Source organism: Dendrobates tinctorius, unplaced genomic scaffold (genome assembly GCF_039654945.1).
Source record: "Dendrobates tinctorius isolate UK_male_01 unplaced genomic scaffold, ASM3965494v1 ptg000211l, whole genome shotgun sequence".
Classification (NCBI taxonomy): domain Eukaryota; kingdom Metazoa; phylum Chordata; class Amphibia; order Anura; family Dendrobatidae; genus Dendrobates; species Dendrobates tinctorius.
The window spans coordinates 15,767,021-15,838,601 of NW_027361878.1; the positions used below are offsets into that span (position 1 = coordinate 15,767,021).

The 71,581-nt window shown below is 47.5% G+C and overlaps 3 protein-coding genes across 4 annotated transcripts in view; 1 reads left to right on the forward strand and 2 right to left on the reverse strand.

Annotated features, from left to right (window-relative positions):
• The first annotated feature begins 33,243 nt into the window (after positions 1 to 33,243).
• On the forward strand, positions 33,244 to 43,516 carry TM7SF2 (transmembrane 7 superfamily member 2). 2 transcript variants are annotated; one of them, XM_073554491.1, is made up of 11 exons: positions 33,244 to 33,339; positions 34,581 to 34,667; positions 34,725 to 34,939; positions 35,237 to 35,291; positions 37,028 to 37,222; positions 39,056 to 39,159; positions 40,667 to 40,786; positions 40,881 to 41,049; positions 41,863 to 41,943; positions 42,776 to 42,898; positions 43,122 to 43,516. In XM_073554491.1, the coding sequence occupies exons 2-11, from the start codon at positions 34,610 to 34,612 to the stop codon at positions 43,280 to 43,282; spliced, it is 1,281 nt and encodes a 426-aa protein (XP_073410592.1). In that variant the 5' UTR covers positions 33,244 to 33,339; positions 34,581 to 34,609; the 3' UTR covers positions 43,283 to 43,516. The 2 variants fall into 2 exon arrangements, with proteins under 2 accessions (XP_073410592.1, XP_073410593.1); XM_073554492.1 differs by having other exon boundaries at positions 34,743 to 34,939.
• A 7,290-nt stretch (positions 43,517 to 50,806) lies between these two features.
• ZNHIT2 (zinc finger HIT-type containing 2) lies at positions 50,807 to 52,650 on the reverse strand. Its single transcript, XM_073554493.1, has one exon. It carries the CDS (start codon positions 52,591 to 52,593, stop codon positions 51,193 to 51,195), a length of 1,401 nt encoding a protein of 466 aa, XP_073410594.1. The 5' UTR covers positions 52,594 to 52,650; the 3' UTR covers positions 50,807 to 51,192.
• Positions 52,651 to 69,552: 16,902 nt separating this feature from the next.
• FAU (FAU ubiquitin like and ribosomal protein S30 fusion) overlaps positions 69,553 to 71,581 on the reverse strand; it is a 6,320-nt gene continuing 4,291 nt past the window's right edge. The window contains exons 4-5 of the mRNA XM_073554496.1: positions 70,284 to 70,339; positions 69,553 to 69,712 (exon numbers count right to left, since the gene is read on the reverse strand). Coding sequence (XP_073410597.1) covers positions 69,587 to 69,712; positions 70,284 to 70,339 — 182 coding nt within the window. The 3' untranslated portion in view covers positions 69,553 to 69,586. The remainder of the gene's footprint in view (positions 69,713 to 70,283; positions 70,340 to 71,581) is intronic.

Below are 71,581 nucleotides of genomic sequence, written 5' to 3' on the forward strand. Positions count from 1 at the left end.
GTAGCAGTGCTGGAGAGGTTGCAGGAAGAAGGCAAAGACACAACAGGGTGCAGTTTCTTTACCTTTACTTTGCTTGGCAAATGCAGTCCAGGGTCCAGATTACAGATGGCACAGGAGCTGGCTAGCCTGGAAGCAAATTAGGAATCTCTCTAGGCAGATGGGTTGTGTAGTCTCCTTCCTAGCGCTTAGTTTTAGGTACTTGCAGTACTGTGTTACACTGAAGCTCCACTTCCTTATTCTCTTTAGAACTCCCTTGTATGGCAGACAGCTGTAGCCTTTCTCTTCTGGCTCACACGTCGCTGTTGTGCCTCCGAGTCTTATGTGGGAATAGAGCATTTACAGCTTCCTATTCCTCCAATTTCTGTTGCAGGAACATCAGTATCTATACAACCTTGGAGATCGGGCTCCAGATCATGCGCTACAGCTGGGAATGAGCCTGAATTCTCTGCTCAATCTCCCAGCTTTTCTCCTCACGTCCACACACGTTGCCCTCCTCACACGAACTCCCAATTCCCCCTTCCTGGCCCTCAGAGAGTAGCTCCTCCCCAGTTTTGGTTCAGAGCTCCCTCTGCTGACCTGGAATGGAACTGTGTTGTGTATTGTGGTTAACTGTCAGAGAGACCCTTTATTGCTTCCAAGCATGACATCACACTCCCTAGGAGGAAGGCAATGCCACTGTGGCGACCATACTCCTGGGGGCGCCACAGTGTGCATTCATGGTGAGTTCCGAGAGTACCCGACCACGGAGGTTAGTTTTTCCACACTGTGTGGGGATATTAAACATGTGGTGGAAGTTGTGAAGATCCTTCCATATGGGACTGTGATGGGAAGCGACTTGCCCCTGTTCTGGTCCTTGTGGGAGACCAGGGTTTACCCTCCCAATGTAAAGGTTATTCCGGGTGCGTCACCCGTAGATCCCGAATCAGAGATACCTGCCGTAGGGGTTGCCAACCTAGGGACAGAATGTCACCCCAATAAGTTTCCCCTAGAGGTATTGGCAGGAGGGGTTGAGGAGACCCCACTGATCCCTGAGTTGGATGTGTCCCCTGGTAAGTTCGGGACATTTCAGCTCCAGGATCCCACCCTGGCCTAGGCACGAGAAAGTGATTGAAATTAATGGAGTAGCTGAGCAAACCTGGTGCTGAGACAGTTTTTCCCTGAAAGCTATCCACCAGGAGCTGTTATACCGAGTGGATAAAGTCCGGTGTGAGGTAGTGGAACAGCTGGTGGTACCTCAAACCTACCATTGGGCGGTGCTCGACATGGCTCACACCCATATGCTAGGAGGGCACTTGGGGGCCAAAAAGACGCAGGAGCGCATTCTGCAGTGTTTTGTTTTTTTTACCTGGGGTCTACGCGGAGGTCCAGAGGTACTGTGACATGTGTCCGGAATGCCAACTATCCTCACCCTCCGTAAACTACCGGAGTCCATTGGTACCTCTGACCATCATAGAGGTACCATTTGAGCGGATAGCAATGGATCTGGTAGGCCCCACAGTGAAATCCACCCAGGGTCACCAACATATTCTGGTCACAGTGGATTACGCCATGCAGTACCCAGAGGCGATACCACTTTGCCACACCTCAGCCAAAATAATCACTTGCGAGCTGTTTGCAATGTTTTGTTGCCTTGGGCTACCAAAGGAGATCCTTACAGATCAGGGGACTCCTTTTATATCCTAGGTGACCAGGGAGCTATGTAGGGTACTCCAGATCAAACAACTATGCATGTCGGTGTACCACCCACAAACTGATGGGTTGCTGGAGAGGTTTAATAAGACCTTTAATACCATGCTTAAAAAAGGTGGTTGCCAACGACGAGAGGAATTGGGACATGCTACTGTCCTATCTAATGTTTGCTATCCGTGCTTTACAGTAGGAATGGTGATCCTTTCATCAAATTTGTGGCCAAAAAATTCAATTTTGGTCTCATCACTCCAAATTACCTTGTTCCAGAAGTTTTGAGGCTTGTCTCTGTGCTGTTTTGCATATTGTAGGCAAGATAGTTTGTGGCATTTGCACAGTAATGGCTTTCATCTGGTGACTCCAACCATGCAGCCCATTTTTCTTCAAGTGCCCCCTTATTATGCATCTTGAAACAGCCACACCACTAGTTTTCAGAGAGTCCAGTATTTCAGCTGATGTTATTTGTGGGTTTTTGTCATGATCTCCACTCTGCTTCTGTCTTTTTGTTACTTTGTGTCGGGGCTGTCAGTCTGTGCTGAAGAGAGAAAAGGACCAGTTCAGAATTTATTGTTTACCTTGCGCCCCTGGTCATCAGTGAATGAGTCACAGCGGGTGGGAATTATAATGTCACTTTTGCGTGGGGGGTTCTCAGACTTGGGCATTTTCCCTACCCTCTTTTGCTCCTGAACGTCTTTCAGTGGATGCCTTTTTTGACACTTTAAGACAGATCTATGATGAACCTGACAGGGTCAAGGTGGCAGAGACAAGGATGATGAACCTTGTACAGCAGAAGACTATTGTACTGAGTTTCGTCAGTGGTCTTCTGAGGTCCTGTGGAATGACGCAGCTCTCAGATGCCAATTCCTCAGGGGTCTTTCGGAGTCTCTAAAGGACGCTATTGCTTTACATGCTCCACCTGGTTGTTTGGTGGAGACCATGACTCAGGCTATCCGCATGGATCAGAGGATACGGGAGAGACGCGAGGTGCAAAAAAAGGCTCCATTTTGTCCAACTGGCCCGGTTTGTGTACTTGAGGTGGAACCTATTGAGGTTGGTGCTGCCAGCTGTACGATTAAGGAGAGGAGACGCCGGCGGGAACTTGGACTTTGTCTCTATTGTGGCCAAGCTGGACATTTCTTAAAGGATTGCTTGGCACAACCTGCAGCAAACAAGCTGTCGGGAAACGCCTAAGTCTGGGTGATTGTCGAGGAGGTCACTCAGACTTACAGGTACCCTTTTACTCCTCTGATAAGGTGCTGTTGAATGTTGAACTTCTTTTTCAAGATCAGTGTCTGTTCACATTTTCCTTTATTAAATTCAGATCTGCTGCTAATTTCATAGATGTGAGATTGGTTCTGAAGTTAGGATTAGGGACAGTTAAATTAGAAAGCCCTATTCAAATTGTGGCCATTGACAGAACGCCATTGCTCAAAAATCTGGTTTGGTTAGTTACGGTGGAGTTCACACTCAAGGTGGGGTGTCTTCATATGGAATTTATCTCCTGTTATGTTTTGGACAGTTTACCTGCTGGAATTGCTTTGGCTATTCCTTGGCTGCGTACGCATAATCCGATTATTGACTGGAATCGGAGAGATATTGTCAAATGGGGATTTCATTGTATTGAAAAATGTCTTAAGCCTGTACATGTTTGCTCCGTTAGTCTGGAGGGTCTTCCGGAATACCTGAAAGACTTCGGAGATGTTTTTCAGAAAAGAGTCTGAGATATTACCTCCTCATCGCCCCTATGACTGTGCAATTAATCTCATTCCTAATGCCAAATTACCCAATGCTCGCTTGTATAACTTGTCTGACCCTGAGTGGTTTATATTAATGAGAGTTTATGAAAAGGTCATATTTGCCCTTCCTCATCGCCGGTAGCTGATAGATTCTTTTTTGTTAAAAAGAAAGGTGGAGGTCTTCGTCCCTGCCTCAATTTTCTAGAATTAAACAAAATAGCTTATCCACTTCCACTTATCCCCGATCTATATAATCAACCTTCCGGGGCCAAATGGTTTTCTGTTATGATTGAGTCACCGTAGGAGGCAAAAACAGAAATGCTAGCTAAGTCCTGAAAACCAGAGAAGTTGGCAACTATCAGATTGCAGACCCCTGAACCTATCAACACAACTAGCAGTAGCCGTGGGGGGTTCCTACGATGACCTAGACCCCTCGATCACAGCCGGAGAGATACATAGGCCTAAAGAAGGAAAGGGGAAATCTAACTGCCCCAGAGCAGACCCCAAAGCAATAGGCAGCCCCCCACATATAATGACGGTGAAGCAAGATGAAAACACTTACACAGACAGAAAGACAGGCTCAGCAAAGACGGGGCCCAAAAACTACCTAGATAGGAACGGATAGGAAGGCTGCTGTCTGCAATCTGCCAAAACCCTTTCAGAGACAAAAGCCAACAAGCTGATATAAAAATGGCCCTGAAGCAACTAAGCTTCAAAAACTAAATCAGCACTCAGGTACCTTCAGAAGATAGAGCTCACGGAACACTGCACACTCCAGCAGGGAGTGGCAGAATCCAAAAAGCAAGAAAAACAAAAACAAATCTTAGATGCAAAAGGCAAAACAGAAACTTAGCTTTAGGAGAGCAGGAATCAGACTGGTGTCCAAGAGTCCACAGAGAAATCACCCGCAGGGCAGCAAGGGCGTAGGCTGCCTTAAATCCAGTCAGTGACTCCACTCAGCCAATCGTCTTCATTAGTCCCAGGTGTCTGATAATCAGGCTCACTACCTTCCTTCACTAGAATAGGGAGTTCACCAGGCCTCAGTGACGGAGGGGAAAATGAACTCACAACAGTACCCCCCCCTTGAGGAGGGGTCACCGAACCCTCAACAACGCCACCAGGGCGATCAGGGTGAGCCCGATGAAAGGCACGCACCAATCTTTTGGCATGAATATCAGAGGCAGAGACCCAGGAATTATCCTCCTGACCATAACCCTTCCACTTAACCAAATACTGGAGTCTCCGTCTAGCCAGACTTGAATCCAGAATTTTCTCTACCTCATATTCCAAGTTACCTTCAACCAATACAGGGTCCGGAGGTGCCACCTCAGGCACAACTGGCTCAACAAACCTCTTCAACAAGGACTTATGGAACACATTATGGATCTTAAATGTGACAGGAAGAGCCAAACGAAAAGAGACCGGATTAATAATCTCCAAAATCTTTTAAGGTCCAATAAATCTAGGTTTAAACTTAGGAGAAGCCACCTTCATAGCAATATTTTTTGATGATAACCACACCATATCACCAATCTTAAACTGGGGACCAATGGTCCTATGTCGATTGGAAAACCGCTGGGCCTTTTCCTGGGAGAGAGATAACTTATCCACCACTTGGTCCCAGATCTGGTGCATTCTCTCCACCACAGTGTCAACACCTGGGCAGGCAGAAGGCTCCACTTGCCCTGAAGAAAATCGAGGGTGAAAACCAAAGTTACAAAAAAAAGGTGACATCAAAGTGGCAGAACTAGCTCTATTATTTAAAGCAAATTCGGCCAAGGGCAAAAATGAAACCCGATCATCCTGATCAGCGGAAATAAAACATCTCAAATATGACTCCAAGGTCTGGTTTGTTCTCTCTGTCTGCCCATTGGTCTGAGGGTGAAAAGCAGAGGAGAAGGACAACTGAATTCCCAACTTGGAACAGAACGTCCTCCAAAATTTAGACACAAATTGAACTCCTCTGTCAGATACAATGTTCTCAGGAATCCCGTGCAAGCGAACCACCTGTTGCAAAAACAGAGGCACCAACTCAGAGGAAGATGGCAACTTAGGGAGTGGTACAAGATGAACCATCTTAGAGAACCTATCACAAATCACCCAAATAACAGTCATTCTTTGAGAGACCGGCATATCAGAGATGAAATCCATTGAAATATGGGTCCATGGCCTCCTGGGGACCGGCAAAGGCATCAACAACCCACTAGAGCGAGAACAAGATTTAGACCGGGAGCAAGTCCCACAGGACTGCACAAAATTCCTGACATCATGAGACAAGGTGGGCCACCAAAAAGAGCGACTCACCAGATCTCTAGTACCAAAAATACCTGGATGACCAGCCAATGCAGAGCAATGAACTTCAGACATCACTCTCTTCTTCCACTGGTCAGGAACATACAACTTTCCACTGGGGCAACGCTCAGGTTTGTCCTCCTGGAACTCTTGCAGAGCAAGTCTCAAATCGGGCGAGATGGCAGAAAGAACTACCCCTTCGCCTAAGATGGTGGCAGGCTTGGTCACCACAGGAGAATCAGCAAAGAAACTCCTAGAGAGGGCGTCTGCCTTGACATTCTTAGTTCCAGGAAGATAAGAGACCACAAAATCAAAACGTGTAAAAAACAAGACCCACCTAGCCTGTCTAGGGTTCAAGCGTTTAGCCGACTCTAGGTAAATCAAATTTTTGTGGTCAGTGAGGACCACAACTTGATGTTTGGCTCCCTCCAACCAATGTCTCCACTCCTCAAATGCCCATTTCATGGCCAACAATTCCCAATTCCCCACATCATAGTTACGTTCAGATGAAGAGAACTTACGGGAAAAGAAAGCACAGGGATTCATTTTAGATGTTACCGGATCCTTTTGGGACAACACCGCTCCTGCACCAATCTCAGAAGCATCCACCTCTACCTGGAACGGGAGTGAGACATCAGGTTGCCGCAGAACCGGGGCGGAGGTAAATCTACTCTTCAGCTCCTGAAAGGAAGCAACCGCCTCCGGAGACCAATTCAACACATCCGCACCCTTCCTGGTCAGGTCAGTCAATGGTTTGGCAATACTAGAAAATTTTGCTATAAATTTCCTATAAAAAAATTAGCAAAACCCAAAAACTTCTGGAGGGCCTTCAAAGAAGTGGGCTGAACCCAATCATAAATGGCCTGTACCTTGGCCGGGTCCATTTCAATAGTTGACGGCGACAAAATAAATCCCAAAGAAGAAATTCTCTGTACTCCAAAAAGGCATTTTGATCCCTTGACATACAGAGAATTCTCTCTCAAGATCCGGAACACAGTCCGAACATGTTCCACATGAGAATCCCAATCCTTGGAGAAGATCAAAATATCATCCAGATAGATAATCAAAAATTTATCGACAAAGTCTCGGAAAATATCGTTCATGAAGCACTGGAAGACAGAAGGGGCATTAGTGAGCCCAAAAGGCATCACCAGGTACTCAAAATGTCCCTCCGGAGTATTAAACGCCGTCTTCCATTCATCCCCCTGCTTAATGCGGATAAGATTATACGCCCCCCTGAGGTCAAGCTTGGTAAACCAGCAAGCACCTCTGACTCTAGAGAATAGATCCGAAATCAGGGGTAACGGATACTGATATTTAATAGTAATTTTATTGAGGGCACGATAATCAATACAAGGCCTTAAAGAACCATCCTTCTTGGCCACAAAAAAAAAAACGGCACCTAAGGGTGAAGAGGATGGTCTAATATGACCCTTCTCCAACGCCTCCTTAATATAGGACCGCATAGCCTCGTGCTCGGGTACAGATAAATTGAAGAGCCGACCCTTAGGAAATTTACACCCCGGGTTTAGTTCAATTGCACAGTCATAACTCCTATGAGGAGGCAAGGACGCAGACTCATTCTCACTAAATACATCATAGTAGTCCGCCAAATAGTCAGGAACCTCATGCGACTGAGGAGAGGTGGAAAAAAACGGAGCCTCACTAAAGGTACACCGGCAACCCCAACTCACCACAGACACAGACTTCCAATCCAAAACTGGATTATGAATCTGCAACCAGGGAAACCCCAGAACAACGGCATCATGCAGACCATGCAACACCAAAAATCTGCAATTTTCTTGGTGGTCTGGGGCGACCCGCATGACCAACTGGGTCCAAAACTGAGGTTTATTTTTAGCCAGAGGGGTAGCATCAATCCCCCTCAAAGGGATAGGCGTCTGCAGAGGTGTCAACAGAAATGCACAACGTTTAGCAAAATCCAAGTCCATTAGGTTTAGCGCTGCTCCCGAATCCACAAAAGCCTTGGCGGAAAATGTGGACAGGGAACAGATCAGAGTAATCGCCAAAAGAAACTTAGGCTGAACCCCACCAACAGAAAACGTGTGTGCAAAGCGTTTCTCACGTTTAGGACAAACAGAAATAACATGTGAGGCATCTCCACAGAAAAAACACAGCTTATTACGCCTTCTGAATTCCTGACGTTGCGCCTTAGACAAAACTCTATCACATTGCATAGGTTCAGACGTCTGTTCAACCGGTGGCAACACCTCTCGTGTAATCCTGCGTTCACGTAAACGCCGATCAACCTGAATGGCTAAAGACATAGAATCATCCAGACCAGAGGGAACAGGAAATCCCACCATAGTATCTTTTACGGCTTCTGACAAACCCTTCCGAAAGAGAGCAGCCAAGGAACTATCATTCCAGGTAGTAAGGACCGCCCACTTTCGGAACTTTTGACAGTACAACTCTGCAGATTCTCAACCCTGGTTCAATGCTAACAGGGTCTTTTCAGCCTGATCAATAGCATTAGGTTCGTCGTACAGCAACCCCAAGGCTTGAAAAAATGCGTTCACATTAGTAAGAATAGGGTCATCTGGTTTCAAAGAAAACGCCCAATCCTGGGGATCGCCGCGCAGCAAAGAGATGACAATTTTAACCTGCTGCACGGGGCTCCCTGACGAGTTAGGCTTCAAAGCAAAAAATAATTTACAATTATTTTTGAAACTCAAAAATTTAGATCGATCCCCAAAAAATACATCAGGTGTGGGGATCTTTGGTTCAACAGCATGTGAACGAGCAAGATAGGCGGAAATTCCTCGCACTTCAGCAGCGAGCTGCTCCACACGATCAGACACTTGCTTTATCTCCATTGAGAGAAAAAAAAATTCCCCCTACGGCCTCAAAGATATAGAGGAAAGAATATACACACACCTTTTTTTTTTTTTTTTTAAACACAATTCTTTCCTGCTATTGAGTACCCCAGGATCTGCGGTTGGGCGGGTGATTCTGTTATGATTGAGTCACCGTAGGAGGCAAAAACAGAAATGCTAGCTAAGTCCTGAAAACCAGAGAAGTTGGCAACTATCAGATTGCAGACCCCTGAACCTATCAACACAACTAGCAGTAGCCGTGGGGGGTTCCTACGATGACCTAGACCCCTCGATCACAGCCGGAGAGATACATAGGCCTAAAGAAGGAAAGGGGAAATCTAACTGCCCCAGAGCAGACCCCAAAGCAATAGGCAGCCCCCCACATATAATGACGGTGAAGCAAGATGAAAACACTTACACAGACAGAAAGACAGGCTCAGCAAAGACGGGGCCCAAAAACTACCTAGATAGGAACGGATAGGAAGGCTGCTGTCTGCAATCTGCCAAAACCCTTTCAGAGACAAAAGCCAACAAGCTGATATAAAAATGGCCCTGAAGCAACTAAGCTTCAAAAACTAAATCAGCACTCAGGTACCTTCAGAAGACAGAGCTCACGGAACACTGCACACTCCAGCAGGGAGTGGCAGAATCCAAAAAGCAAGAAAAACAAAAACAAATCTTAGATGCAAAAGGCAAAACAGAAACTTAGCTTTAGGAGAGCAGGAATCAGACTGGTGTCCAAGAGTCCACAGAGAAATCACCCGCAGGGCAGCAAGGGCGTAGGCTGCCTTAAATCCAGTCAGTGACTCCACTCAGCCAATCGTCTTCATTAGTCCCAGGTGTCTGATAATCAGGCTCACTACCTTCCTTCACTAGAATAGGGAGTTCACCAGGCCTCAGTGACGGAGGGGAAAATGAACTCACAACAGTTTTCCAAACTGGATCTTAGAGGGGCATATAATCTGATACTGATTTGTGAGGGTGATGAGTGGAAGACAGCATTCTTAACGTCTGACGGTCTCTTTGAAAATCTCGTCATATGCCTTTTGGTCTAACGAATGCACCCATGGTTTTTCAAAATTTTATTAACTATATTTTTTCTGATTATATTGGGAGATTTATTGTGGTTTATTTGGATGATATTCTGATTTTCTCACCTGACCTGGATTCACATTATAAACATATCTGTTTGGTTTTGTAAAGGTTGAGGGATAATTGTTTATTTGGCAAAATTTAAAAATGTACCTTTTCTGTTCATGAAATATCATTTTTGGTTTCATTGTGTCAGCCTCCAGGTTTAAGATGGATCCTGGGAAAGTTCAGGTCATCATTGATTGGGTTCAACCCAGCGACGTTAAGGCTCTGCAGCGCTTTTTAGGGTTCTCAAATTATTACAGAAAATTTATTAGAGCCTCTTAAGGACCTCACTCGTAAAGGATCATAGCTAAAGGTTTGGTCGCCGGAAGCGGTTGGGGCTTTTGAAAATTTGAAGAAATGTTTTATGTCTGCTCCTGTTCTTGTGCAACCAGACCTCCAGAGGCCGTTTATTGTGGAGGTAGATGCTGCTGAGATCGGGGTGGGGGCAGTATTGTCTCAAGGTCCTGAGACTTTAAATAATCTGCAACCATGTGCCTTCTTCTCTAAAAAATATTCTCCTGGTGAGAGAAACTATAATGTGGGTAATCGGGAGTTGCTTGCGGTCAAGTTGGCCTTTGAAGAGTGGAGGCATTTTTTGGAGGGAGCTGTTCACCCAGTCACTGTGGTGACGGATCACAAAAATATTGCTTATATTGAATCTGCCAAGCGGTTGACACCTAAACAGACACAATGGTCTTTATTTTTTTCACAATTTAATTTTGCTATTATGTTCAGACCAGGGTCTAAGAACGTGAAGGCGGATGCCCTGTCTTGTAGTCTTGATTCTGTGTCTCCTCCAGAACCTTTTTCCTCCATTCTTCCTCAAGGTGTTGTTGTGGCCATGGTTTCCTCTGAGCTGGAAGCTGAAATCCGTACTGCTCAGTCCTTGGCTTCTTCCAATACCCCTGAATGCAAGCTGTTTGTCCCTATGTATCTCAGATTACGCCACTTGCAGGAATTACATGATTCTGTGCTGAGTGGTCATCCTGGTGTGGGAGGAACGGCCCCCATCGAGTGTCCAGGCCGGAACCAAGGGAGCCGTCATCTAGGTTCCGGGGGAAACGATTCCGGGGGGACAGAGTTCGGGGACGGACCGTTGTGACAGACAGATGGGCTGGGGGAGGGACCAGTATAAAGGGGGCGGAGAATCCCTGGGAAGATGAGTCAGCAGACCGGGACAGAGGCAGCAGGAGACCGTGGGAGTGACTGAGAGCTAGAGCGACTTGCCAGTGCCAGGGAAGACGCTCACTGAGGACTCCAGAGGGATGGCGCCAAGACGATCATCCGGGACTTGCTGCCCTGCTCCAGCCCGCGGCCACCGTCCAGCCCGCGGCCGCTGCCGCCTCACCCCAGCCCACGGCTGCGGCCTACCTGCGGCCGCTGCCGCCTCACCTCAGCCCGCGTCTGCGGCCTGTCCCCCGCCACCCGCAGCCTCCCTGCCCTCACCAGAGGCCACGGCAAGTACAGTGCTGGCGGCGGCCACCACTGTCCCGCTCCGGTCCGCGGCAGGGGCCGAGCCTCTGCTTGCCGCGGATTCCCCGTTGCAGCTGTTAGCTGTGCAGGTGGCCTGCCCTTCGCCACCCCACATCGCTGCCGCTTGCCCCAGTCCGGGGGCTGCGGCCCATCCGTCCAAGGACTCCGCCGGGGCCTGTGGTGCTCCCGTGTCATCAGAGCGCCGGAGCGCTCGAAGACTTCGTCTACGCTTCAGCAACTTGGCCCAGTGACTGCTGCGCCGAAAGACCACCATCCCGAATGGCGAGGGACGTCTGGACGGCTAAGTTGACTATATTATTAAGGACCCGTAGTAGGCCATACCGCGGCCCTATAGTGACCGGCTATTGCCGGACGTAGTCGTGTTCTACCCCGTTTGTGTTTGCTTGTATAGAGCCCCTGCGAGGGCAACCCTTGTTACCCCTTTTGTTGATCAGGCCGGGACTGAGGGAAGTTACCGCTAGTCCTATAAACGTTATCATAAAAAGCACCAAACCGTTTCGCGACTCGACACTGCATCCTGCGTACCTGCAAGTACCACATTTGGCGTAGTCGGCAGGATCGTTTCGAGATCTCAAAGCTGCCCTCTCGGACGCCCCGGTATTGGCATATGCGGATTTCTTGCAACTGTTCATCTTGCATACCGACGGGAGCCTCCAGGGACTAGGAGCTGTGTTGTCACAGGTGCAGGACGGCCGGGAGAAAGTGATCGCCTATGGTAGCCGGTCGCTGCACGACTCAAAACGCAACCCGGACAATTACAGCTTCTTTAAGCTCGAGCTCACGGTAGTGTGGGCAATGACGGAGCGATTCGCAGAGTACCTGGCGGGCTCCGAAGTAGTAGTGCGGACCGATAACAACCCGTTATCCCATTTGGAGAATGCCAAACTGGGGGCCCTGGAGCAGCGGTGGGTGGCTTGGATGGCCAAATTCAACTATAAGATCATCTACAAACGGGGAGCTGAAAACGTGCACGCCGACGGGCTCTCCAGAATCCGACACACCACCCCAGGGAGAAATTGAGACAACGAATTAGAAGCAGAAGAGACGCCGTTCGCCCTCACAACCGCCGCGCTTACAGTCAACGCGCAAGAAGCGCCTCATCCGGGACTCCTAGGAGGGATGCTGGAACAACCCCGCGACAAATGGATTCAACAGCAACAGGAAGATAAAGAAGTTGGACTCCTGCACCGATGGGTGGCCACCGGTAAATTGCCCACGGGCTCACAGAGACAGACTTTGATCCAGGATATGGTGCTGATGTTGCGCCAGTGGGAAAAGCTAATCATCAAAAAGGGACTTTTATATCGAAAAGCCATGTCGTGAACCACGTCAGCTACGATATGGCAGGTGATCGTGCCCGGAGCCCATCTCAACCAACTGGCCCGGGAAGCCCATGAGAAGGGGGCCCATTTTGGTGCTCAAAAGACTTTACAATGGTTGCAGCAGATAGTGTACCATCCACGCTTGCACGCTGCTGTAGAAGTTTGCCGAACCTGCTGCCCGTGCGAGCTCGCTAAACCCCCCGCGCAATGAACCCCGGTGCAGACTATTGTAACATCAGCCCCTCTGGAGCTTCTTACGGTGGACTATCTTACCATAGGTCCTGCCTATCAGGGGTATGAACATTGTCTCGTTAGGGGGGACCATTTCACCAAGTTCGCCGTGGTCACCCCCACCCGAGACCAAACAGCGGAGTCGGCCGAATATGCGATTTGTAAAAACTTTGTCCAAGTGTACGGCTGTCCGCAACGAATACATTCAGACCAAGGAGCGTGCTTCCTAGGAAAAGTCATGGAAGAGCTACATCATCTCTATGGTATCGATAAATCTCGGACTACGCCGTACCACCCGCAGGGAAAAAGGGGCCTGCGAGCGATTCAATCGTGCACTAATCCAAATGCTGCGCACCCTGGAGAGCGACCGCAAGACCTGCTGGCCTGAAAATGTCCCTGAGCTGGTGTGGGTGTATAATAACCGGGTGCATCGAGTGACTGGCTACACCCCCTACTCATTGCTGTTCGGACGGGAAGGCAAAGGGATTACGGAAGTGGAGTTGAACCCGGAGGAACCCCAACCCTGGACCGGAGTATCCTCGTGGGTCTGAAACCACCGGCACCGGCTGCAGACCCTCCACTGAATCGTCCATACAAAGCTCCAGGATCTAGAACACCCGGGGGGAGCACTGCCCCCACCCATTGACTTTCAGACTGGGGATCGGGTACTCGTACTTGATCAACGTCCCCAAAACAAGTTAGAACCACAGTGGGAGGTGAACCCGTACCGAGTTCTGCGCCGGCTAAGCCCCGACGGGCCTGTGTACGAAATACAATCTGAAGAAAACAACGCGCCTCTCACTCGGGTTGTGCACCGTAGCATGTTATGGCCTTGTACGTCTTCTGATCTCCTCGCGGCTCGAACCGACCCCTCAGGTCCCCGACCCCCCGCCCTCGGTCTGGATGATGAAGAGGACTTCCCCGTCGCATCTGCGGGTCACCCCAGTAGTGGCACTACAGTAGACCCAGGAATCCCACCAAAACCAACTATTCGACCACCCTCCACCACCCCAGAAGACTCCACTACACCCGAGTTTCGACGCTCCGAGCGGTCAAGAGCTGGCAAACCCCCTGAACGTTACGATCAGGACTAGTTCGTATGGCGACAAGGACTGTTGTCCCAAAAAACTAACCCGAGTGTACGAAAACCCTCGCCCGAGGACTGGCGAGCATACAGGGCGGGGGAGTGTGGGAGGAACGGCCCCCGTCGAGTGTCCGGGCCGGAACCAAGGGAGCCGTCATATAGGTTCGGGGACGGACTGTTGTGACAGACAGATGGGCTGGGGGAGGGACCAGTATAAAGGGGCAGGGAATCCCCGGGACGATGAGTCAGCAGACCGGGACAGAGGCAGCAGGAGACCGTGGGAGCGACTGAGAGCTAGAGCGACTTGCCAGTGCCAGGGAAGACGCTCACTAAGGACTCCAGAGGGACGGTGCCAAGACGATCATCTGGGACTTGCTGCCCCGCTCCAGCCCGCAGCCGCTGCGGCCCCAGTCCAGCCCGTGGCCGCTGCCGCCTCACCTCAGCCTGCGGCCTACCCGTGGTCGCCCGCAGCCACTGCCGATCACCTCAGCCCGCGGCTGCGGCCTGTCCCCCGCCACCCGCAGCCGCCCTGCCCTCACCAGTGGCTGCGGCAAGTACAGTGCCAGCGGCGGCCACCACTGTCCCGCTCCGGTCCGCGGCAGGGGCCGAGCCTCTGCTTGCCGCGGATTCCTTGTCACAGCTGTTAGCTGCGCAGGTGGCCTGCCCTTTGCCACCCCACATCGCTGCCGCTTGCCCCAGTCCGGGGGCTGCGGCCCATCCGTCCATGGACTCCGCCGGGGCCTGTGGTGCTTCCGTGTCATCAGAGCGCCAGAGCGCTCGAAGACTTCGTCTATGCTTCAGCAACTGGGCCCAGCGACTGCTGCGCCGAAAGACCACCATCACGAACGGCGAGGGACATCTGGACGGCTAAGTTGACTATATAATTAAGGACCCGTAGTCGGCTATACCGCGGCCCTATAGTGACCGGCTTTTGCCGGACGTAGTCGTGTTCTACCCCGTTTGTGTTTGCTTGTATAGAGCCCCTGCGAGGGCAACCCTTGTTACCCCTTTTGTTGATCAGGCCGGGACTGAGGGAAGTTATCTTTAGTCCTATAAACGTTCTTATAAAAAGCACCAAACCGTCTCGCGACTCGTCACTGCATCCTGCGTACCTGCAGGTACCACATTGGGGTCACTGCCACCCAGAAGGCAGTTGCTAGATTCTTTTGGTAGTCCGCTATGCATAAGGATATTTGAGATTTTGTGTCAGCTTGTGAAACTTGTGCACACACCAAAGTACAGCATTGCCGGCCGGGGAATTGGCTTCTTTGCCAATTCCGGAAAGACCATGGACTCATGACTGCTATTTGGGTGGTAGTCGATCACTTCAGCAAACAAGCTCACTTTGTCCCATTATCTGGGTTACCCAATGAAGCTCTCTCCAAACTGTTTATTATTCATGTGGTACGATTGCATGGGATTCCTCTAAATATTGTATCTGATAGGGGTGTACAATTCGTCTCTAGATTTTGGAAGGCTTTCTGCAGAAAATTGGGGATTGATTTGTCCTTTTCCTCTGCTTATCACCCTGAGACTAACGGTCAGACAGAGGACAAATCAGTATTTGGAGCAAATTTTAAGATGTTTTGTCGCCGATCAGCAGGAGAATTGGTCATCATTTATTCCGCTGGCTGAGTTTGCCTTTAACAGTCGGGTTAATCAGTCCATGGGGACCTCGCCGTTTTTCTGTAATTACGGGTTTCATCCTCATTTTGGTGAGTTCTCCAGGATAAGTTCTGGGTGTCCTCGGGTGGATGTCACCATTCAAGAGGTGAGGAATGTCTGGAGGAAGTTTAAAAAGAACATTGGGGTGGGTCAGCATCAACAGAAGCGGAAGGCTGATAGGAGGCGCTGGTCAGGGGTCGCCTTTAAAGTGGGAGATAAGGTATGGCTTTCCTCAACTTTAGCAAGGTGCCCTTGCTAAAGTTGGGTCCTAGATTAATTGGTCCATATGAAATTCTGGAAGTGGTCAATCCAGTTGCCTTCCGATTAAAGCTCCCTTGGTTTTTCCGTATTCCTAATGTGTTCCACAAGTCGTTGTTGAAGGAATTTATTCCCCCTGTTCTGTCTTCATCACCCCGGCCTCCTGCAGTGTCTATTGAGGGTAGTATCACGGTTCCGCGGGCCGGGGGTACTCGGTAGCCAGGCAGGCAGTCTATTGGTGATACCACAGTGGCGATTGCCTAGCACCGTGGCCCTGACCAGACAAATAAACAGGGAGTATTTACAGGGGATAATTGTTTATGGTTGTAAAGTGATGCCAACTGAGGTGTCTGGCCAGGGATGGCCAGCGCTGCAAATTGGGTCCCCAGGGGATAGATGGTAATGCAGCAACATGGATCACTCTCCTCAGCAAGAGCATGCCCCTTGGATAATTATGGAGGTTGTAGTTGGAAGTGCAGCGGAAAGAAGCAAGGAGGCGAAGGAATTCAGTCTTTACCTTTACTGATGGTAGATTCAGGTTGAATCCAAGGGTCCTGGTCACTAGGTCGGGGGGTCCGGCCGGTCTGGACATAGCTGGAGTCCACTCCACTAAGTGGGTAGAATGAGCCTTCCTTTGTATGCTCACCTGTCTGAAGATTCAACAGCTTATAAGCTGATCTGTAATCCTTTCTTGTGTTCTCTATGGCAGCTACAGCCTACATTGCAAATTGTTTGCAAACTGTTCTCTCTTCCCAGCTCTGAACTCTCTGTAATGTGTTGCTTCTAGCGCCGTAAGGGTGACTCATGGAAATACAGTCCCTTGCTCTCCAGATTCTGCTCCCAGGATCTGCAATCCTGGTAGCCCAGGGCTCTGGTGCCCTGTCCTCTGTGTACAATTCTAGCGTGAGCTTTTCATAGCTCCAACCCTGGGAAAAACTCCATGTGCTCTCTTTCTTCCCTTCCTCCACACTACCCTATCACCATCACTTTAGTTGATATTATCCAGTGACAAAATTCATTAAGGGCACAGGTACATATGGGGGATATATCGGATAGCTCAAGGCTTTGTAAGGACACCAGAGGCGTAAAACTTGAAGAAGACAGGGTGACAAGGTTGTTGCCCCTATATTGAGGGACTTTAAGATCGAAGAATCATGCTACCTGCAACAAAGTAAAGAGATATTGTTACTTTCTACTGTTCCATTTTCTTCTTTAAAATCCAATTTAGGCTAAGTTCACATTAGCGTTTGGTTGCTCTGCGTACTACTTTCCTTAAGCTCCGCCTACTTCTGCATGCGTCCTGCGTACCTATCTTTAACATTGGGTACGCAGGGACATGCGTTGTATGCGGGTGCGTCTGCGTGCGTCATTTTGATGTGCCCGCCGACCGTACGGGAACGCAACATGTTAAAGATAGAAATTTAGGAGAAAAAAGGGAGCAAACGAATCCAAGTAGTATAAAAATATCAAAATCCTTTATTAAATGCGAGCACAGACAATATATATAAATAACCAGCAAAGTTGCAGATGACAAATAGACACCAATATTAAGAAGGCAGGTGGGGGTGAAAAAAAAAAAAAAGACTGCACCTGTATGTAACATTAGCCAGGATAGTTTGTAAAATATGCCGACACAAGGGCTGTTACAAATACCAAATAATCGCCATATAGGCCGGACAAAATATCCTCAGGGCAACCAGCCGATGTGTAATCAGGCAATAGGGCTAATGACGGCAAGCGGAATCCATAACATTCATCATAAGTTACATCATATATCAGCGACAGTCATATGGAAAAAGCTTACCAGCTGGTGCACAGTCACCCCCAGCCGTGGAACAAACCTCCGACTAACGTCTTGCGCTCAGGAGGCGCTTTCTCAGGGAGAAAAAGATAGGTACGCCGGACGCATGCGGAAGTAGGTGGAGCGTAGACAGAGCTTAAGGAAAGAAGTACGCAGCCCTACGCAGAGCACCCAAACGCTAAAGTGAACCCGGCCTTAGTAACCACGTGTGGAATAAATTAGTTTTATGTTAAAACAAAAGGTAACAGCTGAATGATAGAAGGGTTGGGTGTTACATTTCTAACTCCTCATTAGAGTTGAGCGAAACGGGTCGAAAAAATTCAAAAGTCGCCGACTTTTGGCAAAGTCGGGTTTCATGAAACGAAACCCGACCCTAGGATGAGGTCGGCCACGAGGTCGGCGACTTACACGCCAAGGTCGCGTTTCAAAAGTTTGTTTTGCGCTCTTTTTCAGCCAATCAGGATCCACGGACACTGTGGGCAACGTGATGACATAGGCACGGGTCACCACCATCTTTCAGAAGGGCATGCAAGTGATTGGCTTGCTTTGGTGGGCGTCACAGGGGGTATAAAAGGGCGTGCACGCCGACCGCCATCTTACTTCTGCCGATCTTAGTATAGGGAGAGGTTGCTGCTGATTCTGTAGGGAGAGCGTTAGGCAGGGAAAAAGACAAAAAAACTGCTTCTGCTGCTAGCGATTTGGCCTGCACAACACACCAGTCACTGTGTGTGCAGTGCAAGGGGAGGCTATATAGTGGTGTATCAGTGGTGTTGGTTGTTGGGCTGCCTTTTAAGGCTTCCTGACAGGCTGGCATTGCTGTTTACCCACTGCTCCGCAAACTGCTTTTTTAAAAGCAATCCCAATTTTTTGTTTTTGTCCTGCTGAGAAGAAAAAAAATGCTTCTGCTGCTAGCAATTTGGCCTGCACAACACACCAGTCACTGTGTGTGCAGTGCAAGGGGAGGCTATATAGTGGTGTATCAGTGGTGTTGGTTGTTGGGCTGCCTTCTAAGGCTTCCTGACAGGCTGGCATTGCTGTTTACCCACTGCTCCGCAAACTGCTTTTTTAAAAGCAATCCAATCTCCCTTATCCTCTAGTCACTTTTGTCACAGCTGTGCCATCGAGCGTGTCACATAGCGCTCAGATATTCATTGGGCCTCACACAATTCAAAAGTGTCCAGTGTCCAAAAGTGTGTGCAGAGATTCAAATTCTCCCTTATCCTCTAGTCACTTTTGTCACAGCTGTGCCATCGAGCCTGTCACATAGCGCTCAGATATCAGTGGGCCTCACACAATCCAAAAGTGTCCAGTGTCCAAAAGTGTGTGCAGAAATTCAAAATCTCCCTTATCCGCTAGTCACTTTTGTCACAGCAGTGCCATCGAGCCTGTCACATAGCGCTCAGATATCAGTGGGCCTCACACAATCCAAAAGTGTCCAGTGTCCAAAAGTGTGTGCAGAAATTCAAAATCTCCCCTGTCCTATAGACACCTTGTACCTTGTTTTACATTACTATATAGTTTGTTGGATTTTGTCTACATTTCTACCAAAAATGAGGAAGGCTGGTGGAAGAGGAATTGGGCGGGGGTTGGCAGCTGGTAATGATGGTGTTGGTGGTGGATCTGATGGTAGTGGCAAGAGCAAAATAGGACCGAATGCAGGAGGTGCTGACCCTGCGTCATCATCTGGCTACATAAGGCCTCGAACGCTTAGTTTTCTAGGAGTTGGCAAACCGCTTTTAAAGCCAGAGCATCAGGAAAAAGTTTTGTCTTACATTGCTGACTCAGCCTCCAGCTCTATCGCCTCCTCTTCTTCAGTTGTAAAAAGTAAAAGCACTGAGTCGTCATTGGAGGCTCATGTTCATGAACCACACCTTTCCTTGTGTCCTTCACCCCAACCAAGATTGAAGGATGACGCAGGCCATACTACTGATTACTCCATGGAGCTGTTTTCACATACCATGCCTGGATTATCAAGTCAAATGGTGAATTACCCAGGCCAAGATGAATCTGACATGGAGTGCACTGATGCACAGCCGCTGATGGATGATTCTGCTGGTACATTCACTCAGAGCACTACATTGTCCTCGCAGTGTACAGAGCCAGATTCTGACCCTGATGAGACTCAGGTGCCCCTTCCCGCACACTATACCACCATACACGGTGACACAGAGGAAGGTGCACATGACATAGAAGAGGAGGTGATGGATGACCCAGTTGTTGACCCAGATTGGCATCCATTGGGGGAAGAGGGTGCTGCTTCCAATAGCTCAGATGAGGAGCATCCACAGCAGACATCGACATCGCAACAGCTGTTATCTGGCAGGCCCGGAGCACTCCAAAGACAGGTTCCAAACATCAAAAGAGTTGCTGGACAGCTTGTCCAGAGGGTCAAAAGATCACAGCGTGCTAGGCCGCAAAATGTCTGCCAAAGTAGGAAGAGTGCAGTGTGGCACTTTTTTGAACAAAATCCTCATGATCAGGCCAAGGTTATCTGTAAGAAGTGCGCAAAGACCTTTAGCCAAGGGAAAAATCTGAAAAATTTGAATACCAGTTGCATGCTTAGACATTTAACCAGCATGCACTTGCAAGCGTGGACACAACACCAATCCTCAAGTGCCACATGTGCAACTGATCACAACGAAGGTAGTCAGCAACGCTACATTGTTTCCCCCACTGTAAGCCCACCGGTTAGCACAGCAGCAAATGTTGAGGTGTCGTTGCAAGACCACAGCAGTCAGGGAATCCCACTGTTATATCAACGAAAGACTGATTCTAGGCCATCAGAAAGAACACCAACTCCATCACCATCATCAACCCTCTCTCAGTCCACCCTGTCCACCGCTACTTCCACCATATGCAGCTCTCAAGTCCAGCTCACCTTCCCAGACACTATGAGTAGGTCAAGAAAGTACTCAGTCTCTCATCCGCGTACACTGGGTTTGAACGCCCACATTGCCAAACTAATCTCGTTTGAGATGATGCCCTTTCGGTTGGTGGAAAGCACAGCTTTCCGCGAACTCATGGCCTATGCAGTACCACGCTATGACCTACCCAGTCGCCGCTTCTTCTCTCGCAAAGCCATCCCAGCCCTCCACCATCATGTGAAAGACCGCATTGTCCATGCACTCAAGCAGTCAGTGAGCGGAAAGGTGCACCTCACAACTGATGCATGGTCCAGTCGGCATGGCCAGGGCCGTTACGTGTCCATCACTGCGCACTGGGTTAATGTGGTGGATGCAGGGTCCACAGGGGACAGCGGTGGTGGGACAGTGCTGCCTAGCCCACGGTATAGGAAACAGTTGGCTGTAGGCGTTCGACCCTCCTCCTCCTCCTCCTCCTCCAGAAGCGAAAGCTCGTCCACAGAGCGCAGTCGTACGAGCACTCCATCTGCAGCTGCCACTGTTGCACACGATGTGTCCCCCTATCGAGCAGCTAGTGGAAAGCGTCAGCAGGCTGTGTTGCAGATGATGTGTTTGGGCGACAGACACACCGCCGAGGTGCTGGCCGAGTACTTGAAGCGACAAACTGAGTCATGGCTGGGCAGTGTACATCTTGAGGCAGGCAAGGTAGTTAGTGATAACGGCCGTAATTTTGTGGCAGCCATAGCCCTTTCAAAACTCAGCCACATACCTTGCTTGGCTCACACCTTGAACCTGGTGGTGCAGTGCTTCCTCAAAAATTATCCGGAGTTAACAGCCCTGCTCCAGAAGGTGCGAAGACTGTGCGCGCACATCCGCCGGTCGCCTGTACACTCCGTTCGTATGCAGAAGCTGCAGCGATTGCTCCACCTTCCCAACCACCGCCTCATTATCGACATTGCAACAAGGTGGAACTCCACCCTGCACATGGTGGAGCGGCTGTGCGAGCAGAGGCAGGTCATAATGCATTTGTGGGAGGATACACGGCCAGGCACTTTGAGAGCAGACATGGAGTTGACAGGCGTGCAGTGGTCGAAGCTGAAAGACCTTTGTAAAGTCCTTCAGTGTTTTGAGGAATGCACACGGCTGGTAAGCGCAGACGACGCCATCCTAAGCATGAGCATCCACTTATGCGTCTGCTCATGCAAACTTTGACGCACCTTAAGGAGCAGGCGTCTGCAGCCAATGTTGATGAGGAGGAAGAGGAGGAGGGAATCCTTGATGACATTCAGCCATTGTCTGCTCAGGGACCTCTCCTGGACGAGGTGGAGGAAGAAGAGGAGGAGGAGGATGATGATGGGGATGATTACTTAGGGGAGGAGGATGCATCTCGTGGGGCAAGTGAAAATGTTGGCGTGGCAAGGTCTGGTACAGGGTTTGTGCGTGACTGGAGGGATGTGGATTTGCCAGAAAGTGCTCCTCCACCCAGCACTCGCAGTGCATCATTGACACCGGGAACATTGGCCCACATGTCAGATTATGCCTTGCGGATCCTAAAAAGGGACCCCCGCATTGCCAAAATGATGAACGATGACGACTACTGGTTGGCCAGCATCCTGGATCCACGCTATAAAGGCAAATTACAAAACATCATGCCACAGGAGAACCTTGACCTAATATTGGCTAATAAACAAGCAACTCTGGTAAATCGGTTGCTTGAGGCATTCCCAGCACACAGCAGCGGTGATGGTTCTCACACGAGCCGTACGGGCCGGGGGCAGCTTGGCAGAGGTGTTCGTGGTGCACACAGCAGAAGTGGCGTTGGAGACAGGGGTTTCATGACAATGTTGTGGACTGATTTTTCAAATACCGCTCACACAACTGGTAATACTGCATCGATTGAAAGTGACAGGAGACAGCAGTTGTCAACTATGGTTACAAACTACTTTTCCTCCCATATCGATGTTCTCCCACACAGGTCATTCCCCTTTGACTATTGGGCCGCTAAACTGGACACCTGGCCTGAATTGGCCCAATATGCCTTACAGGAGCTCGCTTGCCCAGCTGCAAGTGTGCTATCGGAAAGAGTCTTCAGTGCAGCTGGATCAATCCTGACAGAAAAAAGGACCCGTCTGTCAACCCAAAATGTGGATGATCTAACCTTCATTAAAATGAACCACGCATGGGTTTCCAAGGATTTTGTCCCACCTTCCCCTGATGACACATAGGGTGACAGAAAAATGGCTTGCTTTGGTCCACCTCTTCCTGGTACTTCACCTATTTCGCCTTTTGCATCAGCTGAATGTCCAACATCAACATATGCCACTTTCTAAAACTCCCTAACTGTGCTGCCTCCCCCCCCATGGCCGGGGTCACCACCTACCGCACGACACCGTGCGAGTGCCGTTGCCCTGGACAGGTGGGTAGCCCGACTCTTGGGCGCGGGCACTGGCACAGGGTCCCTCATAGTGCAATCAAGTGTCTCTGACGGTGGTGGTGCACACCCGCCGTCAGACACACCGCTGTACTATGAGGGGCCCAGTGCCAGTACCGACGCCCACAAGTGGGCCCCCCTTGCTTGGGCAGGGCCCCAGCATTTGCAATCTTTACCTCTCCCTGCTCCTCCGCTGTGTAATCTGGGCCGTCAAATCCATACTGTGCCTGACACCGTCTGAGCCTGCCTCCTGAGACATATATTTTGAATGTGTACGCTATCCATACATGTTATCCAGGGATACGGTACCCTTTCTAACCTTTGTGCAATCACGTGCAATCCATACTGGGTCTAACACCGTCTGAGCCTGCCTCATGCTGTATAGACATATATTTTGAATGTGTACGCTATCCATACATGTTATCCAGGGATACGGTACCCTTTCTAACCTTTGTGCAATCACGTGCAATCCATACTGGGCCTAACACCGTCTGAGCCTGCCTCATGCTGTATAGACATATATTTTGAATGTGTACGCTATCCATACATGTTATCCGGGGATACGGTACCCTTTCTAACCTTTGTGCAATCACGTGCAATCCATACTGGGCCTAACACCGTCTGAGCCTGCCTCCTGAGACATATATTTTGAATGTGTACGCTATCCTTACATGTTATCCAGGGATACGGTACCCGTTCTAACCTTTGTGCAATCACGTGCAATCCATACTGGGCCTAACACCGTCTGAGCCTGCCTCATGCTGTATAGACATATATTTTGAATGTGTACGCTATCCATACATGTTATCCGGGGATACGGTACCCTTTCTAACCTTTGTGCAATCACGTGCAATCCATACTGGGCCTAACACCGTCTGAGCCTGCCTCATGCTGTATAGACATATATTTTGAATGTGTACGCTACCAATACATGTTATCCAGGGATACGGTACCCTTTCTAACCTTTGTGCAATCACGTGCAATCCATACTGGGCCTAACACCATCTGAGCCTGCCTCATGCTGTATAGACATATATTTTGAATGTGTACGCTATCCATACATGTTATCCGGGGATACGGTACCCTTTCTAACCTTTGTGCAATCACGTGCAATCCATACTGGGCCTAACACCGTCTGAGCCTGCCTCCTGAGACATATATTTTGAATGTGTACGCTATCCATACATGTTATCCAGGGATACGGTACCCTTTCTAACCTTTGTGCAATCACGTGCAATCCATACTGGGCCTAACACCGTCTGAGCCTGCCTCATGCTGTATAGACATATATTTTGAATGTGTACGCTATCCATACATGTTATCCAGGGATACGGTACCCTTTCTAACCTTTGTGCAATCACGTGCAATCCATACTGGGCCTAACACCGTCTGAGCCTGCCTCATGCTGTATAGACATATATTTTGAATGTGTACGCTATCCATACATGTTATCCGGGGATACGGTACCCTTTCTAACCTTTGTGCAATCACGTGCAATCCATACTGGGCCTAACACCGTCTGAGCCTGCCTCCTGAGACATATATTTTGAATGTGTACGCTATCCATACATGTTATCCAGGGATACGGTACCCTTTCTAACCTTTGTGCAATCACGTGCAATCCATACTGGGCCTAACACCGTCTGAGCCTGCCTCCTGAGACATATATTTTGAATGTGTACGCTATCCATACATGTTATCCAGGGATACGGTACCCTTTCTAACCTTTGTGCAATCACGTGCAATCCATACTGGGCCTAACACCGTCTGAGCCTGCCTCATGCTGTATAGACATATATTTTGAATGTGTACGCTATCCATACATGTTATCCGGTGATACGGTACCCTTTCTAACCTTTGTGCAATCACGTGCAATCCATACTGGGCCTAACACCGTCTGAGCCTGCCTCCTGAGACATATATTTTGAATGTGTACGCTATCCATACATGTTATCCAGGGATACGGTACCCTTTCTAACCTTTGTGCAATCACGTGCAATCCATACTGGGCCTAACACCGTCTGAGCCTGCCTCCTGAGACATATATTTTGAATGTGTACGCTATCCATACATGTTATCCGGGGATACGGTACCCTTTCTAACCTTTGTGCAATGTCGTGCAATCCATACTGGGCCTAACACCGTCTGAGCCTGCCTCCTGAGACATATATTTTGAATGTGTACGCTATCCATACATGTTATCCAGGGATACGGTACCCTTTCTAACCTTTGTGCAATCACGTGCAATCCATACTGGGCCTAACACCGTCTGAGCCTGCCTCATGCTGTATAGACATATATTTTGAATGTGTACGCTATCCATACATGTTATCCGGTGATACGGTACCCTTTCTAACCTTTGTGCAATCACATGCAATCCATACTGGGCCTAACACCGTCTGAGCCTGCCTCATGCTGTATAGACATATATTTTGAATGTGTACGCTATCCATACATGTTATCCGGGGATACGGTACCCTTTCTAACCTTTGTGCAATCACGTGCAATCCATACTGGGCCTAACACCGTCTGAGCCTGCCTCCTGAGACATATATTTTGAATGTGTACGCTATCCATACATGTTATCTGGGGATACGGTACCCTTTCTAACCTTTGTGCAATCACGTGCAATCCATACTGGGCCTAACACCGTCTGAGCCTGCCTCCTGAGACATATATTTTGAATGTGTACGCTATCCATACATGTTATCTGGGGATACGGTACCCTTTCTCACCTTTGTGCAATCACGTGTAATCCATACTGGGCGTGAGAACGGCTGGCGAGCTGTTAAGCAAGCTACAGCACCTGTCCAGACAAGTACAGGGATTCCCTAGCGAGGAGACTTATTTGATTGTTTTCAATGTTGGGACAGCAATTTTTGGGGAGCACTATACTCTGGAGAATGATAGATGGGGCCCACCATACACTGGAACATTCCAAAGGTGGACATCAGACACTGGAGCAGCATTTACAGGGCCCATTATACACTAGAGCATTAGAAATGGGGCCCATTATGTTTGGAGCATTATTTGGGCCCATAAGACAGTGGAGCTTCATCCATGGGGACCAACATATACTGTAGCATTATGTGGAGCTCATCATATACTGTTTCAAACATTATATGGGACCAATGATTCTGTATGGAGAAATAGATGGGCCTCGTCATGAGATGTAAAAAGTGAGGTATTTTTCATTGGACTATACCGCTATTTCTCTGCCGTATCGGAGCATGATGAGTTGTGGTATGTGTTAAAGGGGCGCTCTTTCGCCCAGGGCACATGAAAACCTGGAGCCAGCCCTCCCCCCCCCCACAGTTTGTAGCCAAATAACCCCCATTTTTCAGTGCGTAACTTGTATTATGAAGTTAATTAAGGTTGACAAGCTTAAGAAAGAAGAATTGATGCTTTTGGCATTCAAATGGGCACTGTAGGTGTGTTTCCTGTCCTCCTCTCACTGCCGACTTTTATTCCCCATTGACTTACATTGGGTTTCGTGTTTCGGGACGACCCCGACTTTTCCCTATAATCGGACGATCTTGCTCGACCCGACTTTTGGAAAAGTCGGGTTTCACGAAACGAAATGCGACCCTAAAAAAACAAAAGTCGCTCAACTCTACTCCTGATGTTTTTGCTATTGGGGTAGATAATCCTTTAACAAAAACTTGATTCAGCTTGACAAAGGGGTATTCGAGACTCTTCCTAGCTTCTATTCCCTTTACCACTATTCAAGACAAAACCCCTCCCTCTTTTTCAGCCCTTAGGCCCCCTATTCCCTTGTAAATCAAATAAAGACAAATGCACATGTTGTTTGGATAATTTGGCCACAGCAACTTATAAACAACATATAAACAAACGTTTTAAAGTAAATAACAACCCGGAGGGGCGGTCCTCGGAGCCCCAAAACCAAAATAATAAACCAACATGACCCCAGGTCGAGTCTTGCCTGCAGCCATAAAGCACCAGCTCAGAGGCACCAAAAACAACCCGCCTGGCCATTACCATATATCCAAGTCCCCTTTATTCCTTCCTCGGGATACCTAAAATACCCGTCCACTTGAGCCCACGCTGGAGGGAATCCAGGACCTCTTCCGATCCGTCCAGCCTCACCAACTTGGAGGACCACCCCCACACCCTACTGCCGTGACAAAGACCATGCAAGTAAATAATATATAATAATTTTGAATACCCGTACCGCTCGAAAGGTTCCACAAAAACAAATGAATTAAGAACACCCATATGCCCACAGCCCAAATACAAAGGGGGGGTGGGCGGGAGATTCCTACAGCTACTAAGGGGTACCTAAAATGGTTGTCCCTCTAAGATGGCTCCCCCTATTTATACTAGCAGCCCCTGATCCCCCTTCTTTTGACCCTCCCATCTAGTAAACCCAGCCCAGCTCAACTCAACAAATGAACCCCTTACGCTACATTTCCCTAGCCAACGTCCTCAGCTTCTTCTATCCCTCTCAACCCTGTCATGACTGCCTCCCTTTTACGGCCTGTGGCCTAGTATGGCCACTCTCACCCAGTTGCTCTATGCTCATCCACCTGGGGCTCAGACACCGGCCTCGCCTTGGAGTCCGGTACATGCATCGTCTGATGGGACTACTGCCCCATCAGTGGCAATGCTGTCACTGTCACATGTGACAGCATTCATAACCGGATGGGAGCAGTAGTCCCATCAGATGATGCCTGGCTACACAGATTCGCACAACACACAGACACACTGAGACACATAGACACATGCAGACACCCACAAATCTTTTTACACCTGCGGTTTTGCTGTGGATTTGACTGACTCAATGGAAGTGAATGGGTGCAGAAACGCTGCAGAATCGCAAAAAGAATTGACATGCTGCGGAAAATAAAACGCTGCGAATCCGCGCTGATTTTTCCACAACATGTGCACACCAATTCTGTAATTCCCATTGAGTAACATTGGTTGTGCACTACATTGCGGATTTGGTGCAATTCCGCGCATCCATCAAAATCCGCAACATGTGCACATAGCCTAATAGTTTGTTTCACTTCTTGGCCACTAGATGGCAGTACAGGAACAAGGTATTGCAATATGTTAAGTGTCCAGAAAGTATAAACTGGGTTATTTACCATTTTAGGGCTCTTTCACAGTGGCATATAACTCGGCCGAGTGCTGGCTGATGTTTTATCGGATTGCACTCGGCCCATTGTTATACTATGGGGCAGTGCAGATCTGTCATTATTTTCTTATGCCGATTCTTCATGAGAAAACAATAGCAGCATGCTGCGAATGCGCACCCATACAAGTCCATGGGTGCGTGTGAAACATCAGACTGCACTCGGATGTCATCTGAGTGCAGTCCGATGGACGCTCACAGAGACAATGGAGACGATGGATAAATTAAGTTCTTCATCTTCTCTATACCTGAGATACGATACTCTCATGAGAGAGAACCGGATCACACTCAGATGACACCCGGATCAAACGCTGACGCCCCATTCTCTCACATGAAAGAATAGACACCAGTGTAAGCGAACCCTAATGCTAATGCTACACCTAGACTTTGCTATATAGTTACATGGATGTGAAATTGTTCTTATGTCTGCAAGAAATTCCAAAGGGATTTACAATATATTTGACAGCGCAAAAGTAACTTCTACTGTATAAACTCATTCTGAAATCACAGCATGTAACACTAAGGGTGCATTCACCCACACGTGTGTAAAGTCTGAATTCTGTCCGATTCCTTATTGGACAGCCCTCAGACCCATAGAAAAATCAAGGATCCGAGAAAAAGCTCAGAGCATGCCGTGTGATGAGTGTGGGGGTGCAGATACACACTGAGCACTGCTGTAATGACTCCCAGACATATTAGCAGCCTGCACTACACATGACTGTAAGGCTATGTGCACACGCTGTGGTTTTTGCTGCGGTTTTGGCCGCTGCGGATCTGCAGTAGTTCTGCAGACAGTGTACAGTAGCATGTAAGTCTATGGGATTTACAATCTGCTGTGCACATGCTGCGGATTTTCAACTGCGGAAAAGCAGCGGTTTTGAATCCGCAGAAAGAAATGACATTTCAATTCTTTCTGCAGATTCCGCTGCGGTTTGCCACCTATTCCATTGTCCAGGTGTCAAACCGCAGGGGAAAACCGCTGGCCAATCTGCAGGTAAAACTGCAGGTCATTTTACCTGCGGTTTTACCTGCGGATCCGCAGATAAATATCCGCAGGTGAATCCGCAGTGTGTGCACATAGCCTTACTGCTCCCTGCACCGCCCCCGTGACTGGAAGTGGAGCGCCCTCACTCGCCAGGGCCGTGGGGTACTCGGTACCGGGCCGGTTGATCATCTCAACGGAAGTTGTCACGGCAGCAGTGACCCGGTCCGTGGCCCTCGGGCTCCATTGCAAAAGGGGTTGTTTCAGTGTGCTTAAGGTGGTGAAAGCTTATAAGTGATTCGTGATGCCACCTGTGGTGTTCGGCAATGAAGATGTAAGCCGACGCTGCAGACAGATCCTCTGGGACAGATGGTGTGGTGCAGCAGTGATGTTATAGCCCTCCACAGGCAGGGCTGGAGTCCCAGGGCAGTGTAGGTGAAGTGACACTTAGATGGTGTAGTGTCAGGCGCAAGGGATGTAGCAGTGCTGGGCAGCTTGGCGCAGGAATAAGTGGAGGACACCAGGGCATGTAGTTCCAAAGCTTTACTCACAGTCTGTTGCAGGTACAGGTGCCCGCCTCCGTGCCGTGTCCTCCGGGTCAGGAGCTCAGCCATCTTCCAGGCAAGATGAAGTACTCCTTTCCAACACTCCGCCAACATATGTGCCTTTTCTGAACGTCTCCTCTTAGCGCCTTTAGTGAAGTACTCACAGTACTGAGTTACACTGGAGTTCCTCCTGTCAGATGTTTCTATGAACTCTACTTGTACGGCAGACAGCTGTAGCCTGCTTCGGGGACTCCTTACTTCCTAGTCCCCCGGCTCACACACGTTGCTGTTGTGCCCCCAAGTCTGGTGTGGGAATAAAGTGGTGACAACTTCTATTCCTCCGGTGTCTGCTGCAGGACCATTAGTATCCATACAACCTTGGGGACCGGACCCCGACCTTGCGCTTAGAACTTGGGAAGGGTTCTCCTCTAACCCTGGTCCTTGTTCTCTTATTCTCCTCACGTTCCGTACTAATTCTTTCCTTCTTATGGAGAGTCAGGCTTTCCCTCAATGTTCCTTTCTTGTGCCAGCGGACCCAGGTCACTGAGGTCGGCTGCAGCACTTCTATCATCCGTCCCACTCAGGGGATCTCCTTTCACAGACTGACCTCGTCAGACTCCTGTGACTAACTGACTAAATCCTATCCTCTTTCCGCTCTTTTAGTGCAAACTAAACTCCACCCGCCTCCCAGCACGCTTCGTGTTCCAAGCAGGGAGCCACCAAAGGGTGCTTTGCTACACTACTATGTTGTGTGGGATGCAGGTGTTGGAGTGTGGTCAGGTGTCTCCACCCTACCTGAATGGTGGGGTACCACACCTCAGGAGGAGGTGCAGTACCTCTGTGGCGACTGAACCCTCAGGGGCGCCACAGAAGCGTTTATTTCCCCATTGATCGATAGTTCACTATTTACTTCCTTTTCATTGTGCGTTTATTAAGTGTTTTTTATTATACAAAGTTTCAGTCCCAGTGCTGTGCATTCAATAGGAGGATCCATGGGCGATATGATGAATATGCTAATAAAAGTAGAAAAATGCTCCGCCGTGACCTCTACCCTATACTGTCCTCATCATAATTAACTCACCACAATTAGGGCAGAGTTAGTCGGCCGTATGACTCGGACGGGGATCAGACCGAAATGCTCGGACTGGCGGTCGGCTCTGCTGACCCAAGCATGACAGCTTCATGTATTTCTATGCAGCTGTCACACTCAGATCAGGAGAGCCGCCAGACAGTCTCCGAGCATTTTAGTCTTAACCCATCCGAGTTCTACGGCTGTCTGACTCTTTCTTTAGGGTGGGCACTTTCCAGGTCCCACATTGCTGAAGAATTTAGATCTTCCCATGCAAAATTTTAAAAGGGCTTGTACTGACTGTGACACACGGACCGGCAGCAGGTGTCCTGACCCAAACTCAACACCCTCATATATGTCTATAAAGCGGTTGAATTTGAGGTGGCAGACACACGATCGATCCGTACATCACGGTCTATGTTTCACAGACATCTGAATTCAGCCTTTAAATTAAAGGGAACCTCCTATCTGATTCAAACTATGGCTTGGTTTACAACCTAATTACAACCTCAATTGGAGTCAGATATATTTTCTCTAAAACAGTCTGGCATTTCAGATTAGAAGATCAGGCCGGGGAACATAAGTGGGGACAATACTAATCCGGCATCGCCCTACCTGGATCTTCTAGCGCTGCTGCACCTCTGCCAATGTTGGAATAAGCCAGGTGGGGGCTAGTCTCGTCTCTGGCTGTGGTCTCCAGCCAACCGTATGTTCTCTGATTCACCAGTAGTTGAATATGTTACAGTAGAAGTTGTATTCAGCTTTATAGTTCTACTACAGCTCTGATACTCATCAGAACTGTCATTCAAGGGAAACCAAGAAATAAGAGAATGCAGACTTGTGAGCTGCTCAAGAGACAACTTGAGATTAACCCTTTAATTTAGCAGAGCCTAACAATAGCAGAGTGGGATTAGCTGTGTCTCTAGGCTGAGAGCAGTCATGTGGTGTTAGAATTTGTTTACTACCTGAATACTCAGGCGGTTTGCAGCTGCCTGAGGCATTCTTAAAAAGCCTAGAATCTTGACATTAGAGGTGTATGTTGGGTTACCATGGTAATTTGACACACAATAGTGCGGAGAGCGCGGACTGCAGGGATAGGAAAATGCACACACAGGAGCCTGGACAGGTTACATAGGTTGAACAAAACCCACAGTCCATCAAGTTCAACTTTTCTCCACTAATTAAACATTTTTTCACTAATTTAACTATAACCCTCAATGTTATGTGTATTGAGGAAATCATCCAGACCTTTTTTAAAAGCTATTACAGTGCCTGCCATTACTACCCCTTGTGGCAGAACATTCCATAGTCTGACTTGCTCTTACTGTAAAGAACCCTTTGCTATTTAGCTGCTGGAATCGCCTTTTTTTCCCCCGTAGTGAATGCCCCCTGGTCCTTCGTATGGCCTTTGGAAGGAATAAGCCATGTACGAGTGAGTAACTCGTTTTTACATTTGTATGTAAAAAAAAAAAAAAAAAACCTGTTCTTCCGTTCGGATGGAACTGTGAAGGCTGCAGCCAATGGGCAGCTGTTGATTGTCTGCAGTGGTATTGTCATATTGTTTATGTCAGAAGATCAGCACGAGGGGACAGAGGGCTGAGAGCGAAGAGCAGCGCTGGTCTGGGAGAGAGCATCCATTTTTTATTGTAATTTATGCTGCACCCGGGGCTATTAATAAGGGCTTGTGGGGGAGAACACCTCTAAGATCTATCTAGATGAGCCAATATCTGGTGAGCAGCGGTTTATGAGAATAGATCTCCCCCGATTATCAGCTGGTGTAAACAGCCGGCGATCACCCGATGAACAAGTCAAACGCTCACTTGTTGTGTGGTTGGATCTTTCACACCGGCCTAAAATTCATTGTCAGCAGCACATTACCCGATGTAACCAGATGTGCTGCCCACAACATGCAATGTATGGGGACGGTACTGACCTGATCCCATCGTCCTGTGTACACAGGCCAGTAAGAGTGCGCCAACTGACTTGTGTATTATAATTATCATTGTTTATTATTATAGCACCATTTTCTCCATGGCGATTTACATGTGAAAAGGGGTGTAGTCTATAGGGGATAAGAGGCCTAATTCAGCCCACCTAAAGGGCCATCACTCCCCTCTTACTGCTGAGAACTCATACGAACTTGGCCGAACCAAAGCGTAAATGTGAGGGGTCCGGTCAGGAAAGACCGTTATGTACAGTGTATGGGCGCCCTTTGGTCTCTGTTCACATCTGTTCAAGTCTCCATTGGATTTTCTGCACTTTTGACAACTCATCACACATTTATTGGGAACCAATATGATCCATCATTTAACCACTCTGGCATCATATCTCCAAGGTACTTTCACAAAGAATCATAAGTTGTGATCAACAAATATAGAAGACCTGATTCTGACCGACCCTCCCCGATCATAGAGATCAGAAATAAAAATCATGAGAAAGATGCCAGTTTTAGGTTTACTGTGCCTTTAAGAATAGAAGGTTTTCAAATTGTTATCTTGTTGTAACACTGTCCCCGCCTATAGGAGGAGCGGCTAGTTACCATGGCAACTTCTGCAGCCAATCCCTTTCAGAACTCAAGTGTGGCTTGAGTGTTAGCTGCATCCGATTGGTTGAGGAGAGGCATGGTCTTGTCAATCCTGCTTTCCTATTGGTCTGTACTGCTAGTGACACTATAGGAAGAGGAGCTATGAGGAGACCATGGGAATTAAAGGGACAGTGACCTGACATTAGGAGTCACAGGGCTAGAGCTGCAGGTAGGTGCTTGTGTGGGTGACTGTGAGTGAGCTGTGTGCAGGGGAGTGTACTGCAGGCCTCCTGGGAACAACTTTAGGTGGAGACTACTGAGTACACAGCAGTGACGCTTCCTCATGTTAACCTCTCTTCTTAAATCCTGCACTGTAGGGAATGTCACATTCACCATGCAGAATAGACAGGATTTTCAGATCCAAAAATCAGTGGCGGAATCCCCCGTATCAAAGAACAATGATCTGCTGCAGAATGTGTCCACAGGGAATCAGCCCTTAGTGGGATCTGTCCATCCCCCGACTGTGGGATCAGTAAGGGTTATTGTGGATTCTCCCCACTGACACAGAAAGAAAAGGGCCCCTGTGCAAGAATAGAATATGGGCCCGCTGCAGCCCAAGAGCTCATCATAATGTACAAGTCCACCTGTTTTGGGGGCTGAAATGGGCCCCCTGACCTCCCAGACCCCTGTGCAGCTGCACAGGTAGCACCAATGATATGTCCACCCCTGCTTCTTCCAATTGATGTAAAACCCAAATTGCTGCTTTGTACTCAGCCGCCAGCAGCGGATCAGAAGCTGCAGCCATCACGTGTCATCACTGGAGGCCAGGAGGCTGAAGCTGTCAGGTACCAGGCTGGCACTACCACTAGAGCGGCACAGGGGAGGATTTATGGAGGGCCTACTATGTACTGTAAATATGTATTTTTTTACCTTCAGGAATGGGCCTCTGGATCTGGGGACCCCGGCCATGCAGAGCAAAGTCTGGAACTGTTCGTGTTTGCACCTCCTTTCCATTCATTGTCTACGGGACTGCTGGAAAGAGTGGCGCGCTATACTCAGATTTTTTCATCAGTACCATAGATGATTATTGGGAAGTAGGTCTAAACATGGCCAGTTCAGCTTAATTTAAGACATAGGTTCCTGGGATCCAGAGGCCATCCAGAACGTTACAACTTGGGTTTGGGAATCTACTCCCCCTGTTAAGTGAGCGACACAGCCATGGCCTTCAGCCCACTCGCTGCACATACCTGACGAGCACGAAGGTCATCCGTCCTTGTACCTGTACAATCCATACTGCGGATCAAAGTCCCTTCTGATGGTGATGTGATATGGCAAATGAAAACAATACGGATACCATCTCCGGTTACTTATATCCCAATCCCAGGACTAAACTATGGTGCTTCTTCTACCATTTTGTAAAATATAAATAAATAAATTTTTATTCTTATTTTTAGTTTTTTTTTATTGTAGCGAATAAGAACTTTCCCGTAAGAAGAAGGATGGCGGACAAGATAAAAACTCCACGTACAAAGGAACTTGAGTTTGGGGGATCCATCGGTAAGTGTGTCTGGTTTATTCTGGGGGGCTTATACCGCGTTACAAGCATACGTATAGATGTTTTTTCCTTTGTAGGGGCCTTAGTGCTGCCGTTTGTCTTGCCTGGAACGGTCCTTTACCTTCTTCTCACATGTAACACAGATGATGCCAGTGTGCTCCAGGTGCCCGGGCCCCTTCCACCGCTGTCATCGTTGTGGAACCCATTTGCCCTGACGCTGCTGCTGGGCTGGATCATGCTGCAGGCGGTGCTGTATATGTTACCTATAGGAACAGTATGTCCCCCTTCTTTTTCTGGGTAGTGATAGAATAGTATCCCCATAAGATACAGAACAGGACTGCACTCCCTGATGTGTCAGTGTAGCCATAAATCCGTGCTCCACCTTGTCAGTATTTTGGATAACCCTCTGTTGGATAGAGGAGATCAGACACCGGCTGCCTGCATCATGTATGACTGTGACCAGTCGCTGTGATTGCGCTCATACAGACGATCCAGCACCGAGCGATGTGTTACATTTATCATATCATTTCTAGTCCTGTAATATATAACATGGAAGTCCTTTTTATTTCAGACGGCTGAAGGAATCCCTCTGAGAAACAATACTCGTCTGAAATACAAAATAAATGGTGAGTTAAAAGACGAGGTGGGGTCTTGTCTAATATCAGAGCTGGCGGCATCTCCAGACACGTCGTACAGGAGATCTGGAGCAATAACATTACAGATACTCACTGTATTCTTCCAACTATAAAACGCACCGCAGGCTTAGATAAAGAAAATTGGAAAAACAGATTTCCTATTAATTACAACTTATAAAAATTCACTGGGGAAGAATAGGCGGTAATAGCTGTATTATTAGTGTTTCTCTGCATTGTGAGTATAATACATGTGTAGACTCTGCAGCGCATACATAGACACAACACTTCTGCATGCACCATATATGCACACTCCGCTATACTGTACATGCGAGCTCACGGCTCTGCTATAAATGCACAGAGCTCTGCTATAAACGCTCACGCACAGCTCTGCTACAAACTCAGCTGTGCTCCATAACACTGGCGCACAGCTGTGCTACAAACACTGGTACACAGCTCTCCTACAAACACAGCTCTGCTACAAACAATTGTGCACAGCTCTGCTACAAACACTGGCAAACAGCTCTGCTACAAAAACTGGCACACCGCTGTGGTACAAACACTGGTGCACAGCTCTGCTACAAAAACTGGCACACCGCTGTGGTACAAACACTGGCGCACAGCTCTGCTACAAACAATTGCGCACAGCTCTGCTACAAACTGAGCTCTGCTACAAACCCAGCTGTTCTACAAACACTGGCGAACAGCTCTGCTACAAAAACTGGCACACCAATGTGGTACAAACACTGGCACACAGCTGTGCTACAAACACTGGCACACAGCTCTCCTCGCCCACAGCTCTGCTTCAAACACAGCTCTGCTACAAACACTCAGACATAGCTCTGCTACAAACACTAACACACAGACAGCTCTGCCCTGCCACATGCATGTGCACACATTTAGTTCAGCTACCTCAGTGAATCGAAAGGTCCTTCAGCTAGTTGGGACCTGCGGCATCTGTGCAGCTAGCAGTGATGTGCAGCTCCTGGTACTTTTGTGTCCTGCCCTGCACCAATTAGATAGATAAGTATCCGGCAGGAGGAGATCTGCTCTGCTGCATAGTTCTTTCATTGATCGTGAACAACATGAAGGCAGCATCTCCTCGATCATAGGAAGCTGCCTTGGGATTATATATACACACACTTTTTAGCAAGATTTTTTTTCTTGCTAAAAAGTGTGTCCATAGTCGATAACTATGGTAATAATCAGTTTAAAGAAGACCTCCAACCTCCCCTAATGTGTGTACTAGTAATTAATTTTATTCCATTGAAATGGCAATCCTGAAACCTTATTTTGTCATAATTGCATTCTCCCTCTGTCATTGTGCCCGAATAACCTGTTAGGTGTCACCAGTTGGGGCTATGTCCGTACAATATAATAGGCCATTTAGTGGTGGCAGTGCCAGGCTGTGTATGGGACACCAGTCTTGGACCAAAGGAATGGTGATGCCCAGTTATCAATGTATTTCTAAATATTCAGGAGGAATAACAAAGGAACGTCAGAGTTATGAGAAAAGATGTTTGTTAGGGGAATACATGTATCGTCCTATGGTGAGATGTCCGGAGAGCGACGACTCCTCTTTAATAATTTGAGTTGTTCTCAGCATCAACTTTTACAGAAACTGTTTTTTTTTTCCAGATATTTGTTCACAATTTATACATAACGGTAAGTTTTAAGATGAGACAATGTTTATATCTAATTTATTTTGTCTGCTCTTTTTCTATCTGCAGCTTTTTCTGCCTTCCTTGTGAGCGCCCTGCTGGCCGGTGTGGCAGTGACGCTGCAGTTACCCCTCTCTTACGTTTACGACCACTTCTTGCAGTTTGCTGCCGCCTCAGCCATCATATCTTTGGCTCTCAGTATCTTTCTTTACATCAAGTCGCTGGCAGCACCGGAGTCTGCACTGGCACCAGGTGGCAATTCAGGTAATATTGCATTAACCCTAAAAGACGTGGAGAACACATATCATGTGAGCGCTGAAGCCGATCTCTATTCCTTTTTGGATGGAATGTGAAGGCTGCAGGCAATTAGTCGATCTGCAGCTGTTGATTGGCTGCAGCGGTCACTTGAAGTCCCTCTCTGGATGTTGATTGCTCTGGTCTGGGAGGTGAGCGTCATTTTTATTATATCTTACTCCACCCGTTAACGTCAAATTTTATAGTTGAGCACAGCCCCTTTAAATGCTTTTTTTTTTAAATCTTCTTACCCCAGGGACTTTATTTTCCTGTGCAGGAACTAAACATCCTGAATTAAGCCAAGGTCAGACATGCGAGAAATTCACACGAAACTCGCATATCAATGGGTCGCCCTCCCAGGGCTGTGGTGTACTCAGTACCGGGCCGGTGTCAGTGGGATGTGTCACAGCAGCGGTGACCCGGACTGTGGCCCTGGGCGCCCAAGTGATGGGGGAATGTAGTTACTGGAATGGAATAGTTTGTGACGCCACCTGTGGTGTTCGGCAAGTGAGATGTTATGCCGACGCTGCATGCGGATCCTCTGGGGCTGGTGATGTGCTGCAGCATAGATGGTGTAGCTCCCCACAGGTGAAGCTGTAGCCCCAGGGCCGTCTAGTTGTAATGGTTGAGGAGAGGCGCAGGCAGTGTAAAGGATGGTACCCAGATGTAGCAGTGCTGAGCGGGTTGGAGCAAGAATGGAGGACACCGGGGCTTGTAGTTCCAAAGCTTTACTCACAGTCTGCGGTACACAAGGGTGCCTGCCTCCGGGCCATGTCATCCGGGTCAGAGACTCAGCCAACCTCCAGGCAAGATGGAAAGCTCCTCTCCAACACTCCGCCAACATGTACCTTTCCTGAACGACTCCTCTATTGCGCCCTAAAGTGTGAAGATCTCCAGAACCGTGGTACACTGGAGTTCCTCTTTACAGATGTTCCCAAGAACTCTACTTGTACGGCAGACAGCTGTAGCCTACATCGGGGACTCCCTTCTCCTGAGTCCCGGTTCTCTATCCGATTGCTGTTGTGCCCCAAGTCTTAGATGGGAGTAATGCATTTACAGCCAACTACTCCACCGGTGTCTGCTGCAGAACCATAAGTGTCCATACAACCTCGGGGACCGGGCCCCGGCCTTGCGCTGAGAACCTATAGGCAGGGTTCCTCTTCCAACCCACTTCTCCTCTCTGTTCTCTACTCCTTCGTTCCGTACTTGACTCTCTTTCTTATGGGTGCTTAGGTTACAGTTCTACATCTTTCTCCTTTCTCTCCTTTCCCGTGCCAGCTGGCTCAGATCACTGAGGCAGCTGTAGCACTCCTTCCTCCATCCCTTCTTCCAGGGATCCTCACTCATGTCTGAGTGACTTCCTACCCGACTGACCTTCTGTCAGACTGACCTGTCATCCTACACTTTCCCACTCTTTTATGTATCTAAACTCCACCCACCTCCCAGCACATTCAGTGTTCCAAGCAGGGAACCACCAAAGGTGATCTGCTACCCTCTCAGCAAGGAGCCGCAATGTGGTTGTGCAGAACTACCCTGTGTGTGTGGGGTGCAGGTGTTGGAGTGTGGAAAGGAGTTCCCACCTTACCTGGATGGTGGGGAATCACACCTTAGGAGAAGGTGCAGTACCTCTGTGGCGACTGAGCCTCAGGGGCGCCACATCAATACTCGGCAGCAGCCGCAGGCTCCAGTCCTGAGTGCCTGCGGCAGTGCCTGGTGTTGACATGCGAGAATCGTTTGAGTTTCTCGCATGTCTGACCCCGGCCTTATTGTAATTCTCATATTGATTTTTTTTTTTTATTAAAGGAAATCCCCTCTATGACTTTTTCATCGGGCATGAACTGAACCCCCGTATTGGCTCCTTCGACCTGAAGTATTTCTGTGAACTTCGGCCGGGACTCATGGGCTGGGTGAGAATTTTTTGTTCTAGAAAACATGTTAAGAACTAACAGTTCTATAGATAAGATATATTGTAAATGGAAACAATCAGGGGGTAAGGCCATAAGATGGGCAATGACAGGTTAACAGCTGGGACCCACCACATTTCCAAGTATAGTGAAAGCATGGAGAGGACTTCACATAGCCAGAGAGCAACAAAGTCCCGAAAAAAGTGTATGGGGGACAAATGCCGATTAATTGGGGTACATTATTTGATCTGGGGTAACTGCAGGATTTGAGAGCCCAACAGGTGAGGGACCAAAGATTGAGTAGTTAATGGTCCAAACCAGTCCCTGTCCAAGTCCCCAATATTGCAAGGAAAGCAGAGTAGGCTCCAAAACAGGAGATGGGGGATGAAGTCCTGGGGACACTTTTAATCAGCTTTGAGGGCACTGGTAAGTTATGTCTGTTTTTGAAGTATTTAACCATGACTTAGTTTTTAAGCCTAGTTAAAAATAAAACCAGGCAGGTAATCGCTAACTACCTGTCTGTTCTATCCAGCGCCAGTCATTGACCTCTCACTTGGCAAATCTCTGCTCAACAGAGCATCTCTTCTTCTACCGATCCGCTCTGTAGACAGGGTGTGACTGCCGTCATGGTGATTGTCAGCTGGCTCTCCGCAGGTAGGCAGCAGGGAGCCGACTGTCAACCACAATGATGTCAACAGTCACGCCCCATCAACAGAGCAGAGCGGAAGTGAAGCCGCTGCTCTGTCAACGTGACGTCAGCAAAAGCCGCAGAATCGCCGGCAGGAGCGGTGTGTGATCTCTCTGTGCCAGGAGAGATTTGCACTGGACACAACAAACAGGTAGGTAGCACATCCCTGCCTATTAGTTTTTAGGCTTGTAGAAAGAAAAATTGTCTTGGACAAATCGTTTATGTATTTAAGGTTGGGGGGGGGGTTAAAGCCGAGCATTGCGGGTCCAGCAGAAGACGTCCCTTCTTGTGTTCTAACATTTGTGCTCATTAGTGATGAGCGGGTATACTCGTTGCTCGGGTGATATCTGAGTATTTTGGCGTGCTCGGAGATTTAGTTTCCGTCGCCACAGCTGCATGATTTGTGGCTGCTAGACAGCCTGAATACATGAGGGGATTCCCTATCAGGCATTCCTCACATATATTGAGGCTGTCTAGCAGACACAAATCATGCAGCTGTGGCGACGAAAACTAAATCTCCGAGCATGCCAAAATACTCGGAGACCACCTGAGCGTGCTCGGGGAAACCCGAGTAATGAGTATACTCGCTCATCACTAGTGCTCATTCATTAAAGTAATAAAGTAAGTAATTTGGGCGACCAAACCAGCTCCTCCTTGCTGTGGGGCCTCAGCCCTCCTGGAGCCTACATGTGTGATGTCCAGTATAGTGGGACAAGTCATCTTGTCCCTGGGCTACCATTTTTTTCACTTTTCCCCAAGATCCTAGGGCATCTTCCAATAGCTCCTTCCTTCACCCCTCTGACATTACTCATTCCCTTCCAGTGTGTGTTAAACCTGTGTTTCCTGATGAAGGACATTGAGCTCCGCGGTTCCGCTTCCCTCTCCGTTATTTTGGTCTTTGGCTTCCAGACGCTGTATGTCATGGATGCCCTATGGCACGAGGTAAGCACAAATGTCTATCCCGATCATATAGAAGAGCGCAGACTGTTCCTGATGAGAACCCGAATGACATTTTGTCCACTTTTTTTGCCAACAGGAGGCGATCCTCACAACCATGGACATTGTACATGACGGGTTTGGTTTCATGCTGGCATTTGGGGACTTGTGCTGGGTCCCCTTCACATACTCACTGCAGGCGTACTTCTTAGTCCGTCACCCTCAGGATCTGAGCTCTGTGGCTGCCGCTGGCATTGTCCTTCTCAATGGTAGGATCACTTTTGTTCATTCTTAATTGTACGATGGCAATATCCAATGGACCCGATATGTCAGCACAAGAGAGAGAACAGTTACGCTGATGGCTGCATGTTGGAAATTGTGGCTAGATATGGTGTTTGTCTGCAGTCACTGGAATCAGTGGCTGCGGTGAAGTTTAGAGATCTGTAATATTTAACCCAAAAATGAGGCTCTCATCCGTTCCAATCCAATGGAAGGAATGGCCTAAGATCTTTAGGGATCAAACAGGCAATCCCTGCATGTGTTGTGGCTGTCAAACAGGCGCGAGACATGCAGCCGCTAGGATTTGAACATATTATTGTAGCACGCCACAAATATAATAAAAAAAATAAATATAATAAAAAATAAATAAAATATATATATTGAGAAAGGATTTTATATCTGAAACGTCGCCACGCCATTGGGCATTAAAGTTCACTCTTTTTTATATTTTTGTGCTCTTTCCCTTTTTGGAGATAGCAATATATATATATATATAGTTTTTGGGAGGAATCGTCCTTACATCAGACATTGACCATTAATGTTCTATCAGAAGCACTAAGTCCGGACTATAATACAGGGTGTAAGTCCTGATATCAGCACAAGATAAGTAATGCCGCCGTTATAGATAACCGGATAAGCGGTGTCACGATGTTCAAAGGTGAACTTACAGGAGCAAGTATTACACTTGGGTCTAAAATTTCACATTTCACGGTGTTACATTTTGTTTTGTAAACACTTTATAAAACAAAAAAAATCTGTTTCTACATTTTATAACTGATATGAAATTTCTTCTATTTTGGCAGCTGTCGGTTACATCATTTTCCGAGGGTCCAACTCGCAAAAAAATGCTTTCCGAAGAAATCCATCCGACCCAAGTGTGGCTGGTAAGAGAATATGCTGTAAGGCGATGTTCACACTGACGTTTTCAAGTAGGTTTGTTTTTTTTGAGCTCATCCTCCCAGAAGTGCTTCAATAATGGTTTTTATTAGGAAATAGACTTTTCTGTTCATTTGGGAAGTTATTTTGAAAAACACCTGGTGGGCAGGAGAAAGTTAATGACACTTCTTTGATGTGGATACTGAAGGAATCCTTGCCAAACTAGGCACTGTCTAATCAAAGAGCTGAAAAAAAAATACTTCAAGGAAGAAAACAAAAACATCCAAAATTCTTCAAAGCCACTTCCGTAAAAGAAAAACCAATCCATAACCCCCTCCGATAGGAGCGTTTCTACTTAAAAAACTTTGTGGTTTTTGAAGGCATCAAAAACCTCCGCATGAGCATGCATAGTCTTGCCCCTTAGTCCAAAATAATTCCAAGCTGATCTGATGTGACCGCTGCAGCCAGTCGGCATCCACTAATGAGATGCCGTTCTCAAACGTCCCTGTCTAAGGTGCGAGAACTGCAGACCATCATGATTGACCATGAGAGCGCTGCAGCCAAACATTGTCCAACGTGCCCTTGGAGACCAGACGCCCAGTTCGCTGGTGTAAAACTCGCATCGACAATAACTTTGAAAGAAATGCCATAACATGGACAGATGGTGGTCCTTCAGAGGACTAAGGTCTTTTCAGCTTACTTGCTGCTTAACCAGCGATGCTACTCTTTGATTCCAGGGATACGCAGGGGGTCTCAACAGTCGGATCCCCGTCAATCACTTACTTTCTTGGGATAAGTGTCTTGCATTGCTCTTTACTAAACATCTTCCATCAATCGTAGGGCTGGAGACAATCCCAACAGCAACAGGAAAGCGTCTTCTTGTGTCTGGATGGTGGGGTCTTGTTCGTCACCCAAATTACCTTGGAGACTTAATTATGGCTCTGGCTTGGTCACTACCATGTGGTAAGGAAAGGAGAATTTCACATAATATGCACAAATATTCTCGGGGGGGGCTCTAGTATTAGTAATCAGGGGTGGGGGGTTCCAGCAGTGGAGCCTATTCTGTACACGTGATTTATGATCACCTTCCGACTACCACAAGCGCACCTTCCTGGCGGTTGTATGCGCGTGACCAGCGTTCACCATAGGCTGGAGCAGCACCAATCTAGGTCGTTCTCTCCCACAGGTCTTGGCCACATTTTACCCTACTTCTACGTCATTTATTTCACGGTTCTCCTGATTCATCGAGAGGCAAGAGATGAGCACCAGTGTTTGAAGAAGTACGGACTGGCTTGGCAGGAATACTGCAGACGGGTTCCTTACAGGATATTTCCGTACATCTACTAATTCCTCCATCCATCAAGTAGCATTTCAGCTCCAGTATGACAAAGGCAAGAGAAAAAAGCCGGGGCCGCTGCTCGCTGACCTGTACAGTATGTGGGGCAAGATTTACGATGGAAAACTAAATATGGGAAAAAAATAATTAGACAGGTTTTCTGGTTTCGGAGACGTCCTGTTTCACGGCTGAATTAAAAAACAAAAAAAAAAACAATGTGCACTACTCACTTTCCCCAGGTCCAACTCAATCTCCACCACTGCTCCTGGTGTCTGTGATTGTCTGCAGTGCTGACGTCACGTTGAGAACTGTAGCTAATAAGGGAACTTAGTGAGTCGAATTGACAACAGGAGCACACGTTCACTGTAATGCTGCCAGCAATGCAGACAATCACAGACATCTGGAGCATCAGAAGAGAGTCACTTTTAGACCCGGGGAGGGTGAGTAAACCTTAGTTTATATTTTTAAAATCAACGGCAGCCGGGAACAGGCTGGAAAGCAGACTGTTGGCACAAATACGCTGTTGGACTACTTTAACAGAATATCAGTGTCGGGGGTCATTGTCCATCCAATTATTTTTTTTTATTAAAGAGTGCTATAAAGCACGCACCTTGCCGATTTAGCACTGCTGATGTCTTCCACCAGTCTCTGTACTCTCTGTTCGGTCCGGGAAATGTGGCAGTAATGGCCATGAATAAACCTATTGAGAGTGTGTATCATGCTGAATCCTGACAATGTGTTCACACTTCTGGCAAACGTTACGGGACTAGTGATGAGTGAGTATACTCGTTGCTCTGGTGATCTCCGAGTATTTTGGCGTGCTCGGAGATTTAGTTTGTGTCCATGCAGCTGCGTGATTTGCGACTGCTAGGCAGCCTGAATACGTGTGTGGAATTCCCAACAAACAGGCAATCCCCACATGTATTCAGGCTGTCTAGCAGCCGCAAATCATTCAGCTGTGTGGACACAAACTAAATCTCCGAGCACGCCAAAATACTCAGAGATCACCCGAGCAACGAGTATACTCACTCATCACTATACGGGATCGCTCATAGACAATTTGCAGACTTGCGATCACATACCGACCGCTCACTATTCAGCTTCTGTCAATGGTCAGAATTAAGAGAAATGGAAGGAGGAGCAAAAAAAAATCAGCATGGGATTACGTATGCATTTCACATGTGAGCGGTCACTTGACTTTCGCCTGAAGTGTGATAAAAAGCAAAATCCTAACAGTGTGAACATTTCCACACGGATCATTCAGCATGTTACACGCCATCCCTAGTTGTACACAGAGCCAGGACAACCAATTTAAAGGGAATCATTCACAAGGTTTTTGCCACCTAATTAGCAGCATACTGTAGGGGCAGAGATCCGGATTCCAGCCATGTGTCACTTACTGAGCTGCTTGCTGTACATTTTATAAAATCGGTTTCATCAGCAGGAGATTATTACTAGAGGACTAGTAAACCTGCTGCCAGGTAGTCCTCCATATTCATGAGCTATGTAAACCACGTACCCACCACTGATTTGCAGGTTTGTCTGCGTACAGAAAAAGCTGCCAATCAGTGTTGTGGGCAGGGTTATGCAGGGGTCAGCATTCAGAGAAGTGCTGAATCTGCAACAGACATTATCAAAATCGCAGAAAGCAGCCCAGTAAGTGACACATCACTGGAATTGGGGTCTCTGCCCCTACATCATGCTTGTCTCAGATGGAATAGCAATAACTTGCTGACAGATTCCCTTTAAAGGGTTATTCCTATTGCTGACTTTCATGGCTGAGAGGTGGCTAACTGCTTCTGTGCTACACTGTTGGCACATCTACGATAGAAGTAAATGGGAGTTACACAGACAGCGTAAAGCAGCTGCGCTCCTGTTTTCAGGGCTCAGCAGTTATCCACATCTCAGCCATGGAAGTCAGCGATAGCAATAACTTTTTAATACAGGTCTGAGCAGAAGCCGTATTTGTGGAACCAAGAATAGAATAATATCAGGACATACTTGGAATATCTTCCCCACCTTTCTTGCTCTGCCCTGTTCTCATCTGTCCCCAGTATGTGAACTAAATATTTGGCTCCTACACAAATCTGTACTAAGGCCTAAAACTTGGGTGATATCTGATCGTTGATCTAATCCATAAAACCTTTTATTGGTAAGCAATTTGTATTAAAAAAATTATTAAAGTCAAAGTTTTTTTAACAAACAGTGTCCATTTTTTTATTATTATCAGAACTGCTGCTGTCATTCGCATGTCAAAACTGTAATCACTATGTAGCATCCTGTGGGGAATTCATCAGTCAGTAATACCTTGGTATTGTAGGACACAATGCTCCATGCATTCCTTCCTAAGAATATTGTGAGGGCTCGGCAAGTCTTCACAAAAACCAGTCCATCTTGGAAGTCAGCCCCGTCCTGCAGTACATCCCCCCTCTCAATAGATACTATATATTGATTTCTGTTTAGTAAGGGCTGAACGCTGCAGATTTCATACGCAAAAATATTCAGAATTAAAGCACTGAATTTGCGATAGTTTTCTTGCCTGAATTCTGCCGTAAATGCTTTACAAAGTTGCAAAAAATGTAGGTGCAACCTGGAGTTGTGCCTAAATTTTGCGACTTTTGGCGTCTTCACATCACATCTCTTTCTCCCAAGTTCTGCGGAAAAGGTCAGAGGTGGGACGGGGGCACGTGATCTATTTGATGACGAGCTATAGCATTACCTATGCCACAAATCTCACAATACCGGCTTGGAGTGAGGTTTCTGGCGTAGTGTAGAGGTGCGCACCACTATTGGTCACTAATCTTCATTTTGTATTGAGTCGGCTTGACATGATCGGACATGGATCACTAAGGACCCCTCCATCAGATCAGTCACTGCAAGAAGATTGAGTTTTGCAGCCATAATATACTAACACTTTCCGCCATTGTTGGCTTCTTAAATTGGCATTCGATCAAGTCATTGTCACACATATACGGAGGCAGCCGAGCCGATGATACAGAGGTCAGAATATTAGACATGTGGTTGGGCAGAGATTGTGGCCACATTAAAAACTACTAAATGAGTTAATATCTTGTTATATTAATAGTTTGGAAAAGAATATATAAAAGCTCGTAAACTCACCCATTGTTTTCACATTCAGTATTTAAAGAAAATTCTAAACAATAAAAAATACAGTCCATTCTACTCCACAAAGGTGTTGGCAGTGCATTATATTTTTTAAAGGGAACCTGTCAGCAGGATTGTGCACAGTAACCTACACAGTCAGGTCGGCGCTGTTATACTGATTAGGCTAGTTTCACACTAGCGTTTATTCGGCGCAGCTAAGCCCCGCCCCCTGCCGGCTCCGTGCCCGCCCCATCCGGTCATCGCCGCCTACTATCGCACATGGACGCTTGCGATCTGCGCACCCTATCTTTAGCATAGGGTGCGCAGATCGTGCGCTAGTAGGATTTTGGCGTGCGCTGCGCATTTTTGAAGGTGCGCCGAAATGCAACATGCTGCGTTCGGCGCACCTTCAAAAGTGCGCAGCGCACGCCAAAATCCTACTAGCGCACGATCTGCGCACCCTATGCTAAAGATAGGGTGCGCAGATCGCAAGCGTCCATGTGCGATAGTAGGCGGCGATGACCGGATGGGGCAGGCAGGGAGCCGGCAGGGGGCGGGGCTTAGCGGCGCCGTGTCAAATAAAAGCTAGTGTGAAACTAGCTTTACAATGACACCTGGGTTGTTGTTTCTTAATCTTTACTTTTTAGTGTTGTGTTAATGATATGCCCGTGCCCTAAGGCGGGGCTGGGGTATGTGGTGCTCTGATTAGATATTCATAATACAGACTGCTGACAAGTCACTGATTCCTCACTGAACGGCCCTCTAGTTTGCATAATGAATATCTGTACAGAAAAAAAAGCATAATCACGTTTACTGTCCCAATAATATGCTCTTGATGTTATTCAGCTAGAAAAAAAAAAGTGAAAATGGTGCCTGCCGCGCAGTAGCAGCAATCGGTGTATATAGCTGTGTCATCCGATAGCTGCCACTGTGCAGGCAGCGCCAGCTTGGAGGATTTTTTTTCTCCAGTAAGATGGCGCCCCTGGCACATGCGCAGTAACAGCTGTTTAACCTTTTCAAAGGTTAAAGGGAATCTGTCACTTCATTTTGGCGGTTTATGTAAAAGATTTCGGTCCTTTCCTCCACCCCTCTTTGGCCGCTGTCCGCAATATTTCTGGGAATTTCCGTAGTTGTCCTCCATATTACTCGTGTGCACGTTGCAATCTTGACTAGCACACGCGCAGTATGCTTTGCCCAACTGCGGGAAAAGCATTAGTGCACATTCGCCGGTGAACTATGTCCCGGAAATGTTTTGCTGTGAAATAAAGCGTCATCAGTGATGCTCGTTTTGGAGGCTGGGCTAGTCCCTGTGCGATGTGCACAATTACAGTGCGCTCTCTCTTTGGCTCAGATCTGCATTAACGGGTCAGCAGCAGAGCGCACTGTCAGTGTGTGTTTTAAGACTACCTGGCGGGTAGAGACCAGCGCTGCCCTCTGATGGAATAGGATTCTGAAAAGAAGAGTCACTTCAAAGGAAGTTGTTAAACAAATAGAAAAGCAGTTAGTGTAGTTAGGGAACAGCAGGAAGTAGGTACCGTATATTTGGAAACGGTTTAGATTATGGCATTAACCCCTTAACGACTGCCGATATGCCTTTAACGGCGGTAGTTAAGGGTACTTTAAACACAGCGCCGTTAATACATAGTAAATAGCGCCCCCCAGCGTCGGATTTTCTCCGGGGTCTCAGCTGCCGGGGGTAGCCGAGACCCCAGAGAACATGAATGGGGTCGGTTTTTACTGACCCCACTTTTGCGATCGCCGTTATTAACCCTATAACGGCGATTGCAAAAAAAGCCGCAATTTTGCATTTAATTTCTCTTTCCACTGATGTGATCGCACATCAGAGGAGAAATAGGGTCCCCGATCCCCCCCGGTGGTCCTGCGTCCTCCAGTGGGCGCCGCCATCTTGGATCCGGAAGAAAATGGCGGGCGCATGCACAGTGCGCCCGCCGCGAATCTGCAGGCTCCGGCTAGCAGATTCCATTCATTCATTTTGATCATTGTGAAACTATCAAAGTGATCAAAAGAAAAAAAGAAAAAACGTAAATAACCCCCCCGGTTATCACCCCCTTAGTTAGGCAAACATAATGAAAAAATATATATTTTTTTTTATTTTTCCATTAGGGTTAGGGTTGGAATTAGGGCTAGGGTTAGAATTAGGGTTCGGGGTGTGTTAGGGTTGGAGCAAGAATTGAGGGGTTTCCACTATTTACCAACTTTGGGGGTCTAATTTCTCCTGTTACCCTTGGGAAAATAAAAAAATTGGGGGCTAAAAAATCTTTTGTGGAAAATTTTTTTTTTATTTTCACGGCTCTGCGTTATAAACTTCTGCGAAGCACTTGGGGGTTCAAAGTGCTCACCACACATCTAAATAAGCTCCTTCGGCGGTCTAGTTTCCTAAATGGGTTCACTTGTGAGGGGTTTATACTGTTTAGGCACATCCGGGGCTCTGCAAATGCAACATGACACCCGCAGACCATTCCATCAAAGTATGCATTCCAAAATGGCACTCCTTCCCTTCCGAGCTCTCCCATGCACCCAAATAGTGGTTCCCCCCCACATATGGGGTATCAGCGTACTCAGGACAAATTGCACAACTTTTGTGGTCCAATTTCACCTGTTACCCTTGAGAAAATAAAACATAGTGGGCTAAAAAATTATTTTTGAGGGAAAAAAAAAGGTGATTTTTTATTTTCACTGCTCTGCGTTATAAACTTCTGTGAAGCACTTGGGGCTTCAAAGTACTCATCACATATCTAGATAAGTTCCATAAGGGATCTAGTTTCCAAAATGGTGTCACTTGTGGGGTTTTTTCACTGTTTAGGCACACAGGAGCTCTCCAAACGCAACATGGCGTCCAATCTCAATTCCAGCCAATTCTGCATTGAAAAAGTCAAACGGTGCTCCTTCCCTTCTGAGCTCTGCCATGCGCCCAAACAGTGGTTTACCCCCACATATGGGGTATCAGCGTACTCAGGACAAATCGCACAACTGTGGGGGTATGATTTCTCCTGTTACCCTTGTAAAAATAAAAATTAGGGGGCAAAAAGATAATTTTTGTGGAAAAAAAATGATTTTTTATTTTCACGGCTCTACATTATAAATTTCTGTGAAGCACTTGGAGGCTCAAAGTGCTCACCACACATCTAGATAAGTTCCTTAAGGGGTCTAGTTTCCAAAATGGAGTCACTTGTTGGGGGTTTCCACTGTTTAGGCACATTAAGGGCTCTCCGAACGCAACATGACATCCGATCTCAATTCCAGCCAATTTTGCGTTGAAAAAGTCAAACGGCGTTCCTTACCTTGCGAGCTCTGCCATGTGCTGAAAAAGTGGTTTACCCCCACATATGGGGTATCGGCATATTCAGTAGAAATTGCACAACAAATTTTGTTTATTTTCTCTTTTACCACTTGTGAAAATAAAAATTAGTTCTGAAGTAAATTTTTTGCAAAAAAAGTTAAATGTTAATTTTTTCCTTCCACATTGCTTTAGTTCCTGTGAAGCACGTAAAGGGTTAATAAACTTCTTGAATGTGGTTTTGAGCACCTTGAGGGGGTGCAGTTTTTAGAATGGTGTCACGTTTGGGTATTTTCTGCCATATAGACCCCTCAAAGTGACTTCAAATGTGAGGTGGTCCCTAAAAAAATGGTTTTGTAAATTTTGTTGTAAAAATGAGAAATCGCTGGTCAACTTTTAACCCTTATAACTTCCTAACAAAAAAAAAAAATTTTGTTTCCAAAATTGTGCTTGTAAAGTAGACATGTGGGAAATGTTATTTATTAAGAAATTTGTGTGACATATCTCTCTGATTTAAGGGCATAAAAATTTAAAGTTTGAAAATTGCTAAATTTTCGCCATATTTCAATTTTTTTTCATAAATAAACACACGTCATATCGAAGAAATTTTACCACTAACATGAAGTACAATATGTCACAAAAAAAACACTCAGAATCAGCGGGATCCGTTAAAGCGTTCCAGAGTTATAACCTCATAAAGTGACAGTGGTCAGAATTGTAAAAATTGGCCTGGTCATTAAGCTGCAAAATGGCTCTGTCACTAAGGAGTTAAATAGGGGATTAGGATGAAAATTAAGTTTAATTTCAGACCACCTTTATAATGGAAGATTACAAAAATAACATATGTATTAAATGGACTCTGGTGTTTGACTTTTTAAAGGACAAAATAGAGTAGGATCCTGCACTTTTATATCTGGTACTTTTGTGGACGATTCTAAATGGAGCATGCTCAGCGGGTGTGAACTGAGCCTTAGAGGAGCTAACTGCAATACCAGACACAGTGCATGCACGAGAGCGCTGCTTCTTCTTGGCAAAATAGGAGAAAAAAAATGTGCAGCACTATGGCATTAACGATGCTATGTGAGTCGCGGAAATACACGCATCCACCTTCTAAATGACATGGCATGCACTATTTCTGTAACGAGTGTCCTTTTTATAGAAAAACAGGTCTTTTATGTAATTTATACAAATACAATCATGTGAAACGACTATTCCAAATCCCTTACACTATTCCCTGTCTGTTCGCTCATCTGCAATCACATACAATACAGGTCCGAATATTCAGTATTCAGGTGCCCGATCTACAGAATGATGGCGGCAGTGTTTAAAGCCGGACACTGGGAGTTCGGAGGAGAATTTCGAAATCTGATAAAACTCATAAGTGCCATCATTATAAAACTGATCCCATCAACCGATAAGAAATCACTGTGCCGCCGTGGACCTAATACACATGAGCACAGCAGCGTCAGGAGAAGTAGGTCCCTGCCACCAGGACCTATAGCGTGCCTGCTTAATCTTTCAGTTAACCTCCTGGATGAGCTTCTTCTTGGCAGGTGGTCTTTTTCCGCCCCAGACCCTCTGAAGTCCTGTTGATATCTCCGCCATTTCCTTCAAGTCTTTAAGATGCTGTTCCAACTCCATCATGACATCGGCAGACAATATTGCCAAACAGTCTCCGTTCTCGTTCACCCACGCCGCCAGAAACAAGCATTTTTTCTTGGCTATAAAGGCTCTCTGCTTTGCGTCCTTTTCTCCCATCACTTTACAGATTCTTCCCAGTAAATGGCACAAGTGGGAGAGAGCAGCCAGGGAATACCTTCTACCGCCATCACCAAGAAGGATTTTAGCGGTAGCCTCCATGGCCAAAACTGCTGCACCTTCATCCCCGCCCAACATAGGATCAGAGGCGGCTCGGACGCCGCTCTTCAAAGCATGGGCGGCAGAGTTGTACACTGCGGTCGTGCTGAGAGCGCCGGAGACGGACAGCAGGGTCCCTATAAAGCCTGACATCATCTCGTCATCGCTCAGGTCTCCGTTATGTCGTAAGAGGGAGAAGGAATAGCCGTAAATGACATTGACCAAAGTGAAGCGGACCAGCGGGGAGGGGCTACGAGTAAGCGAGCGGAGGGGTGGGATATGATCTAGGAGAGGCGGGACCCCGGATGTTATAGACCTGTCATCTAGACCGGGGTCTCCTCTATCTTTCTTATGCCCGTCCTGTGGGATGGTCTCACGGTGCCCATGTTCGGCAGTCTTCTTACTAGGGTCCCAAGATGCCATCTTCTGGGCATCTGCAGCCTCAGGAGGGTTTGGGACCTGATCAGGGACTGAGGAGGCATCTTTGCTTGTTCCTGGACAGTTAGCCAGTGGTGAATCGCTGCTGGTCGGACTACACAACACTTTGGTGCCACCCTCTTGCCCGTGGGTTGGCAGCGGGGCTCCTTGGCAGTGCACAGGTCCAGTCTCTGGGAGCTCCAGGATCTTGTCTCCCTGAGATGGGAGGGGCTGGTTGTCCCACCATGGCCTCCACTCAGGGACCAGGACCCCAATGTGTCCGCTCTGTAACAAGGCGACAAAATGCTCCTTCTCCTGGCGGGAGAGGCTGCCCCACAGGCCGCTGTCCTCCTCACCTTCGCCGCCATCCTGCTCCTCCCCGCGCTCCCTCAGCTTCAGCAGCATCTCCTCTACCCGCCTCCGCCCGCCAGCCCCGGCCTCCTCCTCCCGCAGAGCCCGCAGCACGGACTCCTTATAGAAGAGCTCGGAGCAGGCGGAGTGCCGGCCTCCCTTGTAACAAGCCAGGCTGCAGTACGGCGCATTACACCGGGGACACGTGTACTTCCCGGGTGCGGACAGGCAGAGTGCGCACACGGCGGGAGAACTGCGGCCTGGTAACGCGATGTGGCCTTCTGGCGACGCCATTAGTGACAGCGTTGCCGTGGTGACGACCCCAGCGTCTACCAATCAGGGCGCAAGAAGGATAACTTCCCGTGACCCCGGAAGAGGAAGTCGCTGGTGGCCACGTGACTGAGCGCGCAGGCGTGACCCCTCACGTGACTAAAGCAGATGTTTCGCTGTCAGCGAGCGACAGAGCCATATGTCCGGAGATTTGTGGACAGTGAGGTTCTTCTAGGGCTCTGTGAGGATGACGCAGGCAGTAATATGGGGTCTTCTCTGTGTGACATCACTATGGTTACACATTGTGCCCATTATCAATTGTCATCAGAATTTATTTTTTCATTTTCGAGAAGGTTTACTGAGCATGGGGCAAGGGGGTTATTAAAGGGATCCGTCACCATGGGGGGCAAGGGGTTATTAAAGGGATCCGTCACCATGGGGGGGGCAAGGGGTTATTAAAGGGATCCGTCACCATGGGGGGCAAGGGGTTATTAAAGGGTTCCGTCACCATGGGGGGCAAGGGGTTATTAAAGGGATCCGTCACCATGGGGGCAAGGGGTTATTAAAGGGATCCGTCACCATGGGGGGCAAGGGGTTATTAAAGGGGTCCGACACCATGGGGGGGTAAGGGGTTATTAAAGAGGTCCGACACCATGGGGGGTAAGGGGTTATTAAAGGGGTCCGACACCATGGGGGGGCAAGGGGTTATTAAAGGGATCCGTCACCATGGGGGGGCAAGGGGTTATTAAAGGGATCCGTCACCATGGGGGGCAAGGGGTTATTAAAGGGTTCTGACACCATGGGGGGCAAGGGGTTATTAAAGGGATCCGTCACCATGGGGGGCAAGGGGTTATTAAAGGGATCCGTCACCATGGGGGGGGGCAAGGGGTTATTAAAGGGATCCGTCACCATGGGGGGCAAGGGGTTATTAAAGGGATCCGTCACCATGGGGGGCAAGGGGTTATTAAAGGGTTCCGTCACCATGGGGGGCAAGGGGTTATTAAAGGGATCCGTCACCATGGGGGGCAAGGGGTTATTAAAGGGATCCGTCACCATGGGGGGCAAGGGGTTATTAAAGGGTTCCGACACCATGGGGGGCAAGGGGTTATTAAAGGGGTCCGACACCATGGGGGGGTAAGGGGTTATTAAAGAGGTCCGACACCATGGGGGGTAAGGGGTTATTAAAGGGGTCCGACACCATGGGGGGCAAGGGGTTATTAAAGGGATCCGTCACCATGGGGGGGGCAAGGGGTTATTAAAGGGATCCGTCACCATGGGGGGCAAGGGGTTATTAAAGGGATCCGTCACCATGGGGGACAAGGGGTTATTAAAGGGTTCCGTCACCATGGGGGGCAAGGGGTTATTAAAGGGATCCGTCACCATGGGGGGCAAGGGGTTATTAAAGGGATCCGTCACCATGGGGGGCAAGGGGTTATTAAAGGGATCCGTCACCATGGGGGGCAAGGGGTTATTAAAGGGATCCGACACCATGGGGGGCAAGGGGTTATTAAAGGGGTCCGACACCATGGGGGGGTAAGGGGTTATTAAAGAGGTCCGACACCATGGGGGGTAAGGGGTTATTAAAGGGGTCCGACACCATGGGGGGCAAGGGGTTATTAAAGGGATCCGTCACCATGGGGGGCAAGGGGTTATTAAAGGGGTCCGACACCATGGGGGGTAAGGGGTTATTAAAGGGGTCCGACACCATGGGGGGCAAGGGGTTATTAAAGGGGTCCGACACCATGGGGGGCAAGGGGTTATTAAAGGGGTCCGACACCATGGGGGGCAAGGGGTTATTAAATGGGTCCGACACCATGGGGGGCAAGGGGTTATTAAAGAGGTCCGACACCATGGGGGGTAAGGGGTTATTAAAGGGGTCCGACACCATGGGGGGTAAGGGGTTATTAAAGGGGTCCGACACCATGGGGGGCAAGGGGTTATTAAAGGGGTCCGACACCATGGGGGGTAAGGGGCTATTAAAGGGGTCCGACACCATGGGGGGCAAGGGGTTATTAAAGGGGTCCGACACCATGGGGGGTAAGGGGTTATTAAAGGGGTCCGACACCATGGGGGGCAAGGGGTTATTAAAGGGGTCCGACACCATGGGGGGTAAGGGGTTATTAAAGGGGTCCGACACCATGGGGGGTAAGGGGTTATTAAAGGGATCCGTCACCATGGGGTAAGGGGTTATTAAAGGGATCCGTCACCATGGGGAAAGGGGTTATTAAAGGGATCCGTCACCATGGGGTAAAGGGTTATTAAAGGGATCCGTCACCATGGGGCAAGGGGTTATTAAAGGGATCCGTCACCATGGGGTAAAGGGTTATTAAAGGGATCCGTCACCATGGGGGGCAAGGGGTTATTAAAGGGATCCGACACCATGGGGGGCAAGGGGTTATTAAAGGGATCCATCCACCATGGGGGTAAGGGGTTATTAAAGGGATCCATCACCATGGGGGGTAAGGGGTTATTAAAGGGGTCCGACACCATGGGGGGTAAGGGGTTATTAAAGGGGTCCGACACCATGGGGCAAGGGGTTATTAAAGGGATCCGTCACCATGGGGCAAGGGGTTATTAAAGGGGTCCGACACCATGGGGGGCAAGGGGTTATTAAAGGGGTCCGACACCATGGGGCAAGGGGTTATTAAAGGGGTCCGACACCATGGGGGGTAAGGGGTTATTAAAGGGGTCCAACACCATGGGGCAAGGGGTTATTAACCCCTTCACTACCAAGGGTGGTTTGCACTCTAACTCCCGGGCCAATTTTTACAATTCTGACCACTGTCCCTTTATGAGGTAATAACTCTGAAACGCTTCCATGGATCCCGGTGACTCTGATATTGTTTTCTCGTGACATATTGTACTTCATGTTAGTGGTAAAATTTCATTCAAATAACGTGCTTATTTGTGAAAGAAAACAAATTTGGCGAAAATTTTGAAAATTTCGCAATTTTCCAGCTTATGCCCTTAAATCAGAGAGATATGGCACACAAAAAACTTGATATGTAACATTTCCCACATGTTTACTTTACAGCAGCACAATTTTGGAACCCAAATTATTCTTTGTTAGGAAGTTATAAGGGTTAAAAGTTGACCAGCGATTTCTCATTTTTACAACACCATTTTATTTTTACGGACCACATCACATTTGAAGTCACTTTGAGGGGTTTATATGATAGAAAATACCCAAAAGTGACTCCATTAGAAAAACTGCACCCCTTAAGGTGCTCAAAACCACAATCAAGAAGTTTATTAACCCTTCAGGTGCTTCACAGGAATTTTTTGAATATTTAAAAAAAAAAAAATGAACATTTACCTTTTTTTCACAAAAAAAATACTTCAAGTTCAATTTTTTTTATTTTACCAAGGGTAACAGGAGAAATTGGACTGCAAAAGTTATTGTGCAATTTGTCCTGAGTACGCTGATACCTGATATGTGGGGGGAGCCACTGTTTCGGCGCATGACAGCTCAGAAGGGAAGGAGCGCCGTTTGACTTTTTAATGCAAAATTGGCTGGAATTCAGATCGGAGCCATGTCACGTTTGAAAGGCCCCTGATGTACCTAAACAGTGGAAACCCCCCCACAAGTGACCCCATTTTGGAAACTAGACCCCCCAAGGAACTTATCTAGATATGTGGTGAGAACTTTGAACCCACAAGGGCTTCACAGAAGTTTATAACGTTCAGCAGTACAATTAAAAAATCATATTTTTTCCACAAAAATGATCTTTTCACCCCCAATTTTTATTTTCCCAAAGGTAACAGGACCCTAAAAGTTATTGTGCAATTTGTCTTGAGTACGCTGATACCCCATGTGTGGGTGTAAATGACTATTTGGGCTCATGGCAGAGCTCAGAAGGGAAGCAGGGCCATTTGACGTTTTTGGCTGGAATTGAGATCGGACACCATGTGTCGTTTGGAAAGCCCCTGATGTACCAAAACAGTGGAAACCCCCCACAAATGACACCATTTTGGAAACTAGACCCCCAAGGAATTTATCTAGATGTGTGATGAGCACTTTGAACCCCCCAGTGCTTCACATAAGTTTATAATGCCCGGGCGTGAAAATAAAAAAAATCGTATTTTTTCCACAAACATGATCATTTAGTCCCCAGTTTTTTTATTTTCCCAAGGGTACCAGGAGAAATTGGACCCCAAAAGTTGTCCAATTTGTCCTGAGTACGCTGATACCTCATATGTGGGAGAAAACTACTGTATGTGCACACGTCGGGTCTCGGAAGGGAAGTAGTGACGTCTTGGAATGCAGACTTTGATGGAATGGTCTGCGGGTGTCATGTTGCCTTTGGAGAGCCTCTGATGTACCTAAACAGTGGAAACCCCCCACAAATGACACCATTTTGGAAACTAGACCCCCCTAAGGAACTTATCTAGATGTGTGGTGAGCACTTTGAACCCCCAAGTGCTTCACAGACGTTTATAACGCCCGGGCATGAAAATAAAAAAATCATTTTTTTCCACAAAAATGATATTTTTGCCCCCAATTTTTTATTTTCCTAAGGGTAACAGGAGAAATTGGACCCAAAAGTTGTTTTGCAATTTGTCCTGAGTAAGCTGATACCCCATATGTGGGGGTAAAACACTGTTTGGGCGCATGGCAGAGCTTGGAAGGGAAGGAGCACCATTTGACTTTTTCAACGCAGAATTGGCTGGAATTGAGATCAGACGCAATGTTGCCTTTGGAGAGCACCTGATGTGTCCAAACAGTGGAAACCCCCAATTCTAACTCCAACCCGAACCCAACACACCCCTAACCCTAATCTCAGCCCTAACCCTAGCCCTAATGGGAAAATGGAAATAAATACATTTTCTTTTAATTTTATTATTTTTCCCTAAGGGGGTGATATAAGGGGGGTTTGATTTACTATTTATGGCGGGTTTTATGTTTGGCAGCTGTCACGCTAAAAGACGCTTTTTATTGTAAAAATAGTTTTTGCATCACCACATATTGAGAGCTATAATTTTTCCATATTTTGACCCACCGAGTCATGTGAGGTCTTATTTTTTGCGGGACGAGTTGACGTTTTTATTGGTACCATTTTCGGGCGCGTGACATTTTTTGATCGCTTTTTATTCCGATTTTTGGGACGCAGAATGAACAAAAACCAGCGTTTCATGAAGTTCTTTTGGGGGGTGCGTTTACACCGTTCCGCGTGCGGTAAAATTGATAAGGCGGTTTTATTCTTCGGGACAGTATGATTACAGCAATACCTCGTCGTTTTTTTTATGTTTTAGCGCTTTTATGCAATGAAAACAATTTTATATAAAAAATAATTATTTTTGCATCACTTTATTCTGCGAGCTATAACTTTTTTATTTTTTCGCTGATGATGCTGTGTGGCGGCTCGTTTTTTGCGGGTCAAGATGACGTTTTCAGCGGTACCATGAATATTTATATGCGTCTGTTTGATTGTGCGTTGTTGCACTTTTTGTTCGGCAGTATGATAATAAATCATTATGTTTTGCTTCGTTTTTTATTTTTATTTTTTAAGGTGTTTGCTAAAGGGGTTAACTAATGGGACAGTTTCATAGGGCGGGTCGTTACGGACACGGCGATACCAAATATGTGTACTTTTATTGGGGTTTTTTTTTTAATTTCCAAAAAATGAATTTATTAGGGAATATTTTTTTTTTCAATTTATTTAGATTTTTGAAAATTATTTTTACACTTTTTTTTAACTTTATTACATTGTCCCAGGGGGGACATCACTGTCAGCAATCTGTCACAGGCACTGCTGCAGGCTTCCTCCTTGCCTGCGCTTTGCAGGCATGAGGAAATCAGCTCCCTGAAGGCCCCCGAAGGTCCCGTCGCCATATTGGATCCGGGAACCTGCAGGGAAGGAGCCCCCCGCAGCAGCGCTGCACATTGCGCTGCTGCGGGGGGCTCAGGGAAGCACGGAGGGAGCCCCCTCCTTGCCGATGCTTCTCTTTAACCCAAGTACACCGCGATCGTGTTTGATCGCGGTGTACCAGGGATTAACGTGTCGGGGGCGGTCCGTGACCACCCCTGACACATTGTGTCGGGTGTCAGCTGTGATAATCAGCTGACACCTGGCCACGATCAGCTGCGCTCACCACGTGGGCGCCGCTGATCCCTATGACGCAATATTCCGTCCATGGGAATTAGGTCCCAGGTCACATGGGCGGAATATTACGTCCATTGTAGGAAAGGGGTCCGTCACCATGGGGGGTAAAGGGTTATTAAAGGGATCCGTCACCATGTGGCAAGGGGTTATTAAAGGGATCCATCACCATGGGGCAAGGTGTTATTAAAGGGGTCCGTCACCATGGGGCAAGGGGTTATTAAAGGGAGCCGTCACCATGGGGAAGGGGTTATTAAAGGGATCCGTCACCATGGGGCAAGGGGTTATTAAAGGGATCCATCACCATGGGGCAAGGGGTTATTAAAATGACCACCTTCAGCATTAACTAGTACTGACACCTTGTGCCGGGCCTCTCCCCAGCATCAGTATCTGACCTCAAAAATGCTCTTCTGGATGAAGGGGCAAAAATTCCCTACAGACACCTCCAAATCTTGTAGAAAGACTTCCCAGAAGTCTTTGGAGCTGTTACATCTGCAGAGGGGCCTGTTGTGAGTTCATTCTCTGGTCCACCAGTGGTGAGTTCGCCTTCCAGACTCCCACTGGTGATGACAGGAGGTGGTGAGGCTGATTTGGTCAGTGGAGATCTACCACCTGATGGCGATGATGACGATTGGACCTCAGGAATCTTAGATTGGATTTAAGACTGCCGACGCCCTAAGTCAGTGCTGGTTATTGCTTCAGGCTGCTCAGGTCTTGGTTTTCAGCTCTGTTCCAGCCTTCTCAAAGCTAAGTGTTTTTGCTAATGTTCACACTTGATTTTGTTGGTCTATTCAGTTTTTTGTGTGTTCAGCCAGCCCCAGCTGGGCTGTGCTGAATTTCCACTCTTATTTATCTGTATTTGCCAATTTGCTTTTTAGTCCCTTATTAGATTGGCCTCTTTTTGCTCTGTCTCAGAATATTTCAGAGTGCTGATATAGTGGGAGAAGTCTAGTGACTTCAGGGTTAATTTTGTTATCAGAAGTGTTGGACATTATTTTGTAGGGTTTTTTGGCAGATTGCAGACAGTGTCTTTCCTTTCCTGTTCTTTATAGTTAGTTGGGCCCCATCGTTTGCTCAGCCTATTTTCCTGCCTGTGTTTGTGTTTTCATCTTGCTTCACCGTCAATACATGTGTGGGGGCTGTCTATTCCTTTGGGGTCTGCTCTGGGGCAGTTAGTTTTCCCTTTTCTTGCTTTAGGTTTATGTAGTCCTCCGGCGGTGACGAGGCGTCTAGGAACATCGTAGGAACGCTCCACTGCTACTGTTAGTTGTGTGGTTAAGATCAGGGATCTGCAATCTACATACTTACCAACCTCTCTGGTTTTCTGGGACTTAGCTTTTGTTATTCCTCCTCGGTGACCCATTCATAACAGGGGACAACTCCCTATTAAAGGGGTTGGCCACTACATTTCCATTGATGGCAGCCGAAGCACTTACTGGCGGAGCTGGCCGTCTACTTGTAGTGGCCGCCACAGGGTACTACACATCCACAGAAACAAGCCCTCGCCACTGCGAGAAGGCGGCCAGCTCCGCCAGTAAGTACTTTGGCTGCCATCAATGTAAATGTAGTGGACAACCCCTTTAATAGGGGTGTGTGTACGAGGTGTACGGAGCGGAGCCGTGTGTACGAGGTGTACGGAGCGGAGCCGCGGGTGTATGAGGTGTACAGAGCGGAGCTGCGTGTGTACAAGGTGTATGGAGCGGAGCCACGCATGTACAGGGTGTTCGGAGCGGAGCCGCTTGTGTGCGAGGTGTACGGAGCAGAGCCGTGTGTCTATGAGGTGTACGGAACAGAGCCGCATGTACGAGGTGTACGGAGCGGTGCCGTGTGTGTACGAGGTGTACGGAGCGGTGCCGTGTGTGTACGAGGTGTACGGAGCGGAGCCTTGTGTGTACGATGTGTACGGAGCGGAGCCGCGCGTGTACGAGGTGTACGAAGAGGAGCCGCGCGTGTACGAGGTGTACGGAGAGGAGCCGCGCGTGTAGGAGGTGTACGGAGAGGAGCCGCACGTGTACGAGGTGTACGGAGGAGCCGTGTGTACGAGGTGTACGGAGAGGAGCCGTGTGTACGAGGTGTACGGAGAGGAGCCGTGTGTACGAGGTGTACGGAGAGGAGTCGTGTGTACGAGGTGTACGGATAGGAGCCGTGTGTACGAGGTGTACGGAGAGGAGCCACGCATGTACGAGGTGGACAGAGTGGAGCCGTGTGTGTACGGAGCGGAGCCAAGTGTGTACAAAGCATACAAAGCGTGCTTTTCCCACGGACACAGGAGTACACGGCGGAGCCCCGAGGAGCATTTTAAAACACACACATGACGTTCCACCTGAAGTGACGTGCTGGAAGCTGACCGGAAATGAGATAATTTCTTGAGGAGATTGTGACGGAACCAGGAATGCTTCAGATCCATCACCGTGTCCTCCTCCGACAGCGCAGACAGCAGGATCACCTTGGAATCGGGGATGCTGGCCATGTGAGCGGATCATGATAGGTCCTGCACCGAGAGGCTCAGGTGGGCACTACAATGGGAGCTGGGCTTTCTTTGTAGAATCTTTATTTCTTTCTCTCTTTTTCTTTCTCTCTCTGTTCTTTCTTTCTCTCTCTGTTCTTTCTTCCCCTCTTTCTTTCTTTTTCTTTCCTCTCTTTCTCTCTGTTCTTTCTTTCTTTTCTTTACTTCTTTCTTTCTCTCTCTGTTCTTTCTCTGTCTCTCTCTGTTCTTTCTTTCTTTTCTTTACTTCTTTCTTTCTCTCTCTGTTCTTTCTCTGTCTCTCACTGTTCTTTCTTTGTCTCTCACTGTTCTTTCTTTCTTTCCCCTTTCTTTCTCGCTCTCTCTGTTTTCTTTTTTCTCTCTCTCTCTCTTAGTGCCAGTCAGTGTGCCCATAATGCCAGCCACTGTGCCCTCAGTACCAGTCAGTGTGATCAGCAGTGCTAAATGGGTGTGATTAGGTGTGGACATGGGTGTGACTAGTTGTGAAATGGGTGTGGCTGGGCGTGACCAAAATTTGCAGCGGCGCGCTGCGCGCGCCGCAGTCTTTCTGCATCTTTCCCTTCTTCAAAAGTTGGGAGGTATGATAGGGGCGGCTATGACCAGGGGGTCTGGTTGCCCAGTAGAGAGCAGTTCTGCCAGGAATTCTGTAATCATGCATACAAAAGGGGACAGAGATTTGGGAGGAGTACTGTACCTAAAAGCAATAAATAGGACTGAGCTGAAATACTGGGCACAGCTATGACTACATGTCGTGTTAATCTCCTCTCACTTCTTGTAAACTACAAGTGTACAAAGATATTATATAGTCACCGTGTGACTAGTGGGCCTGTGTAACTTCAAATGCCAGGGCTGAATTTTAGTCCCAGTCCGGCCCTGTTTATGACAGCCCCGTTATACATTGTTAGAATCAGATCCCTACTACTGCTTTGTGTAGGAGCCCCTTGAGCAAATACTCTGAGTAGATAGGTGACAATTACCTGACAATCTCTGACTTATTTGTAAACTTTATAAACAGTCTGTTCTTGATGTAATAGAGGTCACAGCTTCATACACAGACTTCCCGATGATAAGACTGAACCATCGAAGACAGAGGTCAGTCTCTGACTACCAGACTCCTTGTAGCTATACAGATCTCAAAGGCTGCAAACAGGACCTTTAACCCCTCCCCCCAAGCCCATTTTCACCTTCCCGACTAGAGAAAATGTTACAATTCTGACCACCGTCACTTTTTGCGGTAATAACTCTGGAATGCTTCTACAGATCCCAATGATTGAAACTTTTTTGTGACGTATTGTACTTCATGATAGTGGTAAAATGTGTTCGGTATGTCACAAAATAGTTAATAAAAATCATTTCCCACGTGTCTACTTTACATCAGCACAAGTTTTGAAGCTTTTTGTTAGGAAGTTAAGGGTTAAAAGTTGACCAGCAATTTCTCATTATTACAACAAAATTCACCAACTTTTTTTTTTTTTACATTTGAAATGACTTTGAGGGGTCTATATGACAGAAAATGCCCAAAAGTGACACCATTCTAAAACCTGCACCCCTCAAAGTGCTCAAAACCAGAGTCAAGTTTATTAACCCTTCAGGCATTAAAAGAATGTGGAAGGAAAAGGTGAACATTTAACTTTTTTTTATCAAAATTGTACTATAGGCCCAATTTTTTTTTTTTATTTTCACAAGGGTAAGAGGAGAAAATGGACCCCAAAAATTGTTGTGCAATTTCTCCGGAGTACGCCGATATCCCATGTGTGGGGGAAAACCACTATTTGGAAGTATGGCAGAGCTCAAAAGGGAAGGAGAGCTATTTGACTTTTTTGAACACAAAACTGGCTGAAATCTAAAGCAGATGCCATGTCACGTTTGGAGAGCTCATGATGTACCCAACCATTAGAACCCCCCCACAAGTGGTGACATTTTGGAAACTAAACCTCCCAAGGAATTTATTTAGCGGTGTGGTGAACATCTTGTACCCTCAGATGATTCACAGAAAATTATGTTGCGCAGTTGTGAATATACCGTAATCACATTTTTTTCACAAGGGAAGCTCAGCCCCAATGTGAGACTATATGCAGGTGCAGTGGGTCCTGGTTTCCTTCTGATGCATGACAATTCTAGGCTCATGTGGCTGAAGTGTGTCAGCAGTACCTGTATGACAAAGGCATTGATGCTATGGACTGGCCTACCCGTTCCCCCCAACGTAAATCCAATCGAGCACATCATGCTTTGTTCCATCCACCAATGCCACGTTGCACACAGACTGTTCATGAGTTAACAGATGTTTTATTCCCGGTCTGGGAGATCCCTCAGGAGAACATGGGCCACCTCATCAGGAACACACCCAGGCATGGTAAGGAGGTCATAAAGGCACATGGAGGCCACACACTAGTGAGCATCATTTTCTTGTCTTGCGGCATTTCCACTGAGTTGGATCAGTCTGTAGTTTGATTTTCAAGTTTGATTCTGAGTATCATTTCAAATCCAGACCTCCATGGGATATTCATTTACATTGGTTATTTTAGTTTTATTTTTCTCAAAGCATTCCACTATGCAAGGAGTAAAGATTTGCAACAGGAATATTTAGTTCAGTGATAAGCCGGATTACTTACCGGTAATGCTCTTTTAATGAGTCCACGACAGCACCCACTTGGAGAGAGGGATCCGCCCATAGGAACAGGAAACCTACAGAGATAAAAGAGGGCGGTCCACCTCTCCCCCTCAGTTGGATTTCAGAGTACCAGGAGGACCGCCAATTATTAGGCCATTATATTATCCAATATTCTAATTTTATTAACTTTACAACTAAGAAGGTGTATATACATTATGTTAACTTCTAGGGAGGGTTAGTGAACGGGTGCTGTCGTGGACTCATTAAAAGAGCATTACCGGTAAGTAATCCGGCTTTTTACTCTTCGCCACGACAGCACCCACTTGGAGAGACTTTCAGAGACTTTCACCTGGGAGGGCCACCGTGCTGAGGACCGCTCTACCAAAGGCTAGGTCGGATGAGCATGATAAATCAAGCCTATAGTGATTATAATAGGTAGAGGGTGTAGACCAGGTTGCCGCCTTACATATAGACTCGATTGCGACGTCTCCCCTCTCTGCCCAGGAGGAAGCCATAGCTCTGGCGGAATGTGCTCTGATACCCTCCGGAGGATTTTCATTGCTCTCGGAGTATGTCAGCCCAGTTGCGTCTCTGATCCACCGAGACAAAGTACCCCTTGTGACTTCATGTCCCTTCTTTTGGCCCTGGAAGGAAATAAAACAGAGCCCTACTCTTCCTGCAGCTGCTAGACCTTTCGATGTATTGTAATACCGCTCTTCTAACGTCTAGTGTATGGAACTTTTCTTCCTCTGGAGTAGAAGGGTTACTAAAAAATGAAGGGAGGTGGATCTCTTGTGATCTATGAAACTTCCCTGCTACCTTTGGTAAGTATGAGGGGTCTGGTTTTAATATTAACTGATCCTGAAATGTCAACAGAAAGGGGGGTTCTATTGAAAGGGCTTGTATGTCGCCAACTCTTCTGGCTGAGGTTAGTGCAACTAGTAGTACTGTTTTGAAGGATAGGTGTTTAAGGGATATTGAATCTAAAGGTTCAAAGGGAGGACGTGTTAGAGCCTCCAGAACTAGGTTTAAGTCCCAAGAAGGAACTCTAGGTATGTGCACCGGCTCACTCCGCTCACAGGCCGAGATTAATCTGCTTACCCATCTATTGCCTGCTACGTTATAACTATAGAGGGCCCCTAGCGCCGACACCTGTACTTTTAGTGTGTTAACAGCTAACCCTAATTCCTTCCCTTTCTGTAGGAATTCTAGGATTGCTGTAATCGGAATTTCTCCGAAATCCGGCTCTGCGTGGGACTCAAGGAATTTTCGCCATACTCTGGTGTAAATTTTTGTCGTTGTCACTTTTCAACTTTGTAGGAGTGTATTGACTAATCCCTCCGAGAAACCTCTTGATCTCAACATTTCCCTTTCAAGTTCCAAGCCGTCAAGTGGAGATTGTCCACTTGAGGATGGAAGAATGGCCCCTGTGAGAGGAGTCTGGGGGTTGAGGGAAGCACCCACGGGTCTGTCACTGACATTGCTTGCAGGCAAGAAAACCAAGGCCTCCTGGGCCAGAATGGTGCTACTAAGATTATTTGTGCTTCCTCTGCTCTGATTTTCCTGATCACCTGCGGTAGAAGTATGATTGGGGGAAACGCATATGCCAGTTTGAATTGCCACGGGGCCTGGAGGGCATCCAGGATTTCCGGATTGTCTGTCATATTTAGAGAGGCGAATCTTCGCACCTGTCAGATCTCTTCGCCACCAGAGAGAACAATCTGGGGACGACCCCATAGTGCCATGATGCATGTGAATATCTCCCGGCTTAGACACCACTCTCCTTGTCGCGGTGTATGGCGACTTAGAAAATCTGCCTCCCAATTGTCTCTTCCCCTTATGTGGAGGGCTGAGAGAGACAAATTGTTTTTCTGCTAGGGATAAAATCCTTCTTGCGGAAGACATTAAGGTGACTGATCGAGTTCCGCCTTGTCTGTTCAGATATGCGACTACTGTGGTGTTGTCCGAAAGGATTCTCACGTTTTCCCCTTGTAACTGCGGAAGAAAATGACAAAATGCATGATAGACTGCTTTTAGTTCCTTTAAATTTGACGAATCCTGATCTTCGCCTATATTCCAATTGGCCTTGGGCAAAACTATTTCACATATGGGCTCCCCATCCTGTGGGGCTAGCGTCCGTGATAATTATACGGGAGGGCGTTATAACCCAAGGTACTCCTCCCGCTAAGTTATCATCCCTTAGCCACCATGTAAGGGAGGTTAGGACCTCCTGGGATAGCGTGATTTTCTTTGTCAGATTACCCCGATCCCGGGATTCCTCTAAGAGAATTTGGTGTTGTAGTTCCCTCGTGTGGAACTGGGCCCAGCGAACTGCGGGGATGCAGGCAGTAAGGGATCCCAGGAGGGACATTGCTTCCCTTAAAGATATGTGTGGCCGATCTATTGCTATCCTCACTTTCTTTTTAATTGCTGAAATTTTTACCTGAGACAGTAGACATTTTTGGTGTATGGAGTCTAGCTCGAGACCTAGGAAGGACTGAACAGACTGCGGCTTGATTCTGGACTTCTTGAAGTTTATTATCCACCCTAGGGCCTGTAGGGACAAGATTGTATCAGCAACCCGTTCATTACATTGCCGAATTGAATTCCCTACTATCAAAAAATCATCCAGATAGGGTACTATTAGTGTGTCCTTCTGGCGTAAAAAAGCCAATCACTTCCAGCATCACCTTTGTAAATACTCGTGGTGCGATGGAAATGCCGAATGGCATGGCTGTGAACTGGAGATGCTGTATGGTGCCATCGGAGGAGGACCGCCACTCTGAGGTATCTCTGATATCTGCAATGGGTGGGAATATGATAATAAGCATCCTTCAGATCCAAGCCTGCCATCATACAATTAGGGAAGAAGAGCTTAATCGTGAATCTTATGGATTCCATCTTAAATTTATGATTTATTATAAAGGAATTTAATTTCTTCAAGTTGATTATCGTCCGGAATGACCCATCTGGTTTAGGTATCAGAAAGAGAGGGGAGTAAAATCCTCTCCCTCCCTGCCTTTTAGGTACATGGACCAAATCTTTTTTGTCCAGAAGGCTCCAAATCTCGGCCTCCAGGGCCTGCTGTTGAATTGGCGAGCTGAAGGATGTTATGATTAACGAATTATGGGGTACTTGATGAAATTCTATCTTTAACCCTTCTTTAATAATGCCCAGGACCCAAGGGCTAAGCGTAATTTTCTCCCATTCTCGAAAAAAAATGTTTAGCCTCCCCCCTACTGGAGGGACTGGCTCCTCAGTTCCTGTCCCTGCGGAAGGAGGATCCCCTAAACATGGCACCTTTGCCCTTTCCTTCCTTTGTGGACCAGCGGTTTTGATTTTCTGCTGGTCTTCCTCAGCCAAACGGTCTTCTCCTAAACGCCCTCCTATAAAATGGGAGAGGAGGGTTAGGGAATCCTTTTTTCCTTTCTTTTGCCTTCGTAAGGATTTCATCTAAGGCTTTCCCAAATAAGAACTCACCCTCGCAAGGAATGGTACAAAGCTTTGCTTTGGACTGGGTGTCCCCTCTCCAGCTTTTTAGCCATAGGCTACATCTAGCGTTATTAGCCAACCCTGCTGTTCTGGCTGCCAAACGTAAGGAATCAGCCGAAGCATCAGCTATGTATGCCGCTGCGCCGCGGATTAGAGGTATGGCGGCACGTAGCTTGTCTCTGGAGATCTTCTGGTCTATTTGCTGGTCTAGTTCGTCGATCCAGACCAGCATAGAACGAGCTGTGCAAGTACTAGCTATTGCCGGTTTGAACGTGCCGGTAGCTGCCTCCCATGCCCTCTTTAATGAGGCGTCCGCTTTACGGTCCAGAGGGTCTTTTAGAACGCCCGAGTCCTCCACTGGTAAGATTGTTTGCTTTGAGGCGGAGGCCACTGCCGCGTCTACCTTCGGGACTTTAACCCATGTCGACAAGTCTTCGTCGTTAAAGGGGTACCTTCTCCTGAAGTTGAGGGAAGATACCCTCTCTGGTCCTGTCTCTCCCACTCCTTCTTAGGCCTGTTTCACACTTCCGTTTTTTCAAATCCGTCAAAATCCGTTGTTTTCCATAAAAAAACGGATCCGCCATTTTTTGCAGGATCCGTTTTTTTTGTCCCATAGACTTCCATTTCGGTTACCGCGGGTCCGTCAAAAAAACGGATCCGTTTTTTTTAAAACGGATCCGTTGGCATCCGTTTCCGTCAAAAAAACGGAAACGGATCTGTTTGGCGGACACAAAAACGGAAGTGTGAAACAGGCCTTAACCAGAGCTTTTATTGCTGGAATAACCGGAAAAACTTTCCTCTGTCTGTTAGACCTGCAAACATAATTTCCTGAGCCGTTTGCAGCTCTTTTGTATCTGTGCAACCCATTGTATTCCTCACGGATTTAACTAAATTATCCATATGATCTAATGGAAAACAGCAACGGCCCTCCGTCTCTGAGGAGGATGCCGATGTAGATGCATTAGAACTATCCGAGGCTATTTCGCCCTCATCGGCATCTGCTGGCCTAGTTGTTTCGATATTAGTAGGCCTGCTAGACTGATTTAGGGCCTGTAGTTCTCTAATTATAGCCCTTATGTCTACTGCTGATGTTGACGCCTGCTTTGCCGTTTCGTTTATGCATCCTTTGCACAGTCTTTTTGTGTACGAATCCGGTAGCGGACGTGTACACAGGGCACATTCTTTATTTTTTGATTTTTCCTTCCTCTTAGTCTGAGATAGAGACATCATGACGGAGGGGAGAGGGAGACATTTTATCAGCTTGATAGGCAGAGCGTCATCCACTCACCCAGAGAAGCTGTAGGTACCGGCTCAGGAGGCTGAGAAGGAGGCTTGTTGGCATGGCTTCTGTGGCTACTATCAGAGGACCCTCGTCTTGCGTGGTCCTTGGCTGCTGCTGCGTCGCCTGCCTGGGGATGCGTGTCCTGCCTTGGTGAAGACATGATTGCACGCCATATTTCTGTGCCCCAGGCCTTTTATAAGCCCCTTCATCCTGGTACCTCCCCCTCCAGGTGCGCCCATCTGCGGCTCCTCGCTACAGCGCCGAGACTAGCCGCCCGCGCTCTGCAGATTGAATCACTTTTTTTTTTCTCCTTCTGGAGGGGGCGGGGAGCGCCTCTCTGCTTGCAGCGCCGCCCAGCCGCGCGTGCGCTCTGAGCAGAGGAACCTCCGGTAACCCGGAAGTTCCTCCTTACCACTTCCTGCCGCGCTGCCTGTGCGTCCTCCTGGACGCTGAAGCCCTTTAGGAACGCCGGAGGCCCGTTTTCTCCGGTTCCTGCGCCCCCACATGGACCGGAATGGATCCTCCCGCCCGGTGTCATGTTGGCCACAGAAGAACCCTGGTCGGTGGTACCGGGGTTTCTGCCAGTCATCCATACCAGCCGAGGAGGGAGCCGGCTCCAGCACTCCCCCGTCGCTGCTTCTGGACCGGAACCCCTGCCGTTCTCACAGACACTGCACAGGAGGTTCCTTGGCCCAGGTAAGACTGTAGCGTATCCCGCAGTTCCCCTTCGGAACAGGAAACCAACTGAGGGGGAGAGGTGGACCGCCCTCTTTTATCTCTGTAGGTTTCCTGTTCCTATGGGCGGATCCCTCTCTCCAAGTGGGTGCTGTCGTGGCGAAGAGTAAAACCTAGAATGTGGTGTTTTAGTGTTCCCTTTTGAGTAGTGTGTACCAAATTTTAAGGTGTTAAATGGCTGCTTTTTAATTTTCCATCAACTTAATATTTTTAAGATCGTGATCCAAGTTACAGAAAACCTTTACATTTCACCCACAGATAACTCCACACACAACAATGAAGTGCTATATTTTTATTAACTCTAAGACAAATTAAGAGTTGGCATTTGGTCCCTTCTTCTTGCCAAAGGTGGGCACCACATTGACAAAACGCCTGTTGTACTGCATACGCCTTTTTGCCCTGCCAGTCTTCTTTTTCTTCTTCTCCTGCTTGGCCACCTGCAATTAAACAATTGTAATCACACCATTTGTTATGCAGAAACTGAGCCAAAAATACATAGGCAGCTCTGTGTTCCCCAAACAATGCCAGATGCACGCCTGCCTTCTGGATCTTGTATATCCCAGCATGGACTACTATTCAGAGACTTGGGGTATGAGTTATCAAGAGTGTAAGAGCTTTGAAAAGTTACAAAATGTAGGCACAATGTTGAGCTGCAGCTAAATTTTTTGGGTTTTGGTGTCAACACCAGTTTCTCGCACTATCCCAAAAATGGGCTGAGTGGGGCAGGACAAGGTGCAGCGGTAGGCAAGAAAAGCTGTCTCGTTCCTTGTGCCAGCAATTTCACTAAAGTCTGACTCTGTAGTGAGGTATCTGGAGTAGTGCACAGAGGTGCACACTGCCAGTCAGGCAATCCAGATTCATAAAGAGGAGTGCACCTCTTCATGAATGTGGAGCATCTGGCCCCAAAGCTACCACCTCATCAAGACTGGTGAACAACTGGTCTTGATGCATAGGGCCCATTGTTTAGTCCTAGAATAAATGACCTTTGTGGAATCATATTCTACTTACTTTTGGAGTCTGACCTCGGACTTTTCCGGCACGAGCTAAAGAACCATGGACTTTACCTGTTGATAGAAAACATTTATGATTAATACATATATTTTACATAAACGAAAAAGTGGTTTGGTACAGTGTTAGCCAGTAGAAAAAAAATATATAAAGTGCTCTCAGTGAGAAGCAAAATATGAATCTTGTGGGTGTGATACCTTAATGGCTAACAAATAGTGAATGTTGTTACAAAGCAAGCTTTCGGGACTGTTTACATCCCTTCATCAGGCTGATATGACAAAATATTTGAAGAAACCTTATTTATATACAGTTTAAAGCACAACATTTCAATAAACAAAGAGCTTGGAGAGAGAATCCTTAATTAGGTAAGATTAGATAGTGTGAAAAGTTCTGTGAGATCAGAGGGCTACTTGGAGGAGATAGCTCAGGCATGGTAATGGGTCATAAAACCTTCTGACAAATTGAGTCCTGTGTGAATAGAATCAAAGATTGTAATGATTTGTCCTCCCACACTCTCCATGTGTCTGATTTAAAATTGCCTTTTAAAATGACAACTTTCATATTGCCCATGTTGTGTCCTGGATGACAAATGTTTAGCCACAGGTAAATGGGTTTTTTTTTGTCTGTAATTGTATGACGATTAGACCTCATCCTTGCTCTCAGTCTCTGTCCTGTTTCTCCAACATAGAGGCCACCCACAGGACATATATTGCATAGAATTAAATACACCACATTGGAAGAGGAACATGTGAATGTCCCTGGGATCTTATAGTCCTGCTGTGTGTTGGGAATTTGGATTCTGTCTTTGGTCTCTATATGAACGCAGGTTTTGCATCTTCTCCCATTGCAAGGATGTGTTCCTCTTGGTGAATCTGAGGGCATTGAACTACAGATAATGATGGGGGGGGGGGGTTTGAATAGTGTTTTTAACCGGTCATCCTTGTGTAGGATATGGTGAAGTTTCTTAGCCATTTTTCTGAGTATTTCAAGCTGTGGGTTGTAGGTCACTACCAGAGGTACACGATTTTCCTCTTATTTTCCTCTTTTTTATGCATTCATAGAGACCAAAGACAAAATCCAAATTCCCAACACACAGCAGGACTATAAGATCCCAGGGACATTCACATGTTCCTCTTCCAATGTGGTGTATTTAATTCTATGCAATATATGTCCTGTGGGTGGCCTCTATGTTGGAGAAACAGGACAGAGACTGAGAGCAAGGATGACGGTGAGACCTCATCCAAGTACAGACAAAAAAAACCCATTTACCTGTGGCTAAACATTTCTGTCATCCAGGA

Excerpts from the sequence above, each read along its gene's own strand:
- TM7SF2 (XM_073554491.1), top strand. The coding sequence starts at position 34,610 with ATGGCGGACAAGATAAAAACTCCACGTACAAAGGAACTTGAGTTTGGG. Across the intron at positions 39,160-40,666 it reads GGCCGGGACTCATGGGCTGG|TGTGTGTTAAACCTGTGTTT; the intron begins GTGAGAATTTTT and ends ATTCCCTTCCAG. Across the intron at positions 40,787-40,880 it reads TGGATGCCCTATGGCACGAG|GAGGCGATCCTCACAACCAT; the intron begins GTAAGCACAAAT and ends TTTTGCCAACAG.
- ZNHIT2 (XM_073554493.1), bottom strand. The coding sequence starts at position 52,593 with ATGGCGTCGCCAGAAGGCCACATCGCGTTACCAGGCCGCAGTTCTCCC.